This window comes from Trematomus bernacchii, unplaced genomic scaffold (genome assembly GCF_902827165.1).
Source record: "Trematomus bernacchii unplaced genomic scaffold, fTreBer1.1, whole genome shotgun sequence".
NCBI classification, from domain to species: domain Eukaryota; kingdom Metazoa; phylum Chordata; class Actinopteri; order Perciformes; family Nototheniidae; genus Trematomus; species Trematomus bernacchii.
Window position 1 is genome coordinate 11,132,806 of NW_022987739.1, and position 72,089 is coordinate 11,204,894.

The window sequence follows — 72,089 nt, forward strand, 5'->3', positions numbered from 1 at the left end:
GCGAAGAGTACCCACAATGGTCAGGTTCTTCTCAAGGAGCTTTTCAGCCAGAGGGATACTGGTGAAGAAGTTGTCCATTGTTGCGATATATAATAATATTGTACACTAGCAGCATTTGGCCAGTTCCTTCCGTGTAATTTGACATAGACATGAAGTCTCTTCCTCACTAGTAGTGGATGACAAGGTCAGGTAATGTTCAAATATTATGTACTGTTATCTTTCACAAGTTATCAAATATCTTCGTAGGTAAAAGAAGTGCAAAATAAGACTTACATGAATAAGAAGTGCAAAAGCAGCCTGTTGAGTTGTGACACATTTGGCATGTGAAACGTGGTCAACGGTAAACATGTTCCTAACGGCAATCGTTTACAAATAAAAGCTTCCTATCAAATTCCTTAGTGAATACATGCTTGGTCCAAATCACTGTAAAATAATTATTTATGACTAAATTATTATTATAGTATGTATTTTTTTTATTTTTATCACACTTACATACATGGGTCATTTTTTACCCATGTATGTAAACCTGATGTAGAAATACAAAAACTATTTTAGTTCATACATTAAGAAATGTATTGTGAAAAATAATGAAGTGTTGTGATCAAAAACAATATATTTAATGAATACTTGGAATATTAAATGATTAAATTAATTAATTTCCAAAGAATATAGCTAAGAAACACTCACCCATGCATCAAATAACATTGTAGGTCAATACGGGTCATTTTTTACCCATGTTGTCCCTTAGAAGGGTAGTGATACAAAAATGATTTTTATTAAAAAAGTAAGAAAGGAAAAATGAAAGTAAGAATTTGTGATAATCAAAAACAAGTTAATTGAGGAATACCTGGAATTCTGAATTATTAAAGTAATTTGTTGCAAAGATATTTACAATTAAAACTCACTCGGGTCACTTTTGACCCATGTTGTGTATCAAAGGGTTAAGATAAGATAAGATAATATAAGATAAGGTAGATGTTTATGATCCGCATAGGAAAATTCTTGTCATACAGTATGATGATCATTTTTTGTTTTGGATTCATCTTATTTGACAATGTTGGTCCAATGCAGTCCATTCTGTCTTTTACAGTTCTCGCTTTTTTGACAAATGTTTTGCTGCAATATGTCCAAAATACTGATGTGACCAGAAATACGAGACCTTGTGGTGTGTCTGAAACACAAGGCCAATCAAGGATTTTATAACCACACACTGCTGAAAATATCCCACAGGAGAACAGGTGGACTGACCTGCACACAAAGACTCATAGGTTATCAATTATGTTGCAACAAATATGGAGTGTGGACTGCTACTTGGAGAGGTCCCAGTTCACCTCCTGCCCTGCCGTGGTGCCCTTGAGCAAGGCACCAGACACCCCCTCACCCCCTCCACTCCCATTGCTCCCCGGGCGCTGTACAATAGCTGCCCATTGTATGATTGTTTATGGTGGCTATAAAACAATAATAAAGCAGCTTCTGGTTAACATTATACTTTAAGTGTTCTGAAGCTGTATTGCACATTAGCAGACCTTGAACCAATGAGCACAGTAATCAAAACACAGATAGAGTGATTAGTTTAGAGTTAAGATCAATAATCACTTACTTTAATGCTCTACTAAGGGATGATGAGACATGAGCTGAGATTAATTGATAAGCCATACTGTATTTAAAGCTAATAACAACGGTAAATGTTCCATACCAGAAGAGAAGTCGTTCAGAGAAAATAGTCATTCCAAAAAAACTGTGAGAAAAACATAGGCACCCACATGCCTGTACACCTGCTACCTCATCCACACACATATTGGATACCTATAAAGTTATGTTATATGTGTGTGTGTGTGTGTGTGTGTGTGTGTGTGTGTGTGTGTGTGTGTGTGTGTGTGTGTGTGTGTGTGTGTGTGTGTGTGTGTGTGTGTGTGTGTGTGGTGTGGTGTGGTGTGGTGTGGTGTGGTGTGGTGTGTGTGTGTGTGTATAACTTGTTGCTCACGTTAATGGGCTCTTCCATGTGCCCTTTGCTCCTTGACTGCAGCTATAACCGGTGTGAGGACAGAAACTTTTCAAATTTTTTAAATTCACATATCACCAGCACCATGGCCAGCAAACTTAGACACATTTTTACGGGATTGTTGATTTTGATTTCATTGCATTGGACTGTGTCTGTTTCAGGTAAGGATCGGTTACATATTGCTGCTCTTAGACAAAAATGTGATATCTGTGATATCTGCGGAAACTAAGACTGCCGACTGCTTTCAGGTTTTACTTTTTACAACTGGATTTCAATGGCAACACAAAGACATGCCAAACTGTCAGTAAAAAAACAAATCAACTTACAGATAAAGAATAAATAGGTTGGCATCTTTTTTGTTAGGTTATCATGCTGATGCTGCCTTAACCATTCTTAAATATTCACTAGTTATGTAACTCATTTGTTGCCAAGATGTTTGTTCTAGCATGGTGGGGAAATGACCTGTCCTGCATGAATTTGCTAGTTTAATCGGCAGTGATGAGCACATTGGTTTTTACATACCTGTTCTTGCAGTTCCCAATGGATTGCTCATATGGACTTAAAATAGCATCCCATTTAACAAAGCCACTTTTGATGTGGATGACATTATCATTTAGTGGGAATGCTGTTAACAGCATTCCAACTATCTGTTCTTCTACGCACAAAATTCTTAATTCTTATTATTCCAGCCGTTATTTTGCCGGTCTTCTCCTCCCGCAGTGAACATCGCAGAAACTCCGTTCAAACATCAAAACGTTGAGCTCGGTCGGGAATCGATTGCTATTACTTTTATCATTCATAACTTTCATAATTCCAGAGATACATCCCATAATTCATCACATTTTTAACCATTGAAGTCAATGGAGAAATTCTTCAGACTTCAACAAATCTTCATGCGACTTCAACTAATAACTGTTCATTCATACTTTCACTCAGAAACCTCATTCCAACTTTAAAATGTTACACATCTTTCTGACATTATTCGTGTAACACAACTTTTAAATCTGATTCTTACTTTTAGAGATATTAAACATTGTTCAGACCTTGGTACAGAGGCCTTCTTCAGATTTTAACATTAACTAGAGTGCGTGATGTCACAGCTAGAGTGTAGGAAATCTTGAAATTTGCCTTCATATTTTATTTCGAAAACTGCCATAATTCCCAAACCCTACATTCCTGAGACATAATTTTTCATGCTTGAAAAATGACAAATAATTAAACAAAATGCCTCTTGAGGGCATGAAGTGACAAAAACTTTCAACATGTCTCCATTAAAGCCCATCGTAATTTCAGGCTGATATTTCCTCACAGCAGCAGCCGCACACCTTTAGTTAATCTGCCAAAAAGGCCACATTATTGACCAGAAAGTACACAAAAAGCACACTTCAGATACTCAAGGTCCTTGAGATGCTTCACGCTTTGAAATTTCACCGATATCTGTTACAGTTCTTCAACAAAACGTTCACATGTACTGTAAGAGCTTTATCTCTCATTCAGAACAATGGAAACATTTGATCTCTGGACACGTCGTTAGCTCAAATATAAACACCTGTGTCATGGAACACGATGATGTCATAACTCCAACTGACATGCTCAGAGCAGCAGACTTCAGATAATGGTTAATGGTCCTGCCCTCAACAGCTCTACGTCAATTATGGGGTGTCATCATATGCCGTTTCCATGGAAACGCATCCCTCACCATAAAAGACGATGTCGCTATACATTAACTCCTATGAAAATGTTCAAAAAGTGCTCAAACTTCACATGTGTGCTAACAGTCCAGCCGTGAAGACATCTACGGAACAGTATTGAGATTTCTTCAAATGCCGTTGCCATGGCAACACAATGCTCGCCATGAAACATGGTTTTCTCATAACTTCAGTGAAAATGCTCCAAACGGCCCAAAACTTCACAGGTTTGGTAACTATGCAGCCATCAACGCATCTAAGCGTATTATGGGGTGTCATCAAATGCCGTTGCCATGACGACAGACCACTCGCCATGAAACACGATGTCGCTGTAAGTCCAATGGACACGGTCCAATCGTCCCCAATCTTCACTTGTATATCACTGGTCCATGCCTCAACAGCTCTACGCCAAATCTGAGATCTCACTATATGCCGTTTCCATGGAAACGCATGCCTCGCCATAAAACACGATGTCGCTATAACTCCTATGAAAATGTTCAAAAAGTGCTCAAACTTCACATGTGTGCTAACAGTCCAGCCGTGAAGACATCTACGGGACATGCCGTTGCCATGGCAACACAATGCCCGCCATGAAACACGGTTGTCTCATAACTTCAGTGAAAATACTCCAAATGGCCCAAAACTTCACAGGTTTGGTAACGATGCAGCCATCAACGCATCTAAGCGTATTATGGGATGTCATCAAATGCCGTTGGCATGGCGACAGATCATTCACCATCAAGTTAGTTCAAAGGTTTGCAGTTCAAATATTCTGCTGCTTTTCCAAGCCTTTTTACTTTATTTTCTTCTCTCATCACACATTCAAGCCCCCAGTGTTCATGTATCATTTCAATCTAAATTCTTCACTTTCTTCTTACACATTACATTTCAGCATAGCAATTCAGCGTCAGCTTTTCAGCATAAAGCATTCCCACTAGCAATTTCTTCAGGAATTGCATTATCTAGTTTTGTCTTGATATTGCTTTTAGAGGAAGAACTCCATGCCAGCTACTGGAACAACAAGGCGAGACAGGCTCTCCACACTGCCCTGAATGTACAGCCTGATGTCCACCAAGCCAAAAACCTCATCCTCTTCCTCGGGGACGGTGAGTCTGACTCTGAGTTTTCCCAGCATTTCAGAGGTTTCTTTCATTTGTGTTTCCTTTAACTTCAGTTTGTGTGTTCAGGTAAGAATAGGCCATTATAGCTTGCAATTGTGAGTCTCATCATAATTGTGGTGTTGTTCACCAAGGGAGCGAGAGAATACAATAGAAAACCAAACCGCTATTTGTTCTCCAAAAAGCATGGATTTATGGGAAGAAAGAGATTAATGTGTGACATCTGATCACCAGCAGTTAGGACTGCTTAGAAAGCCAAGCATAACAAAATGAACTGAGGCTAAACCACAGTCTACACTGCATGAGAAGCTATTTCCACATGTGCCCTAAACTGAACACTCAAAATGATAAATCATTGCAAAGAATTCAACAAGGTCTAATAGATAGCTAAAGTTTTGAAAACTATTTGTATATTAAATAAGTTTCAAGTTCCATTAATACTGAAATCTCTTAACTCTAAGGATGACTGGTTACCAGATGATACTATATTATTATAAATCAAGAAATAATACAACAAATTGTACACAACATTTAGATGATAAGAAAAAATTGAAATGGAAAAATTGAAAATAATCCAATGTAAAATGAGCTGATATTTTCTGGTATGACCATTAAACCTCTGCCATGACCCGGGACCACACACACACACACATCATTTATAGATCAATTATAAATATATGGTTAGTGCGGCCTCCACCCTGAACCCACATACCTGCTGATAGCAGCACATTTAAGATTGTATCAGGGACTAGGAATGATTAGAAGTATTTTATGAATACAAGTTCTTGGCATTGTGACAATAATATAACTTCATGAGGAAGAATGATATATTTGATTTGGAACTCGCACAACTCACAGTCATTTTATAATGCATTTTGCTGATTTTTGTCAAATAAAATAGTAGATTTTCCAAGGCATCTAACTTGAGTCAACTATGAACATAATGATCTCATACCCAGAGAAAAGTAGGCCATTTTAGCAAATGTATAGAGGAATTAAAAAATCTTTCTGATCGGCAATATGGCGGAAATTCCCAAATGCACTGAATATATCATGCAATATAAAATAAGTATAATAAAGTTCTTAGAGAAGCAGATATGTGGAATAATGCTGTTTGCTTGGCATGTTTTGTTTTTGTAAATAACTTGGATGTCTTTCAACGCTTTTTAGACTGTCATATCAGCTGAGCCTTATGAGGTCCATGGAGCACAATGGCAGCCCTGTGCCTGCCTTGCCTATGTTATCCAACACTCAGGTGTGTTTCCACCTGCTTCCAGGTATGGGGATTCCGACAGTGACTGCTGCCCGGATCCTCAAAGGCCAGTTGGCAGGACATTCTGGGGAAGAGACCAGTCTGGTTATGGATACCTTTCCTCACCTGGCACTCTCTAAGGTGAGCCCACTCTGAAAAACACAATCCGAGTCCTACAGAGGAATGTGCATTTAAAGGTCACCTATTATGCAAAATCCACTTCTCCATGTCTTTTATACATAAACATGTGTCCCCTCTGTGTAAAGAGATTCTGAAAGTTTCAGGAATCCATTTACTGTATATAAAAACCTGTCTGAAAATGAGCTGATCAGATTTTGGCCACTTTATGATGTCATAATTTTTTTTTGGGTTGTGTAACCATTAGCCAATAACCAACCAAGGTAACCCCCACCCACCTTATCACGTGAATTTCCTCCTTGCACCATTGTGTTCTTTTTAACCAAATATCTCTCAGAGGGGCTCCTTATTTTCATCTAAAGTAACAGACACAGAATCAGCACTTTTGAAACAGGGCTGAAACAGAGGGGATTATGGGATGCTACAATGCATGATCTGTTTGGTATTTCGAGCAAAGTACTTCAGAGACATGTTTTGTATATATCTGAGACCTATAATATATTGATGAAAAACAGTATAATAGCGGAACTTTTAACTCTCTAAATGAGGTTGAGATGTATGGCCTTCTTGTAAGACATACAGTACAAGGCTGTTCAAAGTGATTTACCATTACAGCCTCTCAACAAAAAGGTTGTCACGGTATTGTTTGGCTTGGGCTGACATTTGACAGTTTGATTAGAAATCAACAACAATGTGAGCAAGCTGCATTTTTAGGCTGGAGATAGTTATGATATGTCATGACCAACATAGAATTCCTACGTGACACAGAAAGCCAGTTATATTTATCTTGACTGTGACTCAGCCTGTAACACAGACTAACACATCTTTTACCAAATCTTGTAAATGGTAAAATAATTCTTAAATGCATGCAGTGTTGTCTGCATGAATAATATGAAAATGACATTTGTCCACCATAGACTGGACATACAGTATGATGAAAGTGCTAGATTGATATACTAAATTAATGGGAGCATCTACTAAATGCCTTAGATATTTGTCTCTTCAGACATACAACGTGGACCAGCAGATGCCTGACAGCGCCGGCACAGCCACAGCCTACTTATGTGGTGTGAAGGCTAACTACGGCACTCTGGGTGTCACTGCCGCAACTCCAAGGTACAACTGTAATGCTACCTACGGAAACGAAGTCACATCTATTCTGCACCGCGCCAAGAAAGCAGGTGAGCTCAGGTTCAAACACCTTAACTTTATACTGTTTTATTTGGACTTCAATAGATGCTTCCTTGTTGATGTGTTATTCACTTAGGAAATGTACTCAGACAGATTCACTCTTTACTTTGCTGGTTTATTCATGTTATGCTCATGTAAGACGTCTGTCACTCACAACATCTATCATTTTTACATAACCATAGATCTAATCTTTAAAAGTAATCAAATGTTCTATGAAAAATATGAATTACAGTGCTATTGATACACAGATTATCTGAACTAAAATGTGCATGTTGTTAAAAAATTATTTGCATCTACTGTGGATCATATCTGTCTTCAAAATACATTTTGTTTCACATTTTGAGCTGCTTTGTTTTATAGGAAAATCTGTAGGAATTGTCACTACAACCAGAGTGCAGCATGCCTCTCCTGGGGCAAACTACGCTCACACTGCCAACCGAGGATGGTATGCTGACTCCTACCTCAGCCCTGAGGCCATCCAAGACGGCTGCCGCGACATTGCTTACCAGCTAGTTCATAACACAGAGATAGATGTAAGCCTTAATGTCAACGTATTTCTGTAAAGCCCGCGTCACACTGTCCCAAAATTGACACCAGATGTACACACGATAAAGGAAATGTTCAAATTCGGCTCTGATCGTAACAACATCGGGCCATTCGTGAAGGCATCTTAAGCCATCGTATGACCGCCGGTGGAGTTTCTCAGGCTCCGGCAGCAACTTCGTGAACGGTGGCAAAATCTTTGGCATGCCAAAAAATTGCCGAATGACCTTGCGAAGGTTCATTTTCGTGTTGAATTTGTGTGTCCATTTTGCCCTTCGTAAGGCCAGCGTGAGGGCATCTTGTCAAATCGTGTCATCTTCGTCTTTACTTCGTGTGATCATCGGTGCCATCGGGCATTTTTCGCCTCACGAAGACAATACGAAGGAAACAAGAAGCTACCCGATTGTCTTAGGAAGGCAACACGACTACGTGAAGCACTCGCAATGCCGTCGTGTAGCCATCGTATTATAGTCAAGGATGTATAATAAGAACTGGATACAGCGTGGGAAAGCTGTGTCAAGTGTCCTATTAGAGTTGCCGAGCCGTATGTAGTTGTCCAATATGGCGGACCATCTCGCACATGCGCAGTACAGATCGGGCAGGGGAACAGATCGGGTAGTGACAGGGTGTTTCTCAATCGCGAGTACGCTTGCTTGGTAGCACATGTCTGCCGAGCATCTTGCTTCAGAAGCGAGTCAAGAATACTTCCTGGCATTCGGAAAACGAAGAGTGGAACAGGCTAGCAAGTGTGCAGGTGTGCGTCATATGAGAGGCCCCGCCTTACATTTTCCGTCACAGATTTGGGGAAATTGGTCTGTGCGCAAAGCATTGTGGGGATTTTAAGACCGCGGAGTCTACTCATGTGCAGCCTCGATATTTCTCCAAACGGAGTACGCCAGGCTCGGTAGAATTCCAAGTATGCTGGAGATTGGAACAGTACTTCGGCGGCACTCGATGACGTAGTATGCTTGAAATAGTGGCTCTGGAGCAGCTTTATTCGCGATTGAGAAACACCCACAGACGCATCCTAAAACCCGGAAGTAAGTTAGCATTTTACCACTTCCGGTTCCTTCGACAAAAACCAATGCAATTTCTCCATAGGATTTTAAGTAAAGAACAAAGTCTGAAAATATCAGTGACAATTTTTATTATATACAATCTCAAGTTTCCAAAATGTAAAGTCCCATAGTACTTTAACATAATTGTTTTTGTTACTTTCGTTGCAGTTGTATGTCTTAAATGTAATGTAAATTGTTGCCTTCGTGTGTGGTTCAGGCGCCATCGTGTGGCCTTCTGTAGGCATCGTACTTGCTTCGGCTGTTGCTTCGGCTGTTGCTTGGCCATTGACCAAGTTCGGGGCCATCTTCGTGCGAAATTCACAATTCCATATTCGTGTGTCCATCTGGTGTCAATTTCGGGACAGTGTGACGCCCGCATAACAAAATACTAAAAGACCATGTGTGGCTAAGCATATGTTCTAGAATATGTCTGAATCATTAGTGGATGACTGATGTTTTCTATTGACAAAATTAACCATTAGGAAGTTATAATAGGCAAACCTTTTGACTATAACCAGACAACAACATTTTTGGATGAATACCTAGCAATACAATGCTCCCATAGCACCACTACGTTAGGCCTTTCAAGAACACATATGACGCCCCTCCTCTTCTGCATGCTCTGTTTTCTACTATTTCATTATTAAATCCCATCATCCTCACCAACACAAGAAACTTCTCATTGACACAAGAGATACAGTATATAGCATGGTATATGTCTCTTCATACCAGGTCATACTTGGTGGAGGTCGACAGTACATGTTTCCGGTAGACATGAAAGACCCAGAGTATCCAACTTCTACAGGAGACCGAGAGGATAGACAAAATCTTGTTCAAGAGTGGCTCAAAAACAAAAAGGTAATTTCTTCCAAGGGTACCTTTGATTTAATCATTTAAAAATATGTTAATTGTTTCCCCCACCCTTCCAAAAACTTTGAATTCATTTATTTTCTTTTATTTATTACCTACAGAAAGCTAAATATGTTTGGAACAAAGCTGAATTTGATGCTGTCAAACCTGCAAACACAGACTTCCTGATGGGTAAGAACTATTTAATTCAAAGTTTTGATCTTCAATTAATCATTCATTCCTGATTCTTCTAAAGCAAAACCACAATAACAACAATATATTGTGCTTAAAGGACTAACTGAAATGTCTTTGAGCAAATAGAGTGAATAAAGAAATATGTATACCATCTCCTACACTACACTCCTTCATTTGCGATTTAGCTATTTTCTGCCAACTAAAATTACACATATTTAATTGTGTCTATTAAAAACTGGACAAACCTTTTCTGCATCAATAGGTCTCTTTGAGCCCAAAGACTGCCGCTACGAGTTGGAGCGTGATTCGTCTATGGACCCCTCCCTTGCAGAGATGACAGAAAAAGCAATTAAGATTCTCAGCAAGAACAAAAAGGGATTTTACCTCTTTGTAGAAGATAAGTGTAATTGTTTTCTGTACATATTTCCCAGACAGCAACCAACCAAATAAACGTACTTTCAGTGTTTCTGCCCCTCACACCATAGCCTACATTAACTTCAATTCTGAATAACTTTTACGAGGGAAATATATTGCTGATGCTAACTAGAAAATGCATTTCCTGCAGAAAATGCGTGCGAATGCTGTAAACTGTGAACATTTGTGGCTGAATTTAGCTGAAAATGCAGAAAAAGCTGAATATGTTATTAGCTGAATGGTAGCTGCTTTTAGCTACAAAAATGCAGAGAAAGCTTAATATTTAAAAGAAAAGGTTTAAAAAAAGGTATAAACAACATGTATAGCATTCCACTATAGTACTTCAAATCTTTATTCTTTCCGCTTAAAATGATTATTTCAGCCAATACTTTGGCTCTCCATAACTTCAGCTTACTTTCAGCTACAGAAACCATTCAAATATCAAACTATTCAGCCTGTTCAGGAATCGATGGGAAACCTTCAACTTTTTAAAAATAATTTATACTTTTTAAAATATTCAGTATTAATATTAGTAGGTGCTCAGGAACAGAAACAAACACTGACAGACTGGACTTTAACAGACTGTCTCAGCCTATTATTTTCTGTCTGATGGAGACTTCATACTGACTTCAACAGGTTCCACATATTTTATACATTATTGGTGACATATGGTTTTAGTCGAAAAGTTTGCAGTCAATATATTCTGCTGCTTTCCCAAGCCTTTTTACTTTCTTTTCTCTTCTTAATACAAATTCATTCACTGCTACTTACATCTGATATTTAACTCCTTCAACCTATTTTCAGCTGCAGAAACCATTCAACTATTACATTATTCAGCTATTTCAGGACATCAAGGCTATACATGTTGTTTATACCTTTTTTTAAACCTTTTCTTTTAAATATTAAGCTTTTTCTGCATTTTTGTAGCTAAAAGCAGCTACCATTCAGCTAATAACATATTCAGCTTTTTCTGCATTTTCAGCTAAATTCAGCCACAAATGTTCACAGTTTACAGCATTCGCACGCATTTTCTGCAGGAAATGCAATTTCTAGTATTATTATTATTTCAACCATACTTTGGCTCTCCATAACTTCAGCTTACTTTCAGCTACAGAAACCATTCAAATATCAAACTATTCAGCCTGTTCAGGAATCGATGGGAAACCTTCAACTTTTTAAAAATATTTTATACTTTTTGAAATATTCAGCTTTTTAAACTCTTTTTTTAAACATGGAAGTCAATGGGAGATGCCTTCAAATCCTCTTTTCCTACACTTTGCGCCAAATGCTACTCCTTCCACATACTTTCAGCTAGACACTTCATTCCAACTTTCAAATGATCACAACACCTTCAGCTATTCAAACTTGACTTTTATTTTTGATATCTTTTACACTTTTTGAGATATTTAACTTAGTTTGGAGCTTGGTAGAGAGGCCTTTTTCAGATTTTAACATTAGTGTGGATGGAGCAGCTCGTTAAGTCTAGAGTGCTTTGATCTCAAAACAGAGTGCAGGAGTGCTTGAAATTCTTCCCCAAAAATGTTTTAAACTTGCCATAATTCCCAAACCCTACACTCCTCAGACATATGTTTTCATGAAAAACGTAGGAAAACCTCTCCTAAAATATTAAGAACAAATATTAAACAAAATGCCTCTTGAGGGCATGAAGAGACAAAAAGTCCATCTAGCTCCCAATTGATTCCCATGTTAAATCTTACCGGAACTTTCTTCAGAACAGAGAGAAGTACACTTTAGACAAACTGCTCCCATCTCCACATTTTACACACAAAACCAAAAAAACCAACATATATCAGTTCATTGGGGTTCCCTGATGCTCACGGTCTGGTCATTTTTTGATAGGAGCCATAGTTTTTGAACAGGTGGCAAAATTGTCAGATATAATCCTCAATGCATTCTTAATGGGACTCAGTGCTGCAGTTGGTAAATCGTCATGTCGTCACCATGGTAACCTTTCATCTCTGGGTTTACACACACAGGTGTTTGTAAACATTCATTCACTACTACTTACATTTAATATCTTTATTTAACTCCTTCAGCCTAATTTCAGCTGCAGGAACCATTCAAATATCAAACTATTCAGCCTTTTCAGCACATGATGGGGAAACTTTCAACTTTTTCAAAATATGTTATACTTTTTAAAACATTCAGCTTTTTAAAGTCTTTTTTTAACATGGAAGTCATTGCAATGCATTTGAGCTGTAACAATTCTCACACACACACACACACACACACACACACACACACACACACACACACACACACACACACACACACACACACACACACACACACACACACACACACACACACACACACTCTCTCACAGACAGACACACACTCTCTCTCTCTCTCTCTCTCTCTCTCTCACACACACACACACACACTCTCTCTCACAGACACATCAAGAGATGTGAGAGGGTGATCAAGAGAAGAGAGAGAGGGCGATCAAGAGAAGAGAGAGAGAAGAGAGAGAGGGCGATCAAGAGAAGAGAGAGAGGGCGATAGAAGATTGAGAGAGAGAGTAATGTAACCTCCTAATGTAATGTATAACTCCTATGAAAATGTTCAAAAAGTGCTCAAACTTCACATGTGTGCTAACAGTCCAGCCGTGAAGACATCTACGGGACAGTTGAGATTTCTTCAAATGCCGTTGCCATGGCAACACAATGCTCACCATGAAACACGGTTTTCTCATAACTTCAGTGAAAATGCTCAAAATGGCCCAAAACTTCACAGGTTTGGTAACGATGCAGCCATCAACACATCTAAGCGTATTATGGGGTGTCATCAAATGACGACAGATAATTCACCATCAAGTTAGTTCAAAAGTTTGTAGTTCAAATATTCTGCTGCTTTCCCAAGCCTTTTTACTTTCTTTTCTCATCTTAATACAAATTCATTCACTACTACTTACATCTGATATTGAACTCCTTCAGCCTATTTTCAGCTGCAGAAACCATTCAACTATTACATTATTCAGCTATTTCAGGACATCAAGGCTATACATGTTTTTTTAAACCTTTTCTTTTAAATATTAAGCTTTTTCTGCATTTTTGTAGCTAAAAGCAGCTACCATTCAGCTAATAACATATTCAGCTTTTTCTGCATTTTCAGCTAAATTCAGCCACAAATGTTCACAGTTTACAGCATTCGCACGCATTTTCTGCAGGAAATGCATTTTCTAGTTTGTAATTAAATGACTTTCTTTTGAACTTTAAGTGGGAGAATTGACCATGGCCACCATGAAGGGCGGGCCAAAAGAGCTCTCTATGAGACTGTTGAGTTTGACAAGGCGATCGGGCGAGCGGCTGAGCTCACCAGCGAGCTGGATACCCTGTCAGTGGTCACCGCTGACCACTCACATGTCTTTGCCTTTGGAGGAAGTTCTGCCAGAGGAAATTCTGTTTTCGGTAAAAAATGTATATTATAATAAAAATAATAATAATAACTATAATAATAATAATAATAATAAATAACTTGTAATTTGATTAAAAGAAGAAGCAAAGTTTAATAATAAAAAGTGAATTTCATCTGGTGATCCACATTTGTACAATAGAATCCACATTTCTTCTGTGATTACAGGGGTGTCTCGCTCACTAGCTGAGGACAGAAAACACTACACCACTGCTGTCTATGGAAATGGACCAGGGTACCGCAATGGAACCCGTCCAGATATGAATGAGTCAATTTCATGTAAGTATACATTGATAATATTTCTAGAGAAGACAAAGTAATTTAGTAGCTCCATCTTGTGGTGAAGAGCATTCCTACTCCTACAGAGAACTCCATGTAGGTGTTCAGAGTGACACAAATGCCAAGATGAGGACCATGAACAACCACATGCTAACTATATGAGAAAGTGCTATTGTTCCAAGCTAATGTTGGTTCTTTTTTAAAAGGCAGCAAATCATTCCAGTGTAATACATGTATCAATTATATCTATCATGTCAAAGCTTTGCAGCTGTTTTTGATTTGATTTTTGTTATACGGATGTGGCCAATTTAGCTACTATAATTGTCTTTCGTCCCATTCTTCCTCAGCGGCTGATGATTACCGTCAGCAGGCTCCTGTCCCGCTTGATTCAGAGACCCACGGCATAGAGGATGTTGCCATATTTGCCAAAGGTCCCATGTCACACCTTTTCCATGGGGTCCAGGAGCAGAACTACATTGCCCACGTCCTGGCTTATGCTGCCTGCCTGGAGCCCTACGAGAACTGCGAATTGCCCCCGCCTGACCACGCTGGATCCATCCACCCCAGTCTGCTGCTCCTCCTGATGGGCCTCCTTCTCCACTACTTCTGCTCTCTCTAAGATGTGTTTATATTAGGGCTGTCAGTCGATTAAAATATTTAATCGCGATTAATCGCATGATTGTCCATAGTTAATCGCGATTAATCGCAAATTAATCGCACATTTTTTATCTGTTCTAAATGTACCTTAGAGGGATATCTTTCAAGTTTTTAATACTCTTATCAACATATGAGTGGACAAATATGCTTTATATGTTTGTTTATTATCATTTGAATAATGACAAATATGCTCATGAATATTAAACACAACAACCTGAACATTACAAATATTCGCCTCAATTCAACCCTATCTCTCATACAATAATACAGTGTGTGTGTGTGTGTGTGTGTGTGTGTGTGTGTGTGTGTGTGTGAATGAATGTGGAGACACTGTGATGGATCGTTGGAGCTATGTGCGGCTCAAGGCAAAAATGCTCGAATGGGAGCTGCCTGGACGCTGCAATCATGTTGCGCGTACTATCCGTGCTGAGTGTGCTGACTTTTCATACAATGTCCCACTGTCTGGCTACCTGCATAAAGTCAAGTGCTCGGCGCAGTTGTCGGCGAAATGTCATTGAAACAGCTCCTTATATCCGTTCGCGCAGCTAGCTAGCACCAGATGCTAACAACAACATCAACACGTAAGGTGTGCCTCGCTCGCGCGAGTCGCGCCACACATACACACTCCCTCCCGGTCCTCCCGATGGCCAGTCCGGGCCTGCCGGTGAGCGTGGAAGTGTGGTCTGCCACAAGCGGGCAGCAGGAGCGGGGCTGTCAGCATCAGCTTGCAGATGGTATTTTACACTCGATGCGCTCTGAAACTACGGCGGCCGAGGACAAAAAATACACATGCGTTAATCGCGTTAAAATAATTAGTGGCGTTAATTTTTTTTTGCGTTAACGCGTTATTAACGCGTTAACTTGACAGCCCTAATTTATATATATCTATGTACCTGACCGGTCTCAACGCTGTCACTAGTGTCCGTCAGGAAACACGCTGTTTACAAACAGTTCCAGCAAACATCCACTGATAAACTGCGATGTTAACAACCTCATGATAACCTCATATTTTTTTTAACTTAGGATCGTATACCTGTGTTTAGTCTAGATTTTAGAAAAAGGTAAATGTGTGCATTTTATTATAAAGTTGTGTATATTTACAGATTGTTGCAAAAACTAAGAAGCTTATACAAATCAGGTTTAAAACTAATAGAGCTTTACAAAAAAGTAACACAATTAAAGATGTTTGGAGTTTTATTTGAGTTATTCATTTTAATGTTTTGTCCTAGATGCTGATTTGAAACCGTTGTTACATACAGTTACGGCATTTCCTGTTTCTGCCGGAGAGAGGGGAGTTTGTCCCAAAGCTTGCCGCTGTATTTACTCCCTCCATCTGACAGGAGGGAGCCTCATGTGTCACTCCACGGAGTTCACTCCGTCACGGAGGGGGAGTGTGTAGGGGTAGGGTGTAGGGCGTGGAACCTGCGACCTGTAACCTAACCTGTAACTAGGGTGACCAGATGTCCCGCTTTGCGCGGGACTGCACAGCATTTTCACGACTTTTGGTGCGTCCCGCAAACAGAGTGGCGAAGTCCCTCCCACTTACTTCCGGGGTATGGGACCTTATTTCGGAAAAATTATGCATTGAAGTCAATGGGGAGAGAAAACTTATCTTTCGATCCCGTTTGAATTGTGCCATGAATTACACATATGATGTTTGTCAATCTTAAAAAATCATTTCCATGTCAAAAAAGTCACAGTTTGTCTTAAAACTGTTGAAATATAAGACTTTGAAAAATACGAAACTAGAAAGACTACAAATCCCAGAGTCGCGTAAGTGATGTCACAATTGAGACACTACGATACACGTATAATACCGTATATATACGATCAGCGCCATATAGATAGAATCTATCTATATGGCGCTGGCTAAGATAAGATAACTTTGTGCCTGTGTGCTTAGTACCAGGTTGTTATTATACCAGCAATGGGTCTTGCTCGTTCTTTCGCTTCCCGTCTGATGAAAGAGGAGTGTGTGGATCAAGTTAGCTACCTAGCTAGTAGCTAGCACGTTAGTTAGCATTACAGCCTTGTCATTTTTATTAGCCTTAACATGAAGTAACATTAAGTAACCCAAAATGTTAAACAGTAAGAGTAGTAGTCATATTTCGTGAACGCTTTGAATAGTACTGTCACCGGTGTGATCATTCTATAATACACAATTTAAGCCCGGGGGAGAAATGCTAACGCTAACGCTAGCGATCTTCTCTACTTCATGCTATCTGCACAAATGGTTGACATTAAACATTAAAACGACCAGGCAGTTCAGAGAGAATCAAAGGAAGGAAGGCAGGCAGCTTTGCATGACATTCTTCAGGACGTGTTTCATTGTAGTGATAGTGAGGGTAGTCTCTTGTGTTGACAAGACAGTAGTGACGGCCATCTTGGTGACGTGTGTTGTTGACCAGAGATCAGATGTAGTTCTTTGAGCGTTTCACACAAACAAATGTGTTACTTCACAGTTTTACGACACATTTTTTTTTTTTTGACTTGCAAAATTATCTTTTAAATTGACAAACAACATATGTGTAATTCATGGCACAATTCAAACGGGATCGAAAGATAATCTTTCTCTCTCCATTGACTTCAATACATAATTTTTCCGAAATAAGGTCCCATGGAGGTCCACCGGAAGGGGAGGGACTTCGCCACTCTATTGAGACGATGTCCCGCATATTTCATTTTGATTGGCTAAAACGCTTTTCTAAAATCAGATGTATCCAATGGCTGTTGAGAAAGCAGGGAAGGCTATCATCACGGAGCTGTGTTTGCTGTCAATCAAACTGTAAGACACGGCGGGTGCTGGTCAAGTGTTAACCAATGAGAGTAACTCACTCACACACACACCGCCGCGGCCCCGCCAAACAACAACAATAAAAGTCAATAACGCAGGCGACGCAGCAGGTTATGGAAAATGGAGGAAACTGAAACTACAGCTAAGAAAAGAAGAAGATGCACATACAACAAAGACTGGGAAGACATTCACCCGTGGGCAGCGGCGGACTGGGACTACAAATCAGCCCGGGACTCTCGACCGGCCCACCTCGGTACCGCAAATAATCACCGCTAGTACATTTTCAACGGGGGTGGGGGGGGGGGGGGGGGTGTTGAGAGGGTGTCCCACATTGTCCCACACAAACATACTCCTTGTCCCACATTTGGTTTGTTGGGACCTGGTCACCCTACCTGTAACCTATATCTGTATGCGATCAAAGGAGTTATTAAACCTAATAACTTGAAGCCTGTTTCTGACTCCTATTGTCGAACGTTACAATATCTTTTCAAAACATACCTCAGATATTTTTCCAACACGACCACAGTGAAACAGAAACTGGCTCTTTTAAATTTCGAAAAAAAGATGCACCGCCCTATGAATTTATGTCTCACTTGATTGGGTGAAATAAAATCATTGTCCAATCAGAGACACCAGAGGGTGGGACTTCCGCCTGCTGGCAGAAAGTAGGAGAGCTTGGAGGGAATTTAAATAACAAATACTCGTGCGGATCCTCGAAAACAAAGATTACGTGTATAAACAACGAATCTTCAGAGATAGAAAACGATACAAGGACCTGTATTCAAGTATTTAGGGAAAACAAACTATATTACACATTGAATGGTGGCTTACTGTTCATAAAAGATATAGTTTGATGTTTGCAGGAACTGTTGCTGCATGTCCTCAGTCGCTATTATGTTAGCTAGCTAGCCTCGATTAAAGGTGATCCTGCTGCAGGTGGATGCAGATACACGATTAAAGATCATTTATAACGGATAACGCTGGTGATGGATCCAAAGAAGAGGAGGCTTGAAAGTCAGCTGTGTAAAGCTGTGAACGATGGAGAACCGAGGTGATGATCAGCCCCTTTTCTCTTTGTTTTGTCCAGACATGCCTTTTGTTGATAAGATGCGACAGCTCTGACATGCATGTTTTTACGTAACTATCACTACCCATCTTGCACGATCTTAAAGTATTCATTTTCCCGATGCAATAGTATAAGTAAGTGAAGTTTGTTTTGATTAATTAAAAAGTCAGTTTTCTATTAATTGCTATGTTGTACTCACTTCCGTTGTCGGTGCTTTACTACTTGGGTACTTAGGTACTTGGTATGCTTGAAAACCACCAATCCACACAGTTTTAAATAAAGCGTGATTTCCAGTTGTTTGATCATTGTTTTGAATATATTTATCAGCATAAGGGTATCTTTCAGTTCCCACTGTTTCCCGGTCTGTGTTTGACAATGATATTTTCATTGTTTGCTATTTTTTGACACTGTAACGTTTCACTGATAAAAAGGTATATGGAGAAAAGTATATGTTTGACAGATAATGGAAAATAAAACGTAGGCTACATGGTTTGGCTTCATGTCCACCTACACTACAGAGACGTACTTGTCATTTTGTATACATAAACATGGGGACCTTAAATACAGGGTGTATGATTTTGAGGTTTAAAAAACACCCTATAATGATATTCCTAGAATAACTATTGTCATTGGGGCAGATAACATACCCCCCTTAATAGTATTCACTGTGTTTAGTTTGTCTATCTTCAACATGGAAGCTATTGCTATGATCTAACTCATTATGCTTTCTTTCCCACCTTTATTCAGACTGCAACATGTTGCAGGACATCGTTTTTCAATACACTAAAACTTTCCTACAACACATTGAAACATATCTTTCTTCCTTGGCAGATCTGTGCATCTGTTTCTCAAACAAGGTGCATCCCCTGACCTGGTGGGGAGTAAAGGGGTGGCTGCAGTACACCTGGCTGCTGGAAAAGAGACTGAGAAGAACACACGCTGCTTGAAAATGTTGCTGCAATATGGAGCAGACCCCAATAGCAGGTATGGTTAAAAACTGAATAGAAAAGAAGCCCTGTTAGATATTTTTGCTCCTTAAATCCCAACTCATTTCATAATTGTTTTCGAAGTTAGGCATACATTGCATTTTATCGGCAGCAAGTGTTTATAAAGCATGTATGGTTTTTTGAGCAATCTTCCATGAAGTCTGCAGTGACTTTTTATTATCCCCAATATCTTCTGTTTATAAATATGTTGAAATACAGACTTAAGATGGTGTTGAACATTGTTGAGCATAATGATAATGTAATTATGTATGTATGTAATGTTTTGTAAAGATTTCTTTTTTTGTCTGTATTTCTTCCAGGTCACCAGATGGCTTGACTCCTCTTCACATTGCTGCACTGTGGGGATGTTCTCAAAATCTGAAGCTGCTTTTGATCAATGGAGGGAACCCAAATATTAAAGATAATGTAAGATTTGTTTTTGAAATGTTATAAATTATTTTCCTTAAGTTCTGCCACACTTGAGCTGTAACACGATATCTACCTTTGTGTTTTTAATTGTAACTTTTTTTTCTCTTTGACGTACATATTAAGGAAGGGAATACACCAGGGCAGCTTGCAGAGCAGGAGGAGAATGACAAATGTGCCCAGCTCCTTCAGGAGTACCAGTCCAGCTCCGTCGACACAGAGGACGACGACTTGCCTCAATTCCAATACTGTAAGAAAGTCTCTTTGAAGTAGGGATGCTCCGATCGATCGGTCACCGATCGAGATCTGCCGATACTCACTCTCTACCGATCGATCGGTGCTCTCTAAACATGCTGATCGCGAGGGCCGATCGCATGACGTAAAATACATGACACTTTTCTCTGTACGCGGCAAAACAAATTCGCCAAAATGGCTTCACCGGTCTGGCATTATTTTAAGGTGTCCGAAAAAGACAGTAAAATAGCGGTATGCAACGTGTGTGTGAAGCAGAAATGCTGCAGCTCCACCCGCTGTGACGGAGACCGGTGAGCAGAGCGAAACACACAAGAGTTAGACCTAACACACTTAGCTATTTTATCTACCTCTGGAACAAGCTAAACTAGTTATAAATATGTTTATTCTTCACTGTCGGCCTCACACATTACTGGATCAGCGAGCTGCATGAGACGATATTGACGGGCTGTCAGGAGAGGGAGAGAGGGTGAGAGAGAGGGGGAGAGAGAGGGGGAGAGAGAGAGGGAGAGAGCGCTTCCGCTCATTTCTCCCGTGGTATTATCCAAAGTGAATGTAAACTTGAATAATATACATAATTTGAATGTAATAATTAAGTTGATTGTTGTTTGTGGAAGCTCCAGTGAATGAGCCCCATTAACTGAGTTTTAAACATCACTTTAAATGGAAGATTTAAAGTGATGTTTAAATCTTCCATTTAGGCCCCGCCCACTCGATCGGATCGGCGATCGGTATGGGGCGATACTGATTCCGGCGATCGGCGATTGGCGATCGGCCCCAAAATTGGCGATCGGCGCATCCCTACTTTGAAGCCATTGTTTTGTTGGTAGTTATAAAGGATTTCCCCCCCAAGATTTGGCTGAGAAGTAGTCGGTTTTATTTTTTTAGGACTCTTGTTAATATGTCGCTTTCTTCCTCCTCAGCTGTGTATTCAGACCAAACAGACGTGTCCAGCTATCCTGAATCAGACTACAGCTTCAGTTCCCATTCTTCTATGATAAGTGACTTTGGTGAAGCTCCATTGAGCAGCACAAGGCGCTCATCATTTTTCAACCTGTCTAACTTTAATGGAAGGCCAAATTGCATTGGAATATCACATAATAGACTTTCTGATGTGGACAATAAGAGTCATCCCAGTCATGACAGGAACTCTGCCTCCTCACATTGGGCTTCTGAAGGTCCCTCCCTATTATCAAGCACTCGCATGTCTACAGTGGGAACTGCAGCTGCAATGCCGACTCTTAGGGAGGATGATTTATTGACTGAATATGATGTGTTCAAATCAGAAGCAGATGAACATCCCCCTAACACTGATGGCAGAATCTCGCCCTCCAGAAGAGACACTCTCCCATCATTTCCCTCCAGGCGAGCAAGCCGAAAGAGTGTGAGCTTCAGAGATGTAGATGAATATTTCCCTGTTTTTAGTCCTGAATCCCCCAAACAGCATCCTTGCGTTGATGGCAACCAGTGCACCAGCAATGTACCATTTGACATGTCTGAGTACTCTGACTTTCTGGATACAGAACGCATGGCCACTGTTCTACACATGCAGGGCATCGACGTCACGTCTCCGGATCACGTTTATGTTTTTAGCAGGGAGAGCAGTGAGAGCCCAGAGGAGGAAATGGAGAAAACAGTAATCTGTCACTGTGCTTTGGAAGAGAGTCATGATGAACAGAAGGGTGAATGTGCTGAAGAGATACCAGTACAACCAGCCCATTCAAATGTTGGCAGCAGTAGCAGTGGGACTGGTAGTAGTAATTATAGTAGCTGTGATAGCGACCATTACACCAGTGCTCTCGATGCTTCTTTACACCCCAGACGCCTTCGACTCCACGATAAAGAGGGGGTTTCTCCCAGGGGTGAATCTGCCAGAAACATTTCTACAGACATTGATTCTAAATGTACAAGGCCCGGTTGTTATCTTCCACTTGTTCAAACAGAACCTCCGATGGATTCAAAATCTGAAACTAAAGAGCATGTACCGGGAGTACTTGAAAAACTGGCCCTGTCTGAATTCACATATTCAAACAATGATGTGTGTGAGGCTAGTAGTGGTCCTGTTGTGGCCACTTCATGTGAAAGTGTTGACCAGCCTGTGAAGGAAACCCAATTGGATGATGCGGCTCAGGCATCACTGGAAAACGTCAACCTCCCGCTAACACCGAGCCCTTTTGTAACAGGCAGGACTCGCTCGAGGTTGAGTCGCTGTTCAATGAAAACAAGCCAGACCCCCGACAGCCTCCTCTTCTCATCTTCTCTATTTGAAGAGACCCTCCCCACACCAGTACGAACGCGCCGCCAAACGCCCAGATCTCATAGCAGTGAGGACTTCTACAGATCACCACACGCTCCTCTCAATACACCATCTTATTCAGGGAAATGCACAGGAGGAGACCGTTGGCTTTCTGATTGCCGGGAACCACAATCTAGCACCCTCAGAGCAGACTCTAGTAGTAGCCAAGCTGACACTTTCATCCTCCCCAGGAGCGTCGCTGATTCAGCTTCTGAATCGCAGACACTGCCTGACACGGTCATGCTGGAGGAAAACCGGGACTCTTCGATGGATGCTTATGAAAGAAACCTTGCAGAGGTTGTACTGGCCATGCGGGCACATGGTCTCGCTGAAGACAGGGACTTTCTTACTGATGACCTGACAAGTACGGATGAGGCAACAACAAAGAGAAATGTAAATAATGCTCCTGGTGAGGACAGAGTAGACAGCGTAAATGACGAAGATGTGTCAGTCACTGAGGACTACAGCTCTCAGTCGGAGTCCGTTTCATCTTCATCCAGCTCCACCTACTTTTCCCCAAGGAGGTCCAGGGAAGATTCTGATCTTCCTCGCACTCCAGGCACCGGATGCACCCCGAGGTACAGCATGAGCCGGCTGTCGAGCTGCCGCAGGCCACAGCACCTGGCTAACCTGTCTTACACTCCTGGAGGTCGCCCGCTCATTCAGGATCTGGAGGAACCGGTGGAGTACCTTTACACCGATTCAGAGCAGGGCCACGAGCTGATCGAGACCCACGTCCCGCCGACAGCAAACACCTCACTCAGCTCCAGCATGAGTACAAGCAGCAGCGAGGAGACCATCCTCTATGACTGGCGCAGAGAGAAGGAGAACCAGAAGCCGCAGATGGAGCTGCAGGAAAAACATGACGACAGGGTGTTGCCGGACACCAAAGGGTTGACTGATAAGGAGCTGAGGTTGAGGCTGGTGGAGATGGGAGAGAGCCCGGGGCCTATCAGCTGCAACACCAGGCCGACATACATGCGCAGGCTGTGCCACCTGATGCAGGAGTCAACCTCCCAATTACCACATCCGCAGAAGCAGTTAGACCAACCACAAACAGGTAATGTTTGTGCTCTTTATTCAAAGTACTTGATTACTACTTACCTAACTAAAGCTATCACTACATAATAATAGTTTTCCAGATTTGTGGTTTGGATTGTGAGCAGTTTTTTGGTGAGATATTGAAAGTGTTGAAGAAGATGGAATGTAAAACATTTATTATAATATAATATTCAGTGTTTTCCTATCAAAATAGATAATTGTCCTCTGAAGTAGGGAAATAATTGTGGCATTCAGACCGTATAACCACTCCTAATGAAGCATGAAAATGAAATTAGTTATTTGAAATGAATATCACCACCACTGTTCGGGAAGCAGGCATCACTTTGTGGGTGGATTGAGAAGCACGAATGAGGCATATTATTAAATGTATTATTATTGAGCTTATCAACACTGTCACTGGCACCATGACTCATTTGATGGTTTTCTCTCCTTTTAACACTTTAGATGTAGGTTATAGCCCAGAAATGCGCTGGGCCCTGCGGACCTTCGAGCTGCCTGATTGCCAGGCTGACGAGCAGGCTCTGTGCCAGCAGTTTGATCAGCCGGATCAGAACAGAAAGTGGAGGGAGGGCATCATCAAGTCCAGCTTCAACTACCTTCTGCTCGACCCCAGGTCTGCTCTCTCTTGATTTGGGCTTTTCTTTGCTTCCATCTGGGAAATGTTGCTAGGCTCTCTCAGGAAAGATGATTTGCTCTGCCTAAAATGTGCCTTATGTGTCTAGATAATTCCATGATTTACTTTGCATGAAAAATGATTTCAACAACCCACTGCTTGTAATTAGAACATAAGCCTATGTTGTGTATGAACAGCAGCCATTTATCATTCAGGGAACATCTTAAGAAGTTCATACACTGATATGATGTCAACAACCCTAGTTACTTTTTCTGAGATTACATTTTCTTTTTTGAAATAATTTGTAGGCAAAACATTTTCATATCGGTGTCTTAATAAGGAGAGTATGGTCAACTCATACTTATATCTGTGTTTTTATTTATTAGGCTTCGTTATCATATCACTTCCCAGGAAACAAACAAGTTATTTTGTCCCCTGATAAGAACTTATGTATACATAGACAAACAAGATGTAAAAATTAACAGTATTAATTGTATCTTTCTCAAATGGCAAGGTTTAATTCCTTGTGTATGTGAATGTATGTTTGGAACCAACTCTTTTTCTCTTAACCACTACATCTCTGTACGACAGATGAACACCTCTCCTCCTGAAATATAACTCAATCGGTCTTGCTTCTTCTTCTGTGCCAGAGTTACGAAGAACCTCCCATTCCGCAGTCGCACCATGACTCCACAGGAGTGTTTCCAGACATTCGTCCATGCTATATTTTATGTGGGCAAAGGAAAGCGCTCCCGCCCCTACAGCCACCTGTACGAGGCTTTAGAGTACTTCAAAGGAGACAAAACATCCAAGGTAAGGCAGCACACACTAAGTTTAACTTCATTAAAATAAATCAGATATAAACTGTCTTTCTTTTCTGTGGGACAGAAACTTTGCACCAAAGTGCAGCACATCCTTCAGGTGTGGAAGGCAGAGCAGGGCGTCGTCTCTCTGCATTGTTTCCAGAACGTTATTCCAGTGGAGGCCTTCACGAGAGAGGCCTGCATGGTGGAGGCTATCGGTGAGTACAAGGAGGGCTGAGACTCATCAGCAATTATCTCTGTTCAGTGGCAGTGACAGTGACCCACATCTGCTTTTTATTAGGGTGTGAAATCATTTATTGTTCAAGTATAATTCAATAGTTATACGTAGAAAAACTAAAGGCTGCTGCTCCAGAATTAATGCTAATTTCATTCAGACTTATAACTGTTGTTTTATTGTTTAAATCCGTGTGACTTCTTACCAATTTTCAGTGTCATTGATGTGTTTTTTCGTTAATATTTTTCCCCATAACCAGGAAGAATCTTAAATGAAGGATGATCAAATTGTTGAGAAATAAAGCAACATGTTATCTTGTAACATTTATAGACTGTGTTCCCTACACTTAATTTCAATGGTTATATGAAGCACGTTTTGCACTGTTTTGGCTGTCTTCTTAATTTTTCACTATTTTTTATTTTTAAAACATTCAAATTGGCCTTTACATTTGATGTAATTAAGTTAATAATTCATCATATTTGATACGCTGCAGGTTTGCATTTCTTAACTGGACTGAATAAGCGGTGTCTCTTAATCCTCCCAGAGAGGAAATCCATAAATAAACACAGATGAAACAACAAACTCGGAGAACATTGATCTTTCAATAGTCCTCTCTGTCAATAACCTGCTGAATTCTCCAATTGTCCCAGGGTTGAAGATGCTCACCAATCAGAAACGAGGGGATTTTTATGGCGTGGTGTCCAACTGGCATGTGAAGAAGAAACGTGAGCTAGGCGTTCACCTGCTTTACCGGGCCATGCAGATCTTCCTGGCCGAGGGTGAGAGGCAGCTCAGACCGGCAGACATCAGGCAGAAGTGACCCCCACTGGAGGGGATGTGAACAGCAGCTGAACGCTAACAGACAAAAGGGGTAATGCCACTAGTTCAAGGTACAAAGCAATCCTTTGAACAATACTGCACTCAACACCCTTGAGCTGTTTAATCATTTAATTATATTTCTGCTTTAAACACACTCCATCCATCAGCAATATTGTTTGTCAAACATGTGACATGCTTTGCTAATATTAACATCATTTACATTTCATCTTTTTGCATTTTAAAGTGTTTCATGAAATATTCAACTTAAAAAATATGTCCATGAAATTATACCCAATTCAATGTTTGATAAATTCCCTAACTTCACTTTTAATCTGCCCACCTGTAATACAAAAAAATTAATAATATTTCATTAAAAAACTTAAGGGTTCCATAATATTTATGGGTAAATGAACATAATGTCTTCAAAATATTTACAAAAGAACCCTGGTTTGCTTTAAAAACTGTATCATGGTACATTTAGCGGAGGCATGATTTCATGGATTATTAAAAAAATGGAAGTGTTCCATTTTTAAAAACACAATGTCCTAAAATGTGATATAATGTGTTTACATGGTTGGGTTCCCACTGTATTTGTTGTTCTGTGTTTTCTTATAAATTGTTAAAGAATGCATTGCTGGCATTCTTATATGATGTGTTTCCAATAGAAAGAGTAATTGTAAGTGTGTATACAATGCACACAGTTAGCCAGTAGTACATCAGCACTTACAATGTATAGATCATTACACTGTTTATTGATTATTAGTGAACTTTCTGATTTTACAGCTGTGTATAATTTTGTTAATTAATCAAAAAAATGTTTCTTGAAAATGTGTTAAACAATTTCCTCTCATGGTCTACATCTGTATGTCCAGGCAGCTTTAAAATCATTATCTCCTCAGGTTAATACATGAGTAAATATCTGGAAGGTGAATATATATATATTTTTTTACACAAAAAGCACTACTAACTATTAATAACAATTTTGTATTTTAGAACTCTAATTTTCAAGCCCAAATACCCAGGTTGAAGAACATCAACGCATGAGATAACAAAGGGCAGTGAAACCCCTGACATGTGGCATTTACTTTGAATTATTAAATTAATGTAGTGAAACTAATAACTATGATAATTAAGCTATAAAACCATGAATAGCACAATGATTAGGACGGTATCCAGTTTTCTTCTTTGTAAAAAATAACGCGCCTTCATTGTTTGATATGTTTTCTTCCTTTGCTTCATGCCTTCTACTGTCACTAATGCATGTTGTAGCCCTAATGTGTGTGTATATAGTAACAAGAAAAACAAATAACTGAAACCTGAACCGGATGAGTTGTTTTGTGCTTTTCTCATGTCCTTTTCTTAGGTGTCCCTCTAGTGGACAGATTAAATATTATTATTTTTCTTTAGTCCAGTCTCTTTTCTAATGAAGTAAGATTCATTAAAACTTGTTTGGTTTTTATCATGCAAACAGTTATTTCATGTTGACGTATATTTTGAATTTAAGTGAATGTAGTCTAAATTATAGAATGAGATATTCAAACATATAAATGTTCATAATTATCTGTATTTATGTAAATGACTGATAAACAAACTTTTTGTATTTAGCAAACAAGAGCTTCACTTGCCTGGATCCTACTATAAACACAAATTAGCCGTCATTGTGCCAGACAGCCTTTTCGTTGTAAGAATGAGTCAACCTTTTTTAGATGATGCATGTCCTCATTTAGGAGCAATGTTCTTCAATTACTGTTATCATGACTCATTGTGTTTCATAGATCTGTAGCTATCTAGTGGTAAGCCAATATTGTATTACTAGCATCACTGTGGTTCACACAGTAAATGCCCTGGTCAAATGTCAGCCCTGTGGCCTGATGAGACAATGAGTGTCTTGACTCTAAACTATTGGCATTCAAATAGTTGCTGTACCATGCACACATTTCATAATTAGGACTTTTGAGATAATGGTCTTAAAATTGCAGAATAAATAGGTTCTGTAATAGGCAGCAATCAAACAGCAGTATACATATTTAACACATCAGTGTTACAGCATACCCCCAGAACTTTGTTGAAGGTTATTTTTGAAAGCTTAGAATTACTGATGGTGACCCATGGTGCATAAATGAAAAATACCACATCAATGGGTATTTTCCATGTTGCACCAATACTGTTCCTTATCTCTTGCTTGTCATGCAGTGGTAATTATATAGTCTCACATTGTATTTTGCAAAATGTGTTCTCACCTAGGCAAGCTGGATAAGCAGCCGTCTTTAACTATTTCATATTTATTTTATTTACATTACATTGGCTTAATATAAATGAAGCGCCATTAAACCTGCCAATGATTAAATAATTACCAATCTTAACATTACATAGCATACTAGTTTACATTAAGGTCTAAAGAATTTAGGCAATGAAGAGGCAAGTGTCATTTGTTTGCATTTGTGTCTATGATTGCATTGCAGTCATGAACGTTTTGTGGGGTTAGTTGACATTGCAACTTATTTTTGTTTATTAATATTTGGTAACTACTGATATAATATTATGTGGGTTGTTTGTACCATTATACAACCAAAATATATTTCTATAAAATAACTACACAATCTTTATAGAGAAAAATGTACAAGACCACATACACAGTATTTCAATAATTTACTGTATATTCATACATTGCATTTATACTATGAATGTCAAGAATACGTGTTGATTGATAACAAAACCTCACCAATAGTTGGTAATACTGATTATTATATATATATATTTTTAATATGCATTAGATCAGTGTTGTGTTCATCTAAAACCAAACCAAAGAAAAAAAGGAACAAAGAAAGACTCACTTCATCATTTAGAGCAGAACTGGTAACTTTATTTGATAAAATACAACACATTGTAATAGCATGCAGTATTATAACAAAAACACAGTTGAGTTTTACCACTTAAGAGTTCTTAAAGATTTGCTTGGTAGGAAAACATAAATGAAATGCAATTGTCATCGGCATTTTATATACAGCTGAGAGTAATATGACATTCTACCATTTTAATGTCATTTCAGTATCTGTTTAACCAAACTGACTTTATTGTTTAAAAAACAATGACATATCTTATCTGAAGATGTTTGGTTAATAAAAGTATGACTTTTAATGGCTAAATCTGGATAATTATCCAAAAAGGTCAGTTGTCAAATGGAAAGTCATCTATTCAAATTCTACATATTATTTCTGTTCTTTTTCTATGTAATATTTAAAACAGCTAAATAATATATCCTACCCTAGATGCAATACGCCATGTTCTCTCAGTGCATATTTCTCTAAAGGTCATATCCTCCAACTACCTCGTGCATCTTTTCTCTTGGACCCCTACGCCTTTAGCAAGCGAGATGGAGATACAATCTGAACTGCCTGTCAATCCACCGTGCCTGTGTGGGCCTGTTGTCAGTGGGAGGCGAAGGGGGGAGATAGGCAGAGGAAAAAAATGCCATCATCAGCATATCGTGACGCTATTCCTTTTGACGTTCAGATGAGATCTGGGACACAGTTGCATTCATCGTTCAGCGAGCTTTTCTACATAGTTAAACCCACCGACAGCAATGAATGTTAATTGTGACCTTTGCTGTGGTTTGGAAGCCGAGTGTTGACGATGGATGCCGTTCTCTTCATTGGACTTTTCGTTTCTGCTTGTGTCTTACCTTTTTGCCTTCTTTTTTGGGACACAGTGACAAAAGGCTGGCCACAGGGTACAATCAACGGTCGATGGTTTTCAATTTCGTTGAAACTCACCGACAGCGTTGAATGTTCACTGGGGCGAGCATAGACCTGATGGTGACCAGGGATGACAGTCTGCTTAGAGATGCAGAGGGAGCAGGACTTCTGTGTGGGTGGAGAGCCATCTTACTTCTTCCCCCCCCCCCTCCCCTCCTCCTCTCACTAAATCACTTTTTTATTCTCTGAGCCGGAAAGGACACTAAAAAAGTCGTACTTTGATGATGCTATCTATTCCATTCGGCAAAGGAATACAGACATCGAAACAATATTTTTCTTGAGCTTAACATTAGTAGTTTGCCTTGTAGAGACCTACTGATAAATATGACAGGCATGCTTAAAAAAAAAAAGAAATTCAGCTTTTTGTACTCTTTGCACCTGATGTTGGCCTTTCACATATAAGAGACATGATTCATATACAAACAGAAACATGCTGTTATGTGTGTGTGTGTGTGTATAAAATGCAATTTATGAGAATTATTAAAATAACTGTGGTCCCCTGTGCAAAAAAGCAGTACCTACTTTGGATAGGATCGAGAGCTGCATGCACTATTAATATCCATAACACATGGTCATTATGTCACAGAAGACAGTGTCAGTGTGCAGGAACACATTTCCCTTTACCGCAAGTAGCAGTTAGAAGAGGGAAGTCATCTCGAAACTCCTGACTCATAGTGGGTTTTTACACGCAGCACCTGGGTGGAGGCTGCAGCCAAATGCTTTGTTAAAGCACAGCAGCGTGGCCCCTTATAGACACCAACAAGTCTTTGTGCAAGGTGGAGGATGAGGACGACTTTGAGTATGAAACTGTTGACTCGCCCATATCAACAGCATATGGTGTTTCACTATGATGTGGCACTGTGGCTGAAGTCTAGGGTGTTTTTATTTTTCTCTTCATGTACTAATACCAGTAAGGAAACTGTCCGCTATCTTGTATGAAGGTTTATTACACATTGCTGAATCATTGTTCATCACCATGAGTATGAGAAACCAGCAGACTTTGTAAGAAGCAGATCTATCAAATGCCACAGAGCTGCTGTTGCAATTAGATACGACTTGACAAAAAAAAAGTGGCAGTGAGTCAAGATGTGGTGGATGATAAATAAGGTACTGGAACTCTTTTACAGCAGGATAAAGAGTGACCAAGATGAAGTGGTGAATATGTCTGGTCCTGCTAAACACTATTTTCACACAGGAAAACAGAAAGTTAAAAATAACACTGCGACTCTGAAAGCCTTTACTATTTAGAAAAACACAATGAGTATAAACATGTGAAGATTTTTTTGAAACTTCAATTTCAACTTCACAACTGAAAGCAACGATTGTGTTGTTTCCGTTTTATTCTTTGGATCAAAAGAGCTGCTTCTACTTTGTCAGTTTCTGTTTTACTCCTCCCTCTGAAAAGCTTGTCATTTGTGAGCAAAAATAATAGTGACTTCAATCAAAAACCAGTTCCTAGCTGTGACACGTCACCCAAGCTCGGGCCAAAAAGCACAGTCCTTGCTGCGAGGGACACTGCTAACTCGGCCTCTCTCCACTGTCCTGAACAGTGATTTGAGTGACAGTGTTGGAATTGACAGAAGTGGATGAGAAGTAATGTTGCTTTATAAGGTCTTCTCTGGCCGCAGGACGAGGGTGACAGCATACAAAAAGAAAAGATCCTGGACACGCAACCAGAGAGAGAGAAGGGCCCTGAGCTGACAATGTGGCCCTAATCTGAATGACAAGGTCTGCACATTAGCCCTCAAACCAGCCTGTGCTGGGTGTGGGGGGGGGGGGGGGGGGGGGGGGGGGGTAGATGATGAGGCAGCTAAGGGGGGAGAGGAAGACGAAGATAGAGAGTGAGAAGAATGAGAAGAGACAGGGGTGGGGGAGGAGGGAGAGGGCAGGCAAGGGTGTCCTTCCTTCAAACATGCTGGCCTTAATGGCACAGACAGCTCTGACATTTAACCACTGAATCATTTTTAGATAAGTGGATGTGGTAGTTTGTGTGGGGAGAGCTGTGACTTGTAAAGATTTCAGGAGGCGCTTTTATGGCTAAATATAAAGAGCTTTGAATAAGACAAGTCAAACGCTAAGGAATAATGGTGTTCACAGAACATGGACAATCTGCCTAATGGCTAAAACAACTTCAATTCACGGGTTGATAGAACAGAGGAGAAGCAAGTTGGTGATATAAAGAGGTATTCAATTGCTGTACCAGTTGGAAAAATATGTGCAGGACCCGTAACTGATAGTACTCAATTATTTAGTCTTGAGCACTAACATAACTGGAAGTTGGTATGGTGAAGCTTCGCAGTAGGAAGCCAAAACGGCAATGGGCATCACTCAAGGTGGAATTAGTGTGAATGTGACACAGATAAAAGCCAATATGCTGAGAAAAAAAGAGGAATGTCAAACCTGCTCCAAGGTGCGCTAACAAAAGAAGACTAGCAGAACAAGTTTGTGTAACGGATACTGTCAAAGTGTCACAATTAGTACCAGGACACTGTCAAAACACCTCAGTAATTTCAGAATGACAGATCATTCTGGAAGTGATTGAATTACTCCTAAATAACAAAAGAACCATCGCCGCTCGACATTGAAGAAGCGTGTGAATGTGCTGTTCTTTATTAATGTCAAAGGATATCCTTTCATCAACTGTGGTGAAGGGAGAATATTGGGCTAAAAATGTGACAAAAGGAGGGGATTTTTGTGCTACCTTTTGCCAACGTAAGAGCATATATTTTTGCTCTATTCATCCATCTCACTTGGTCTATACATTTGTAAGAGATCTGGGTAAAAAACTAAAACTCAAAATGTCCAAAGCCTGTTTTGTAAATGTAGGCTGTGCTGAATTAGATGCCTCTTATTGCATCAGTACATTTGTCTTCACGGCTTTTTTTTTCTTCATGTATCTGAAAAAGTTCTTAAAAATAAAAATCTTTCTGGGAGATTTTCATCAGACTCAAAATATTTGGTTTGCAAGAAAAACACTTAAGTGGAATCCTCAGTTTATGTGTGTCTCCCCTTCATTCTGTATGTCCCTCTCCCTTTCTCTCCCTCTCAGGAGGGGGAGGACATTCCTGGCGAAGGTGCTGTGAGTTGTTGCTCTCTGCCTGCAGGTAGAGACCGGCCTCCTCCTGTCTGCCTGTCTACAGATATCATACCGCGACGTGATCTGTTTAGCTGCCTGACTTAATGCTCACCTGCTCATGTGCCTCCGGCTCAGTGTGTGTGTGTGTGTTTATGTGAGTGTGTGTTGACTTTTTCTGTCTCCTCACAGCTGGAAAGGCGTCTTCCTCCATATCTGCTGCCCTGCAATTAGAGACACAAAAACACACGGAGAAAAGATATATAGACTTTTACAAAACTGACAAGATCTTACTAATTCAAAAAACTGATCTAATATATCTTCTAGCAAACAATAAACAGTTTACAAGAAAATGCACACAAGCTGGGCTGGAGAGAATGAGGCTGATTATGATTATAGTAATTGAGGGAATGTAAGTGAAGAAGGCTGTGTGCGCACTGAATCATGGACATGAAACCCCCTAACATTTGAAAAGAAATTACCATAACTAGAAATAATGTGCATTTCTATCTAAGTTCAAAGCATTTGAATCCTTAGAGGTCCTTTGTACATCTAAAAACATAGAAAAGGGGGTTGAATCCCACTTGTGCAAACATTGGCTGCTTTTTCTCTGTTAAAATGCTTTGGAAGCCTCGTGTGCCAAGATTAATATTATGTTGTATATTTTTAAGTTATTTCATCCTCAGGTTGTCACGGCGCTGACAGATGCAGGCTGACGTGTACAGCCACGCTCACAAAACACACACGGACACACTTGAGTAGGGTCTGAGTCCAGCTGGAGGTGGTCTCCTGCCAAACCTGCAGGCAGGCTGACTGTATTCATATTCATCACACACACTGATTGGAACTGACAGGACACCCCCACACACACACAAGTACACACACAGTGATTGGAACTGACAGGACAAACACACACAGATGGGGAAAAAGAATCTACTGGTGAGCAAATCAATATTTCAAGGGCAATCTGCTATCCTAAAAAAAGATATAACAAGAAACCCTTTTGCCACCTCTACTGCATTATTATTTTTCTGCATTTTTTTATCATCCCATAGGAAATCGGAACAGTGCGTTCATAAAAGGAGGGCCATTGAGAAAAGAGATATAGAAGTAGGTGTGAGAGAGTCAGCCACAATTGGATGCAGACTAGCAGCAGTGAATAATGTCATGAGAGAGGAGAGCAGACTGAGGAGAACAAGCGAGAAGTGAATAATGGCCAATAGGCTGGGAGAGCGACATGAGCGAGAGAGATGGATGAAGAGTGCCGCTCTCTCTCTCCCACTTGCTCAACCACACACACTCACAAAGCAGAGACTCCGCAGGGCGCCAAATAATAACCTTCCTTGTCATTATCATCGCCCAGCCAAACCGCTCTCCACTCCTCCTCCTCCCCCCTCCGTCTTCAACACAATCATTGCCCTATCGTTTACAGTGTGCTGCTAAATGGGAACATCAATAGACACATCCATTAGCAGTGCAAGTCCTTTCCTCTCTGATTCTCAAGTGCTTTAATAGCCGGCACACGCACACACACACACTCTCATGCCGCACCTCGGCCGACTGTTAACCAAACTAGCCCTGCGCCGGATAAGCCGAACTGATGGAGTGTGTCATTAAAGCCGGTTAGTAACACGGTTGCTGTGAGGGCGGTGCTGCCATTTAACCTAAAGCTGGAAACATCTGGTTTATTCTTTTATTTGCTTCTCTAGAATTACTACTGTTATTATATCCATTAGTAATACATTAATAAACACTTATTTGTATAATTAAAGGACATTTAGGGCACAAGACCACCTTTTTAACCTTTGTCTGAACTTGAGTAACTGTACATCAGCATGGACAGCTGTTTTACAGTTTAATGAATGAATAAAGAAACCCTGCCCAAACCAATCTAAAACAGTAGCGAAATGAGGAAAAGATACGAAGGGACAAGATGGGCAAACAGAGGGAGTGAGAGGGAGGGAAGGGTTTCCCACAATGCCGCCTCACGCACTGTAATTTCAGCACGCATGTTTTTTTTTGGATGGAGGGGCGAAGCAGGACGCTGGGAAGCAGTGGGAGGGGGCAACTGGGGGGGGAAGGGGGGCTGGAGAGGGGGGGGGGGGGGAGGGGGGGGGCGGCCGGGAAACTGGACGGGACGCAGGAGGGGGTGGGACGGAAAGAGAGAAAAGAGGAAGCAGGCGGGGACACACACACACACACACACACACACACACACACACACACACACACACACACACACACACACACACACACACACACACACACACACACACACACACACACACACACACCACACACACACACACACACACACACACACACACACACACACACACACACACACACACACACACACACACACACACACACACACACACACACACACCACACACACACACACACCACACACACACACACACACACACACACACACACACACACACACACACACACACACACACACACACCACACACACACACACACACACACACACACACACACACACACACACACACACACACACACACACACACCACACACACACACACACACACACACACACACACACACACACACACACACACACACACACACACACACACACACACACACACACACACTAAACATGGCCGTAGACACACAATTAAAATAGCATTGAATAAATAAAAATTTGCTCCAAAATAAGTCACCCCCTTTTTAAAAAGTCTATTTACTAGCACCAATATAGTATTTTTTACAAGTTAAATAAATGAATTCAGCTAATTATTTTTGTATTAGTTAATTCAGAGCATTTTGGAATAGAAGTCAGTATCCAATTTGTCTTTAAACTACTAAGAGGAGAACATAGCGGTGGATAATGAGTTTGTTTCCTCACATTCACACCGTTACTATTCCCCTAACTCGGTGGTCTCTGATTCTTACCGTAACAGGTATGTGTGTGTGAGGCAGGGTGGGGGGAGACCGCAGACAGACTCTTAGTGCCGCTGCATGTGTGCGCGTTTGAATTTGTGTCTCCTTCATGTCTGGACCTGGACAGAAAACAAACAGAGAAGAAGAAAGCACAGGATAAATTCAGGTGTTGTTTGGTATACCATGTTATTAAAATGTCATACACACACACACACACACACACACACACACTCTTTGATGTGCACTTCAATTATTCAACAGGACAGACTGATGTGTGTAAGCGTATTAGCTGTAAGTCGGCACTTTCATGTCATATGTTCAACAAGCCCACTCACAACTAAATTCCTATTTACACTCTGGGTGGTCTTGAGAAACAATGACAAGCAGCCGCCGTGTGTGTACATTATCACATGATTCTTCTTATAATAAAAAACGTTTGGACCTAGGCTGAGTGGATGAAAGCCAACTACTGTGATGCCCAAGAACAAGAGACGCTCTAACAAAAACATATGGAATCAGCCTTTGAAGCCAATTTGTAAAAACAGACCTAGATAAAAGATGCCAAGAAGTGATTGCGTGTCGCCACGGCTTTTATGTCTCTTCTGATAAAGCTGAAATGTCACTAATGTGCTTCTTCGTGGGGCCCTAGCCTAAATAAAAATAATGTCTGTGTTTGACATGCCCACAGCACGGTGAGGCTGGGAGTGATGAGACAGAATGAATTATAAAAAAATAATTTCTGATCGTAACATCTAAAGTTGACCAGATGGTATTCATCTTAACCTGAAAATATATTGAATATACCAACAAAATGAGATAACTGAGAGTCGATGACTTTCTTTCAATGAGATGTCAAAGGAAAAGTATTATAAAAGGATAAAACATTTTCTATGTGTATGATGTGTGTCTGTTATTTGAAAGGCTAACGCTGCACTTTTTCTGCCACCTTTTTTACCCTAGCAAAAGAAAAGAAGAATTGGAGAGGGAGAGGGAGAAGTCAAATGGGGCTGCAGATGGTGATCCTTCTTATGTTTCTTGTTATTATCATTACTAGTATCATTAAAATACATGACTGTTTTTCCATCATAGTTATTCTCCCCTGATGTTTTCTTTGATTCGAGGGCCATTTGGTCTCCCATGTGACTTATGAGTGCAACTGTGTATTCTGAAAGCTGTGGGTTCATTTGTAGTCAATAAGCACATTACAATTACTGTACAAGACTGACATATTCATCACTTTAGTAACTACTTCTGCCCTTATTTATGTCTTTGAGCACCTTGATGTTCGTAGTCCTTGTAGTCGAAGGCTGTCATAGTAGTCGAAGGCTGTCATAGTCCTCTTTGCATCAGGAAAAATGTTGTCCTTGGCAAAGTCTACATTTGCTGTTTTAGCATTTATGTTCTAACCAGTTTTATTTTTGGTTTTGTGTAAACATTGTAAATATGGGAGTCTTAAACCTTTAATGGGATCCAGGACAAGTTTGACGATCCTAAACTACACATTTCTGTGTGTCTGAGTCTAAGGCCAACTTCAACCTTGACATTTGATTTGCAGTAGTAGTATGTTATGCTCTCATTAATCTTCTTTTTCTTTCATATGTCATGCAGTGAGTCCCATGTATATTTTTAAACAATCTAGATTCAGCTTTATGAAACACTCACTAGATGGCTGTAATAAATGGAGCTGAAAATGTCCTAGAAGTACAATCTTAAAACCTATTTGCAAATGAAAAACATCACACAAAGAAGAGAAATCTTTCCAAAGGGTTGTTTAAATGTGGCTTGCTAACACAGTGAAATATTGTTCCTCTGAATTCCTCTCACCACTCAGAGAAAGAACAATGATTGACCTTGGCCAGATGAAAAATTGCCTCAATTGTTAATACTTCACTTTGATGTTAAATACAGTAAAACAGTGCCGCACAGGAAAGCTGCTCGCCACAGCTGAAGGAGAAATTAAACCTTTTATGCTGCTTAAGAACTGCGCCCCTTGTTTCTCTTTCTAAAGTCCCACTCTGTTCAATTGCCTGCATCTGCCAGAATATGCAATTTACTATTTCTGTCTTGCAGAGGAAATGTATCCTTCAGCTACTGCTGCTTTTGTACGTAGCTTCCTACAAATGCTAGGTTTTTATAACCACGTCCTGCGTAATTTCTCTCCTACTTCTCCATTTCTCTCTCATTGTTTTTGCTCTCTCAAACTCCCATCACTCCCTTTCTCTGCTCCAGTAAGCAGACTTGCTGAACCAAGGGAGGGGACCTCAGTCATTAGGGTCCCGGCACTGAGTCACCAATTCATGCCCTCATTAACAGATCCATGTGCTGCTCAGTACATGAAAAAAAGACAGAGGCCACCCACATTTTTAAGCCCCCTCAAAACAAGATGCAACAATAAAAGATCTGTGTTTGGCTAAATGAGCCAATTCATGTGAACGGAAAATAAGAAGTTGCAAATTAACAGATGTTTGTGGGTTCCATGGTACACATGGTGTTTATGTGTTCACATTAATCAGGATTGTTTGAAAAGGATTGACTGGTCTGCAGTTTTTGTTCTTTTTCCACAAAATAAAGGAAGCCTTGTATAATTTACGTTTGTTTGGAAGTTGGTCAGAAACAATGTGTGTAAGCTAATTAGACATACTTGATGTTATAAGACAGTATGTTGTAAAAATAATATTTAATCCTGCATATCCAGGTACCATTAAAAAACACGTACCTTCAAAATGGGAAAAAGATCTTACAATTGGGTTCTTTGAGCTAAATATGTGCACATTGAAAAAATATCTTAAATAGTAGGGATGTACATATTTCTACGGTAACGGTATATATAAAATGCTTTTTTTTTTTACATAAAGATCAGCATGAATCTGTAAGATTAAGTAAGATTTATCACATATTAAGGAATCCAGATAAATAGACTGATGTTACATTCCAAATGACTAACTGTTTAGTGATCTCTACGAGTGTACCTACATGGATGTTCTGTACCCACTGTTCTGATCAGTTCATTTGTTTGGTCTGCTGTGCTATCAGACATGGATACAAGTGACATGACTGTTTGCATTTTGACCTTTAATGTCTGAACATATACTGATCTTTGTGCTTTGTCTGTATATGTCTGTTTTCTAACAATATTGTACCTGTTTATAATAAAACTAGCACAGGCATGTAGAGCTAGACCACCCATAGCAGTTACCCAAACACCCTCCTTACTCACAAAAAAAAGAAAAGAAAGTCACTAGTCTTAATTATATCCATTCTCTGGGCGTGTCTTTCTTCCCAAAACAGACATCTGAGGAGCCCCCCCCATCAACAGGCCACAAACCTCAGCGAAGCCTTATGGAAAGAACTTTTTGATGGACACATCGGCTTTAGATGAAAATAAACCTATTCAGTACTTTGTGGAGTTATTTTTACTGAGGTTACAAAGACAATTTGACTTTATATCATTGACTGTAGGATTATCTCCTCCTGTACCCTGAGACCTTTAAATGATCCCAGACTTTTACAGTTCCTGCAGAGGTGGTTTTGATAACAAAATCTGCAGGACGTAATACAAAAGTGGGTGAGTTGTTAGCCATATCAAAAGAGGTGGTATGAAATGCCATCAATATCAAAATCTGTATAAAGCCAGACCCTTGGATGTGCGCGCACACACGCACATTGTAATAAAAAGGCGTCTGCTCATGGGAGGAGGTTGTTGTGACTGCCCTGTTCTTTTCATGATCTATAATCAAGCTGGCAGTACGAGGGGGGCAACAAAGCGGTGTCCGCATCGAGAAAATAAAGACATAAAGAGATAGTCTACAGGCAGGACCACAGCAGCTATCTGCCAGATACATCCTCCTAGGGCTTTGATCCTCTGCCAACTTCTCTCTTTGTTGTTTTTTTCAACTACTGTGATGTTTAGTTGAGATGCAAAGAGATTCCAAGCGTCCACTAAGGAGGACTCCTAAAATCTGTAATGCTGCAAAAAATAAAAGCACCATCCAAAAAAAGCAAATTTAAGATGGACGAGGCTAAAAATAAACAAAATGGCCATCACCCTGTCTTCCGTTTCCTTCCTAATCTTTTCAAAATGATATCCACCAATGATCAAGGGGTTAATCTGCGTCTGTTGTATTTTAGTGACGATGCTATCGAAGGCCATTTGTTCCAAGCTGCGAGGCTAATGACCCTGAGCCGACGCTTGGCGTTTTGGCCGGAAGAGCAAGGGAAGGTAAGTAACCTCATATATTCTCGGGGGCTGAGCTAATGAGAGGGAATGGGAAATACGAGCTACGGTCCATCATCTACTTAGGACCCAGACAGCAGTGCCGTCGTCCTCCCGTAAGTATGTGCACACACACACACACACACACACACATACACACACAAAAACCCTAATAGGAAACCCAACCATCCTCCTCCTTTTGCACCTAATATTACGCCTGTCTTCTTAAGTAAATGCACGATGTGTAGCGTTTTGTCATCAATAAGTCAATACCACATTAATTCCGAGACATTGGTATTATTACAAGGAGTTCCATCATCAAGACAGCTGGAAGCTTCCTTTGGCCTTTTACCTGCAGTGTGTACATGTTGTCAGTCAGCTGATTGCGCAAATATCCTGCATTTTTTGGGAATAAACCACCATTAATCTTACAAAGATATGAGATTAAAAATCCAACACGTTACATTAAAGTGTATCGATTGCTGTTGAGAAGTAACCTAATTATTCTTAATAATAAAGGCCAGTAGAGGTGTGCATTTCAACATCAGTTTAAGGGTTGTGTGCATTCTTTATCGTTATCGAAAACAAAGTGGGTTCAGCTGAGTGTAGATGCCAAGGCAATGTGAGGCTGAGTGAAATCTGCTGTGATGGGAAAGCAGCAGGGAGTCCACTTCTCTGCTTTCATTTGATTCAAGTCGAGCCTGGCTGCGTCTTTCACTCCTCTGGCACGCACACACAAATGTATGCGTATGTTTGTGGAACAAGTGAATGGGTGCAGAAATATATACTATACTGCATTCTGTGTAGATGTATGTGTGTGTATACATGTGTTTGTGTGTGACAGTAATACCTCCAATGGCAGACTAATGATAGGTCTTATCGACTCCCAGCAGTGAATGCAGGCCTTTGTCTCCTCTCGGGACGCATTATGGAAAGCTTAGGGGGCTGCCTTTGACTCCTTTTCATTCTCCCATCCACTGATAAAACCCAGCAGAAAAAAGGCGACTGTTATACAGCTCCTGTAGCGTGGCAAGTTGAGACACCTCTTTGCCCCCTGCTATCAAAATAAGCAAAAGTTGTTCGCACGGCTCATGAACTCAGAATAAGTCACTGACAAAAGATAAGAATGTACTCTGGAATTTTCCTTCTCGAAAACAAAAATCACAATGCCTGAAATTACCATTGTTATTATTTTTCTTATATACAGCACATAGGATGTCTAGATGAAAACCACAAAATGCCAATGAAAAGTGGACAGTTAAAAGGTCCCATGTCATGGCCATTTCTACTGATCATATTTCCATTGTTGAGGTATACTAAAATAGATTTAAATTGTGCAATTTTCCAAAATCACATTGGTTTCTCATACAGCCTCTCTGTATAGTATGTGTATTCACCAGGTATTCACTCTCTGTCCTAAACGGCTTGTTGGAGCTCCTGCCCCCCCCTCCCTGTGAGCCCAGTGTGCTCCGATTGGTCGGGACGTTGCGAAGCTCGCTGCTGCGAGGAGCGGACAGGTTTCCGGGTCGGCGATACAGCGAGACACAGCGAAACTCATCCTGAGCACACACAAAAACTCACAGCCGAAGTAAAAACAATAAGTGTGGCTTGATATTGAGTAAGAAAAAGGTTTATAACGCTGTGAGAATGGGTCTGCGGAGAGCATTTCTCCGCGATCCCAACTCGTCTATTACCAGCGTTCAGGGAGCGCTATGCAAGTCAATGGGGACTCCCTGTTAGCCAAGGGATCCTGGTGAGTGAGGTGCTCCACGGATTGGTCCATTTGGGTATTGACACGTCACAGAACCCAGGAAGAAAACAATGGAAAATGAGAAATCTCCAACGAGGCGTTTTGGGGCAGCATAGACAGGTCTTTTCTGTGTTAGAGTTTTACTCGCTACAGGGTGTACTTTGAGGGTTTTTGACTCTGCAGACCGTTTACATGCATAAAAACCTTCATAACACACAAGGGGACGGGTAATAACCGGAAAAGCATGACATGGGACCTTTAAGGTTTACAAATACAATTATTATGATATACAAACTATATTAAAGTTGTATTACTTTCGACTATATGGCATTGTTGTTGTCATTTCAATTTGTTTAAGAGGTTATGTACTCAAAGATTAAAGGATAGAAAACATTTTTCTTCTTTTGGTGAAAAATGTTATTTTTCCATCTACCCACAGCATCTGTCACAACTCTAGAATCTGGTTAGCCTACATATACAATATCTGAATGTAGTTAAAGGCTTTCATTTTGAAAGGGACTTTTTCATCTGCTATCTTTTATAAATCATGCTCCCAAAGATATTGATATTAATTGCGTTTTCCATTCAAATCAATCTGCAGTCATGTTTACAATGATTGGAGTTTCACAGTGTCAACTATATGCAGCTTTCCTCTGCCTCTGAAGACTTTAGTAAGTTACTGTGCTTACTTTAGGCTTAGGCTGGGCAGGGTCCCTTAGACAAGCAGTCTGTTTTCTTTTCCAATGAGGGCAAGCATTACTTTTCACGTTTTACAGAGTTCTGCATAAAGCTCATTTGGTAAGTGTAGACATTTATACAGTAGTACTGCCGATTCAATAAAAACTCTATATTCTTTCCTTTTTTCTCAATGGGGGATTTCCAGCAATGGCTCATAAATGACTTATATTTTTACTCTCCACTCTCGGTCTTTAATTTTGTCCTCTTAATCTCCTTTCGGTCTTTCTCCATTTACCTTTATTTTCCAGCCAGAGCCAGGTAACTCTAAGGGGTTCAATAAAGTACAGGACTTTTCCCTCTCTCTGTATTCACATTCTTGACTTACATTTTAAGCAAAAGAACATTAAAAGACACTCAAACATTTATTGAAATGCTCATAGCAATACAAAAAAGACATGATTGGCAAGCAGAGAGAATTTAGAGGCCTCATTTAGAAGGCAGCTTGGGGCCAGACTCCCCCCATCCAATCCATCAAAGCAATCTAAGACATTCGAGGCATTGCTCTATTGGCCCTCACCCTGACTTCTGTTTATTTCATATTTCTCTAGTTTCATAGTTGTTCTCTCCTTCTTGGTTCTCTCACATGGATAATTATCTCATTCTGACTTTGAAATCATCTCCACCAACATATCTTTCCCTTTCTCATTTATTCCTACACTTTAAGAATTTGTGGCTGCCCACCATTTTCTTTCTCAGTTTTAATTTCCTTATCTCTGCCCCGTCATGCCCATCTATCCATTATCCATCCATCTGTCCATCGTTCTATCCGTCCATCCATTTTGAAACTGTTGTGGCTTCAAACTCAATGAAAGCTCTCGTTATAATCTGTAATCCTCTGATGGTTGGTGGGTGTCTTGGCTGAGGGGGGAAAGGCTTTGATAGAGGAGCACTCTGTTGTGCTACGCTTTCCTTTGTGTGGACACAAATGTTAGCATTTTCAACACTTGTCCATCAGGCTTTTATGCCTGTTCCCCAACTAGGGTGTTTTCTACAACCCTCATCATTGTAAACCATCAGCATAATTTGCGGGTAGTTTTGTGTGAGCGTGAAACTGCCAATTACTCGCTCTGTCCCTGCAGTCATGCAGTGAATCAATACGAGTTGACGGAGTGACTCATTTGCCTGTCATTTCTCATATGCGTTTTTTGAAATATGAAACCGTGTGACACATTGTGGCTTTAGCCTTGTAACCCCACCTTTGTATACACAAATGGACACTAAAAGTGTACCACAGTGGTTCTAGAGTCCAGTAGCTTTTTAAAGCCAGCTTAGACAGACTTGGCTGCTCCTGAAAACCCTTTTTTCCCCCGGAGCAAAGGGCAGACACACTTGAGGAAAAAGGAGGGAGAAGAAAGAGCAGTGGCATGTCTTGATTCTTGCTTACAACATCCTCCATCTTTTTCCTTTCACGTTTCCCCAGAGTACGTTTGCATAATTTGACCAGTTCCAAACACGATAGGGGTTGTGTGTAGCTGTACAACTTGTGACTCCACTAATCCCTGTTGGTTGAATCAAAGGACGAAAAAAAGAAGGCTGTTCTACCTTGAACGAGTTCAAAATTCACCTCCATTTAAAAACAGCTTTGTCTTGGGTGATTTGGACAGAGATTTTAAATGTAGGGAATTCCCACCATTAAAACATTTTTTTTGGCCTTTGTAAGTCCCTTGGAGGGTAGATTCCCATTTTTCTTTCAAACCATCATCCTGGGCCACGACAACCCTGACAATCTCTTTTATCATCCCCTGTCTTTTAAAATGCTGGAACTTTGATTGGTGGTTATGAGCAGTAGAAAGATGGGAGCACACATTAACAATGTAAGTACCATAGAGAACTGAATTTTGAAAATATGAGAAACTGAACATTGTATGGCTCAGGCAGACTGAATATAAGTGAGTCAAAGGAAGAAAAGCTAGAAGAGAGAATTTAGTTCGACTGGCCTCAGATGAAATGAAATGAGTTGAGCCAAACTGAAAAAAGCTGTATTGAATTTCTTCTGTCTTTTGCAGAATGTCATTGTGAGATAAAGTTCCTATTGCACAGCAGAAGTTGTAGGAAAAGGACATTTGGACTGGCAGGGCACGCCAGCGAGGCAGTAAGTATTATTTTCTGTCACAGCTTGAATTACATAATTGCCAATGTTACAGGAAAGATATTTAATGTTAATCCTGTTAATGCATTCCCTTTTGGTTGTATCATGATCGTTTCTTTACCTATATCCAAATAAATTGTTGAAGCTTTTATAATCTGTGTTTTAGGGAATGAAGAAAGAAGAGAGGATGACAAGAACTGAGAAAAACACAATTTTATTTTCTCACACCTCTCCTCTTCAACCATCCTCCTATCTGTGTACGGTGGCAGCCATTCTGGCCATGATATAAATTATTTACTGCTGCTTTCAGGCTCACACAGAGAGAGTGAGGAGATGACTCTCTGAGAGACTGCTCGCTTTGGGAACCCCTGAAACACAGTTAAAACAATACGGTGGCTCTTTTCCCAGTTTCAATCCTCTGTTTTGCCTTGTGGCCATGCTGTTCCCCTCAGTGCTTTTTTAACTCCTTGCATCCCGGACATGTTTGACTTTTTTTAATAATTGTAATGGAAGCTGAAAAAAACAATACAAAATGGATTCTCTGTGTTCAGAGGCAACAGTGACGGACTTTTATCCGTTATAACATATTCAGAGTATGTACTGTATGCAATGTTGTGTATATTGCCTATTTAATATCAAAGGAATTACACAAGACAGACAAAAGAGAAGTTGAGGATGCAGTGTACTCAGCCAGGATGGTTGTTTTTACCAGGTGGCTGTGGCTCAACGCCAGGGACACACAAAAAACAAACATAGTCCCATGTAAACACGTAATACATACACACATGCATGAATACACCAAACCCTTCCAGCTGAGTCAGGTGGAAGGGCAACAGAAGACAGAAAGACAGACACACACAAGACAATTTATAACCCCTGGAAAAACTGAGCTCTCTTACCTCTCTTTCATCACCTTTGTCTTTTCTCCATTTCATCTTCTGCTTCCCTTCCTTCCCTCTGCGGTGAAGGCTAACGCTGCTAGCGTTCATTCCGTTTCTTCTTCTGCAAGCTCCTTTAAATGGACAAGAAAAGAAAAGAAAGTGGAAACAAAACCATTAAAAATCGGTTAGAAAATGAAGGTATCAGCGCCACACATAAAAAAAAATACAAATATAATACTCCATTCATAAAAATAGGGCTTGTGGGATTCCAGTTATTGCTGCTAAAATTCAGTTATCTTTCAAAACAAGTTTCTTACTCTCCATGTTGAAATCATGTGTGAACCACATTGGGGAAAAAATCAATGCAGTTAATGACCTAGAGAAGCAAGTGCTTACAGAAAGTCATTTTCGTATGTTTTTTTTTTATCTTCCCAGGTGTTGGGTAACTATTTTAGAATCCAACCTAAAAATCCTGAGCAATGCTGAGCAACAAACACCAGTGTTGTATTTGAAAAGTTGAGCAAGATTCCTCAATGTAAAGAAGAGGTTCAAGTTGGGGTCAGAGAGCACTGACTAGGAAACCAATGGCAAATAGGAGCCATAGAATGATGAATACGTTTGGCGGAATAATTTCCATTTACAGGTTTGCCTAAGTACATCTGCTTGTTACTGTGTCCGATTCATCCTTCAGTTTTTGTTACTGTGTCCGATTCATCCTTCAGTTTTTGTTTGTGGAGGTTAAATTGAGGCGTAAATGTGCTGCTCGGAGAATGGTTTTATCGTGGCCTTACAGCTTCATAAATTGACAGGGTATGTGTTTATATGTGTGTATAGGTGGTGTCTTAGTGCACTGATGAAATTGCTAACAGCTGTGACAGCAGTGATCGTGGAGACACACATACACACCATCTCATTTCTAGCATACAGCTGCACAGAAAGCACGCGGGTTAAGCAAATATTGTACAATGGCCAGGAAACAATGAACCATCCCATCCCTCCCCTATCTCTCCCACTCACACTCACTAACTGTAGCGTTAGTGAGAGTGTGGCAACTGTGTGCTACTGTGTGTGTGTGTGTGTGTGTGTGTGTGTGTGTCTGGATGCATGTGAAAAAAATGACTGGCACTGCTTGTCCTCTTTATTACTGTGAACAGAACAGACTCCCCTGCTCCCCTCCCATTCATTTTAATCTCTATTCTTAGTGATGAACCTCCTCAGTCACACTCTTGCTCCGTCTGTACCGCACCCCCGCCCCCCCCAGCCTGGTGTGTCCACCATCCGCAAAACCCCAGCGAGGCAGCAACAGTGCTCCTTTGTTTGCCCTCCTCCCCCTCCTCTCTTTTTGCCCCCTCGCCCTGCCCCGGACGATGCTGGTTGGCGGGGACGGAGGCATGCCTTGACAGGAACGCCGGAGGAGAGGAAGGGAGGGAACGAAAGATAGAGGGAGGGAGTGATTGGGGAGAAAAATGTAAAAGGGAGGAGGAGATCATATTGGGGGGGGGGGGGGGAATAGGGGCCTTAGTCATTTTTCAGTCATTCTTTCCTGTACTTTTCTGTCCATTCAGCACTCACATGAGAGGGGCTTCTCAGAGTGTGTTTGTGGGGAGGAGGGGTTGGGTTTGGAGGGACTACACCCTTCTTGAACCCACTGACTGCATCATACCAAGAAACTGAAGAAAGTTGTTTGCAGAAGTTTATTTCTGGTTTTGACTAGAAGGCTAATTATAACACCAAAGTAAAGAAGGAGAAGAGAAAAACTAAATCTGGATTTTTTTTATGCTGTGAAGAACAAACACTCTAAAAAAAGAAAAACATATCTTTCCTTGGCTTTTCCATGTCATGGTTTGAAATGTGTTTGATATTTCAACAGGCAATTTGTAAAGTACACAACTTGTAATTTCTCATTTATGAAAAGAAAATACTGGACCTGCCCACTGAGGTTATTCAAGACATAATTTTAGCCGTTTCATTCTGGTACCACTGCTAGGGCGGCAAACCCAGTTCCCTAATGGCATAAATACTGCTCTTGTAATGGGGCCTGGGGCATGTCTCATTTGAAAGTAGGGAGACAGCAAAGTAGATCAAAACCTTTTCCCCTTGGCCAAAAAAAACGTTCACACACACACAGATGCCCTGGCAGCGCCAAGGCAATCGGATCGTTAACCCCAACTAATCTACAAACATTATGTTTATAGAGATCTTTGTCCAGCTTAGGCGTACGCACAGCCAAGACGTGCTAATTCACTCTCTGTGCTTGTGTGACAGTTATATGTTTTCTTTGTAAGCTATATGTGTGTCAGCACTGCTGTGCATGTCATGTCTCTCAGTGTGCATGCGTGTACACTTGTGTTTCATGGCTGTCTGTGTCTACAGTGTCTACCGTGACAGACAGAGAGAGAACATGACAGAGATGGCAAAAAAAGTGTTTGAGCGCAAGTGCAAATGTGTGCACAAATGTGTGTGTGCTGTGACTGCCAGCAATGCAGCACACAGCCTTGATCTAGACTGCTGCTTCTCTCAGACTACCCGCTGCGTCTGCTTCATCAATCAATAGGACAGATGAAGTCAGACTCCTGCCGCGCTGCGAAGAAAAACTGTGGCTTGCGTGTGTGATTGTGTGTGTGTTTCTGTATGCAAGGAGGATGAATGCCCTCGGGGTGAACGTGGCAGACATGATGCAAAACATTCAAGGCTTCCTGCCCAAACAATAATCACCCACATCAGATTTGCTTTTCTGTACCACTAGAAATAGTCAGACTCCATTTGAAAGCTGACTTACTTAGGCTGATATATTTACAAGTGATTTAACCTTACCTCCTACAACTTCTTCTATGTCTCAGAAGATGTCACACAATAAAGATGTTTCTGTGTGTCAGCTAAATTCAATTGACTTCAATCATTTTCACACCTCTTGAGGTTGTGGGAAGAGATTTAACTACATTTGGAAGCATTATCCACCAAAATCCCACCGAGATTGAACTGATTTGATACTACATACTGCTTCTTCTACAATGTAATATAAGACCTATAAAAAAAAGGACCATTAAACATGGTTCCATTGGTCAAATCAGACTATCACCGTGAATCCAAGAAAACTAAATTACGCACAAACATCCCTTTGATGAAACAAAAAATTAAAGGGCTTATTAAAAAAAATCTGGGTAAAAGGTTTTGGTTTTGGAAAATACTTAAAAGTAAAAAAACAGAAATCAAGTCAACTTGTGATATTTTTGTATTGTTTGAAACATTCCCTGTCAAATAAAAAGCCTGTGAGAATCTGAACAAACGCAGACCATAAACACCTAAAACTGCCACTCACAAGTGCGGGAAGGCTAAAATGTTAAAAATACCTTGTTGGGTGTCATCTCCCGGTGTATTTAATCATCTGCAAAGAAAGGTACGCCCTTGAAGAGGCACATTATAAGCACTTGTATATTGAGACAAAGGGATAAGTAACGATTAGTCATTGCAGTGTACGTTTGTGAGTCAAAATGAGCAGCAGTTCGACTTGAAAATAGCTGAGAAAGAGAGACTAAGTAAGTATAGTGTTGCCATAGTTCACAATTTGATTCAGCATAAAGACATTTTGCCAACCTCTTTTTAGAAATATGGTTTAGCAGTAGAGGCTTTGTCCATGTTTGGATGTGTATTTCTCCTAACATTTTTGTAGAAAAGCATTTGAATACAGATAATTTCAAAACACTTTACTGTATTTTAACTAGTGTTTATGGAATTACAGGCAAGCTGTCAAAGAAACCTTTAATTTGTATTGCATTGAATTTAGGCCCGGATTTAGATTTTTTCTTTTTTAAATGGTCATTAGTGCAATGCAATCAAGACCATAATTTAATTTCACGATTCAAAGTGAAGTAATTAAGATTGAAATTGTACATTTAGCTACAGAAATAGTAGGAAACTAGATTTGGGACTATTTTGTCACTGGGAAGAGGAATGTGTGTAATTTCCTGGTGCTCCAAATGGCCAAGTGGCTTGAATGCAAAGCCACAGCAGCCATTTCTCCCACAGCGCCTACATCCTCCAAAACTGTTTTGGGAGCTTTTGCGTGTGGCAAAACTGTTTTATTTTAATTTAATATAACTTTGGATATTTGGCCATGGCTCAGTGCTCTCTTTGTGAGCCATTGTGTGGAGATGAATGAATATTTCTTCCAAATTTCATAAAGAGATGCACTGTGTAAAACCATAGAAACACCTTTGAGACCATTAAACTACATTTACCCTTTGAGACCATTTCAAACTACCTTTGAGGCACCAGAAATAGGCCTCTTTATATAAACTGCTAAAGCAAGTATTAAGCTTTAGATTCAAGGTAACCCCTACTATACTGTTACACTTGTACAGTATATCACAGATCTTCTTTGATGAATGGAAATATTTTATAACTTTTTTCTTAAGATTCCTTTCAACAGCCTTTACATGAGAACAAGAGTGCATTAGTGATAGCATTGGAACCAATGCCATAACAGCCCATTCTACAAATTAGAAAAAAACTAGATAAGCAAAGATGTAAGATTTGAGAAATCATGTGACGCAATTGCTTTAAAAAAAAAAGTGATTTAGTGTTAGAATAGAAAATAGGCAGCAATGCACAAATAAAACAACATTGTACGAAAAAATTGGCTTTATAGTTTCTCGACCCTAAAATTAAGTTACTTAAATAAAAAAAATCCAGACATGAAATCCTGTGTCAGTTCATAACCCGAGATACCCTAATTGCAAAGGCGCATTGTGTGATTTGACATTGTACCAACGCCTGACGCTCAAACAAAGGAACCGGTGCAGGCCTCGAGGGGGCAGATGACAAACACTCCTAAACCAAGGCCAGACATAATCCCCCCCCCCCCCCCACCCCGCCAACTCCGCAAAACCCCACAACAAACCCACAGCGGAGGGGGAATTATTCAGAACATATTAGGGAGGTGAAGGAGGCCAGGCACTGAGGGACTCTCCCCACTTGGCTGTCCTAATCATCTGAGACAACCTCTCCAGAGGCAGACCCCCAACCAATCCCCTTCCCGCCTACAAACCCCAACCCCCTAACGCATGACCCAGACACGTCCAGGAGAGTTTACAAGGGCGGGCTGCCATGAAGTGGGGAAGCTGACCAAAATGAACAGCCCCCCGGGAGCTGTTCTTTAATTGTCCATCTTCTTGGTCCAAATTAAACAAGCTTGAGCGCATTCAAGTAACCATACTGACACACACCCCTCCCATCACCACCACCACACTTTTAACAGATTGGCACGTTCCATAGAGCATGCCACTGATGCAGAATGATGAGCGGGACCCTATTGTCTCGTTATATTGTCTTCAATTAGGCAGGAGATGATGGGAGACAATGAGAGAAGCATTTGTAATCATGAGCACCCCAAACTCAAGCTGGGAAACAGAACTTCATTATGCCCAATGGTCCCTCGTCGGCGATAAAACCCAGAATATGTTTGGTTCATCCTAAGGAAGTTTTCAAGCATAAATGGCTCGGAAAGAAGTGAGTCACCAGGAAATACTGTAGGGGGTTCTGAAACTGAAAACAAACACCAATATGTGCACTTACCTGAACTCTCATTTTATGCACACTTACCATCATGGTATGTAAAGTTCTAAAAGACAACAAAGAGGGTTTTATTGAAATAAAAAGAGAAATGGAGTAGTTATGAAAATAACCCCCCCGGCTTATACTTTAAGAGGAACAAGAAACGTGGTTCTTTTTGCAGCTTTTCGAGGGATGAACTTGCGAGAAAAATAGTGTAGCAATGATGTCTTTTTATCTTCACATTAATGTTGTACAAGCTTAGCGGTGAGAACAGAGGCTCTGGCAGCAGCGGTGTCAGCTCAGAGCCATCTGTAGAAATTAGACTGCTTTAAGACGGAGAAAGAAAAACTCGAGAGCGCATTATCTGCTTTTACCTGGAGAACATTCAGCTGAGACTTGACTATAACCCGACACATTGCCGGCTTTGTCGCTCACCACGTCATTTAAATCACCTTCCACGGTGGCTGTTAGGCTTTGATAGAACTATCCAACCGGACAAATAGAGCTTTCATAAAAATGTGCAAATGATTTCTTTCAACTGTGATCGCAGCGGTATTGTTCCCCCATCCCTGACCCCCCCATTCCCCCACCGCGTCGTTCCTCTCCTCACAGCACAAAGAGCTAATCTGAGAGGAACACTCGCACCAGCTATGACACATTGTCAAACCAAAACCTGGGTGATTTTTTTTTCTTTAAATCATGTAAGTGATGCATGAGGTAAAAGCCATCATCCATGGAGGACAACAGAAGGGTTAGCGAAGTAGCCTGCAAATGTCTGCCTATACACACTGCGGGGGATTAAACATTATGCTCCATTTTACTCATCTATTCCTTCAGCTGTTCTACCACATGTACAGTATCACAGAGATGCAAAAACGTTTTGGTTTTGCCCCCATTTGCAGATGAAATCAGTCTGCCACGGGTGCCAGTAGGAGGGATATCAGTCAAGTCGAGCAGCCCTAGGGCCAAACAACCTTTCCTGCAAGGCCCCACTCCCTTATCTGATTCCAACAGACAGGGGGAGATGATGGCCATGCCAGCCAGAGCTTTAGATTTTTTAAACTATATCCATTTGCTTTATTGATTGCCCACTCATCTCATTGTATTGCACCGCTAAAAGAGCTCCATACTGTAATGTGATAACCCAGATTAGGATGGCAGAGAGGTGGACTGACACTTATCCTCCGTTTGTCCAAGTCTCCAGCACCGTCTATGGTTATTCTTGTAGATCACCCCTGTCAAGTTTCTCCTTGCCTAGAGCACAGATGACCCCTATCTTTCTAATGTTCTATTATTTATTTTTATAAATGGGAAATGGTAAGGATATGGTCCACTCCTAGGCCTCACATTTTATGAATAAGAATAGTGAAATTTGAAACCAACCATATTTAACATGCACTCATTTATTCCCAAGTGCAACATGGGTAAATGGAATAATGACATGCTACAAAAGCAGTCTGGTTGATGCTAACTGTATTTCTGCAGGAGCTTTCAGCAGCATCGATTTCAGGTTCATTCATGATTGTTTTTGACCACAGGCTAAATGTTAAATTTGCTCATCGACCGCTGTGGACCTGACACATTCCTGTGTTGAACAGCTCCGAGCGACAGTACAGAGTAGGAAGCATCTGCCTCTTTACTCCACCCAGATGGCAGCAGAAAGTATGTAAATTGGTTCATTAACCTTACAGTGCTTTAACCAGTGGGCCATGCAGAGGGCTCGTTCCATCCGGGTTTTCTTGAATTGTATTAACGCCTATTAATGGCATCGCGAAACTTTCCCTAATAGCCTGAGGTGATTCTCTGTTATGTTATCAAACATTGTAGTAATTATACATGACATCCCTCTGATTAACAGTCCTGTGATTATTGCACCATGTCAGATCATCTTTTTTCCTCCTGTTTTAAAGACAGTCATCCATTTTCTTCCCGAGAACATATTTCAAAGGAAGAATAAAGGGGGGTCTTATATGATTGCAACGCTCCCCCACCCCCAACAAGCAGGCTCGGATCTTTAACCCCTGACAATAGAATGGCATGAAGAAAAAAACAGGGGGGTGAAAATGTTGAGCGGATCTGTGCTTTCACATGGCGTTTCCCCCCAGTGCTTGCAGAGTGTGTGAAAAATAAGCTTGCAGTGTGTGTCTGTGAGCGAGCTGCCAGCAGTGAGGTCTTGCACCTGGAGCAGGGAGGAGCATGCAAAGGGTCAAGGGTCACCTCGTGGGCTAAACAGGATTGGAGTTCTCCATCTTCCTAAGAAGGCCAGATGACCCCTGCGGCTGCATTGCACAACCTGAGCTTTTCGCACAGCCCTTCCTTCCCTTCTCTTCTTCCTCTCTCGTTCAGCTCTTTTTTCTTTACTCCTTTGGAAAGGCGCAGTAATCCATAATCCACTCAACTATCAGCGGCTCAATTATCCCTCCCGTTCGCCCATTTTCTCCTCTCGGATGGAGATTCAAAAACAATTAACCTCTTCACGGCTGGGGACTTTTCCCAGGGAAGGGCATGGAGGTAATTGAATGACTCCAACATTTACATTCCTGACCATGACTTCACTCCTTCACGCATAAATCTGGTTACCGTAAATCCTAATCGGTGGCTTTGTGATTGTCCAATGTCATTATCATGTTGTATTAACACGCTATAAAGACAGTATTTCATTTCAAGCGGGATTTAACGGGACAATTTGTTCATGTTTACATAACACCCTTTTGACCTACTTAAACCTTAATATATTGACATCATTTGAAGTCAACTATGTAAACAGATTAATGATTTAGAAAAGTATGCCTTCGAATAACCTCAAATAGTAATAATTCTGGTTCTAAACTCGGAACACCATGCTCTCCTATAGACTAATACAATTACAACAACAACTATTTCACACCAAGTGTCTATAAGCTATGGCGCATCCCCCCACATCCTCAGCCAATAAAATGTTGTCTTCTCGCCCTTCGTTATGGAGGGGCCCCCTATTCATCTCCAGGTAGAAAACCTCAAAGTGTAGGAGGGAAGAACAGCTTGTTGCACCCATTGAGCTTTTTATTACTTCCCCCTTCAAAGGGTGGCAGATGAGGAGACGTCCTCAATCTGTGATACACAGAAAACAAACAAGTTGCAGGATTTTGGTTGAAGCTCTGTGCACATTTTAGAACACTTGTTATTCAAACAATATTTTTGAGAAGATTGCATGGTTAAGGGGAACCGAGAGAGCCCATTCCCCGCTGTTAGGGCATAATCTTTCAAAAGTGGTCATCATTGGCAAAAACAACTCCAAAATAATTTGGCTATATCTACAAGAAACTGAAAAAAACATTACATACAACTAAACTTATATATGTCACACAAAGACTCCACTCCAACAAACCATGTTCCATAAAGCAAGCTAGCTTTCTTATCTAGCTAACCCAGCAACAGCCAAATGATGTAATCCCTAACCAACACACATCGAGGAAACAAAGGCACGTATTCCTCGGAAGACGAAAGACACTCCTAAAGAGGAATTTGTCCATCAAAGAAATTCACATATTTAAGCATTTTACCAACTCCCACCTCTAATTAGTGTTTTCTCCATCCTTTCACTACTTCAGAAGCCATATCGGCTTAAGCCCCAAGTCAAAGCCGCCTACACAGATAGTGACGTGATGCGACAGACAGCGTCTGACGGCCTCATTTAAAATCTGCGATACAGTAACAATGGAATCTTTGAGTAGAATTTTTTTTTTTTAAATGAACTTTTGAAGTTCAAAAGATCGCATTCGTTAATAATGGAATGATGTATTGCATTGATCCCAACTGCATTTTTAAATTAAGGTTTAACATTGTCAAAATGGACATACTTAAAACAGAGAACCCATCAAGCTTGGTAGAACAGAAAAATATCAGCTACAATAGATGAGCCAAGTAGAACCGCAAATAAACCCTAGCTAATTGAACAAAATAGAGACTAAATGAAAAAAACTACAGGCAACATGGCCATAACTATTCTTGCAGACGCTTGCCAGAAAAGCATAGCTGAAATCTCACACTAACACACGCACAGAAGAAGTCTTTGATGTTTCCTCATAAGTGTGTGTATTGCAGCTGTGTGAGTCACCCACACTCCATTCAAGATCCATAGGCTACACAGTGGCAGCAACAGAAGCAGTAGCAATGAAACTGCAACCCTGTACCCCCCAACCCCCACACGTACACGTACAAACAATATAGCGTGTCTTGATTGTGGATGGAGAGAGAGAGAGAGAGAGAGAGAGTGAGGCAGAGGAATGGGCTGTGTCAGCCAGGCCAGGATGGGGTTAATAAAAGAGGAGAAGAAGAAGAAAACCTCAAACAACTGGCTGTGCTCCAGACTGACTGAAACTTCTCTTGATCATTATGTCTAGCCTTCAGGTGTCTGGGTTAGGGCTGACTGTAGGTGGTAGTTAGGTTGAGGGTGGTGTAGATAACACAGCAGCCAGACAAAGAGGGAATGAGAGGGCTGCCTACATACCACCAGCATCAAGGAGAGGGAGGTTATAAAAATTTCATTAGACAATCCTTTGCAGAAGTGACATTCTGTATCGGTTTTCTTTTTTTTTCAGCTCCCCTCCCTTCTCACCCCTCCAGAGCGCCGCCTCAGAGAATGGAGCAGACCGATTTTATAGGTCCTAATTAAGGCCATCTGAAGTCTTTCAAAACATCAAATGGCCCCAGTCCCCGCTCTTTCCCTCTGATTGTGCAGAAATCACGGAAAATCAGAGGGTACCTTTTCTGCTTTCCTAAATGTACCCACATTTTGCAGCAGCCACCCTTTCTACTGTCTTGACCCCACTACCCCCTAATTTCCAATCAATAAAAGGGTTCTGCAAACTACATGACCTAATTGAGTGTCTTTTAAATGTACTGTAATTTGACATAAATGTGTATAGAGGAAGAACTAAAAATAAAAATGCATTTCAGTTTTTGATCTTTGCATGACCTGTGTCTACACTTTTCACTTTTTGTCATATCCTGCATTGGATATATGTCACAAAAGGGTATTGAAGATCCACCCTTATCCTGTCTGGCCGGCTGAAGTGAAGTGCAGCCCTGATTCAGTATGCTTCAAGAACTCCATTTTTTTCCTCTTTCTCTCCTGTCCCCCCCCTAATTGTCCTCATTGAGCCGTGTGGACCGGTTGCACAGCCAGCCTGCCTCGGGTCAGCGGGTGTACCGTGTGCTTTTTATCTATATTCCATGCTATGGCGCTGCGCATAGACAGCCACATATACAATGAGAACATTCACAGAGACGCACAAAGAATGTCGACTGTACAAAATTAACTTTTAGACGACTCAAGCATCAAGTGAAGTCACATGTGTTTAGCAATAAAAGCCTATAGACCGTTTAAAATGTTTAATTCGCCTTTAAATGTAGCCTAGAAAAACAAATCAGAAAGCACACAGCACAAGTGCCACATGCAGTCACGATTTTAAAACTAAAAAATAGGACTAGATTATAAATAAAACGACTTATTTCTTGAATGGTAACAGTAAGTAACAGATAAATATATTATGTTGCCTACTTACGATTCATTTCAGTAACTTCTGGGCGTTATTGTCTCGCTTCGTGACTCTCCGGTCTTTTGGAGACGGAAAAAAGTCTGTTCCTCCAGCGAAGGGGTCTCACTCTCGGCGACAGGCTGGTCATCTTCATCTGATGGTGATAAAGTTTGCATAAGATAACACCTGGTTAAATCTGCCGAGGACAGTGGACGTCCGATTCCGCTGGTGTCAAGTCTTCAGTGATGCCTGCACTCGCCGGGATTGAGTGCTGAGAGGAGAGGGAGCGCACAGAAAGGCGTCATGTGAGCAGGGGAGAGGTGCGCCATTGGCCAATCGGGGATCAGTATAATAAGGCAGCTCTGTACGCCATTGGCTCAGGACATGAGCGGACCTCCCCATTTTGCTGTGCGCAAGAATGCGAGTGCGGCCCACTGTTCATAATTTTCAACAGGGGGGGTTTGGCGGGGGGCAGTAAGTAACAAATTGTTCCAAAGATCTGTTTTTTGTCATCTACCTCCACCAGTAATACGGAAGCCAGAGCAGCGAAATTAACATATTCTGTTTCCTCTCTAAGGCTAAGTAAGGAGAAATGAATGAACATGTCTGGTGAGTCACGTTTTGACCGGCTGTCAACTTGGAGATGTTGGCAATTTAATCTAAATTAGGTTTAATTTGATCTCAACGTTTTCAGCATTATGCCGAAAAGTAAAAATGACAACTAAAAATGGAAGCAGCATCTAGAAATACAGCAAGTGAGCGGTAAGTGTCGTAGAAGTTTGATGTACTGGCAAGATGATTATGCTAGTTTAGCTATCAGGTGACCTTTATCCATTATGGAGCAAGTTCACATAGACTTTTGGTTCAATTGTCTGATATTGCACTGATAGGTCTTTGTTGTGCTTGACTTTTAAATATTATACTGTTACCCCAACACACAAACATACAGGCCTGTCTGATTTGAATGTGATGTAACAGACATACAGCTTCAATTATATTAATATAAAGAATCTTAACAAAGGAATCATCATGACTCAAATGCAAGGAATATGATGAATTCCTTTTCCCACCACTTTTGTTACACCAAAATGACACTATATGAAATGCATTATTTTCATAGTTTGACTTCAAGTTGTTCTGGTGCTTTCTTCCCATAGTGTAGTTAGTTGTTCCTACAACCAAAACCAACCTCGACAATCAATCCATTTTTGATTCTCACAAGGTCCAAGCCAATGTATTATTTAGGATACAGGAAGCTAATTGATAGGAAAGGATACAACCTACAGTAAAGGTGCTGTGATGGGAGGTAACAGCGAGAACTTCTTCTAATGTTCTCTTTAACATGTATAGAAACAAAGGGAGCATGATCTAATTTACATATTAATGCTGTTCTATACTCTGTTTCATATTTCCATATTGATTTTTCTACACAGTTAGACTTCACAGAGGGCGAAAGCACATAGAAGAGCATCCTCCCTTGGTCTCTCCTTGGTTCTCTGGAATGAGGAGGCAGTGGAACTCAAGGTTCTGTATGGGTGGGAAATAGAGCGCATGTAATCTGGACCGCGCATCTTCCCCTGCTCAGGCTGCGGCATTAAATCAATATTCGGCAAAGCTTTCTCTTGTTTTCACATTCACTTGACTGCTGCCGTGATGCGCCGCAAGGGTCGAGCAGCCGCTCCCTGATTTTTGTGGCACTTGCCCCCCCTTTTCTTCCTCCTCCTCCTCCTCCCCCTGCTCCTTCACTTCACTTCACGGCAGACACCCTCATTTGGATGGCTCCAAGGCGATGCGCCCATTCCATTTGTCTTGTGCGTTAACGGGAGGCGGCAGGAATAAGGCAACGCGTTATCTCGACACAAAACATTATCTCCGCCTCGCTCCTCCAACACCATGAAACAATGATTATTAACTGCTTGAGGAGCATGTTCAGGAGTATTCGAAGCTTGTCGCCACACTTAAGGAACATGAAATATATTTCACAACATACCCATTGAACTAGATTTTTTAAATGTAATCTCAAGATAATGCTCATTGCTCCCTCTTTCGTTTCCACTTGTGAGTACTTTCAGTACTTGCTTGCCTGTCGCCCTTGGAGAGTATAGCTAACGGCATTATGACTGGACCTGTGACCATAGCATTTTTACCAGAAACCAGCCTTGCACTTCCTTTTCAAAATGTAAAAGCCTGTCGTGCTGCATCATCCCGTTGTAAGATACTGGTTGGGCATTCAAACACACTCACACCCCATCGTTATGAAAGCAAAAAACCCTGCCTCTGCAAAATGGGTCATACACTGCAGTCACTTTATCTCAGCAAATGTATTGTGCCTGTGTGAGTGGTAGACATGCGCATGTGTGATTAAACATCAAAGGCAAGACTTCAATATTAGAGCATGGGTGCCTTCGCTAAAACAGCAGTCGAACCCTTCGATGTTTTCGGGGGTTCCAAGTCTGTATTACATAGTTAGCCCCACAAGCGTACATTTTAATCTTTCTTTAATGCCTTTGAAAAGCCAAGAGGAAGGTGCTCTCGTGCTCCTAAATAAACTCGATAGCGTCATATTTTTTATTCTACCGCAGTGCCCTGTATGCCTTACGTCAGAGATTTCAATTTTTTTCGAATACAGAAAACTCAATCACGCTTGGCTCATGAACGATGATACAAAAACAGGCTAATAGGTACACTACACACAAAACACACACACACACACACACACACACTAGCAGATATGTATCCACTGTGGAGTGAATTTGAGCGCTGGGGTTCAAAGCAGTGCCAGTCAAAGAAGGGAAGACAGCTCTCTGCCGGCGTCTTATAGACCCATCACTGTGGAAGCTAATCTGCGTCGCGTTGCAGCACTATATTTAGACCAATGTTTTGTGAACACTTAGCATAATTCACTGAGACGAAAGGAGCTTTTCGAAGCTGTTAACCTCATCTCTTTAATATTCATTTGGAGTTTTTGAGCTGCGCATTCCAAAAACACCTGTTCTCACTTTTGTCATCCAATGAAATGCTCTCCATTTCAATGGGAAAATAGTTAGTTATGAATGGAAATTATGATGCAATGTGCCCGTGAGAACGTGCTGTGGATGTGAGTTGATCCGCTCAACTGCTCATGAGAAAACTGACTTTATCTGAAATCAGTAAAAAAAATGGTGTAACTGGGGTTTCAAAAGTGCCCTCACTCTCTCAATCAGCATCTTCTGATTAATCTCTGTATCGACTTTCATTATGCTCGTCTTCATCATCACATGATTTTACACCACATTCCAAAGATTTTTGAATTTAAAGGAAGCATATGATCCTGAAATGACACTACACCTGGCAATAATTCAGTCCCTTTTATTATCACCCAGGGATTGAAGGCGGTTCATGTGTCAATGTGTTTGCATGTGCGTACCAAATGCTCTGATCTGGTCAAGGTGGGCCAGAGGGAGTTGGTCATACCCAAAGCCTTTACCTCCATCTGCTGTGTGGCCTGCAGAAACACCCTCACTCTCACACAAACACACAGGCAAGATGAACTGTCTGGTTCAAAAGCTTGTCCCTTAAGCATTAAACGCTATTCGCTTTGGCCACAGAAACACGCCACACTGGGGGCCTGCATGGCATCTGCCTCCCAGCTCCCGGAGCCAAGGCATGGGGCCGAGGGAGGGGCCGGGGGCCGAGATAAGCTCTTCCTCCCCTGGTCACCGCTACGCCGTGGGGACCGGACAGGCCTGGAGCCTCAGCTGAGCACCGCTGATAATATCCACATGAGTGTGTATGTGTGTGGTTGGATGGATGAGTGTGTGTTGAGAGGCTAGGTTTAGTGGATGTGTGTTTGTAGGTGGGTTGGGAGCATGCAGGGATGCACACATTTGCACATTTGCCCAAAAAGTCAAATATCACAGCTAAGACAAAAATGCCTGTCTCTGAAGAATTTGAAGTTGTACACTTTGCTGCCAAACGTTCACAGAAGTGTGTACAGATATGTTTGCTCATGAGAAATGCCTTTACTTTCAGAAATTATAAATTGTATAAAAGAATGAGCTGAACTCACAAAGTGACAAAGACATTGTGCTCACATATATGTGCACAATTTAAATAGTTTAAAATGTGTTTTTATAAAGCAAGTAACTCTGTTTAAAACACATCTTAGATGAAGTGACATTATGCTAATAGTCTTATCTTCCTCATTCCAGTGTTGAAATATTTACCAAAACCTGCAAAAGAAACAAATTAAATTATCCGATTTGCAAATTGTCTTTCTTCTTTCAAAGAAAGACAATTTAACAAAGTATAAAACCCCTGTTAGGCAGGGGAAGACAAAACCTGTAATAACACATGGACATTACACACACTATTTGCCAATGACATGTAACAATGCTGCTTCCACAATAGTGCTCAGTGTATCTTTTTATTCTTTGGATTTTTTTTCTTTACCCTCATTTGCGGTGTGAGATTAATTGCAGCGCTGCTAACAGCAAATCAATCTGTTCTTGTTCACTCGCTCTAATTCATTGTTTATTTAACATGAGTGTAATCTAGTCCCTTGTTGAATGACACAAAATTGTCCCTTTTTGTTCAGCAGTACTGACCTTATCATTTTAACTTGTCATATTGGAATACTCATTTACTCATCATGTTAGGAGTCGGCTCACGTAACGAGTCATTGAGGCAAATTAAATTAATTATGGGCTACTTTTAATTGTGTTGACGTTTCAGATAACAGTGTCTGACAAAACGGTCTGGATCATGATAGAAACACTACTTGGTGAAAAATATGTTTTTAAAATGGGAGGATAATTCTTTAAATGAAAATATAATATTGTTATGATATTGGACACAATGAGGGGGATGTGATACTTATACAGTATATTAATAGACAGTCCTTCAAGCACCAAACCGTGTGTAAGAACCAGCTTTGTATAACTCTATTGATAATATTAAGTACATCTAAGAACAATCCATAAATAAATAAAATCACTTCCTTGGGGGGTCAGCAGCTGTACATTGCGTTTACATTTTTTTTTTATTGGTCAGGTTTAGTTGTGTTCTTTTTCATCACTAAACAATAAAAGGCCACTCACACACAACATATCTATCCACTAGTGAGATAAACGTTGACTGTGGATGATCTTTTCTCTTTCAATACCAATAGTGTTTTGAGAAATACAGAGATATTAAATCTGTTTTGGGGCCCTCTATTAAGACTTCCTCCATGCCTGTCTTATCTACTTTATAATTTGTACAGCAACAATTGTATCAAGTAAAAATCCTACACACTAATTTATCGGTTCTCTGATGTCTAGCCCAGAAGTGTCTGTATTATTGCTCAGACAGTTGCTTTCATGAGACACACAGATGCAACCACTGTAGAAAAAAAACATTTTACTACTGTGGATGCTTACCACTGCACTGTGTTTGATCCTTAGAGGCATAGCTTTGAAGAAAAACTAAGTTGTATTCACTTCCTGCTTGTGGAAAGATAACTCCCTTGTTAAGAGTTGGTGTACTCTACTGTGTGCTCCTACTGCATCAGCCAATTAATCCTTATTAGCTGTAATAAGATATAAGATAATTAAAGAACGATAGTGTGGAATCAAGGGGTGGTAGTTATTAACTCAATTGTGTAATGAATTGCGGCAGTTGCCTGGTTGGGAGACTTGCCATATAAAATGAAGAACAGCGAACATGGTGCAACATAGCATAGCTTGTCGTGTGTGTAACCCTCAGAGTTAGAGCATGTGTTTGACAGGGAGAGCTAGGGAGAAAGATATAGAGAGAAATATCCAGAGATCCAGGTCAGCTGCGAGGCCTCAGCTGGAGTGGAGGGCTACACCTGTCATCGCCCAGGGGCCTCTGTCTCTCTCTCTTTCTCTATTTCGTCTTTCTGTCTCTCTCTCTTTCGGTCCAGCTGGACGTGCAGGAGCCTCTCAACCCCCCACCCAACCTCCACCTCCCGGATCCAGGCCAGTTCAGCCCAGCCATGCGTGGCCATCTCTGGGAATTCATTGCGGATGCTTCCTGTTCATTGCACTCTTCTCCCTCTCTTTCTCTTTCTCTCTTCTTCCTCATTTGTCACTCCTCCCCCACAACCCCCCATGTCCCCCAACTAACTGTCTGTCACGATTTTTTATTTCTCACACACATGCTGAAACCTTTTTCCTTCCTTATCATTTTTTAAACATTATATAAACAGTATACAGCACACTATTCAAACGATGACCCTATAGTTTTGTCATCTGTGAACAGAACACATTTAATTTCAACTCCAATTGTAAACAAGTTTTAAACTTTTATTTAAATAAGGTACTGAAATTGCGGCTACATTTACCACTCTGATTTGAGTCCCCTCTGATTTATTTTTCATTGTTCGTGTCTACAGAGTTCTGATTAACATGATTAACACCAGAAGAACGCATGGTATCCACATGTAGTATTACAATCCTAAAAGAGTCCTACTGCCAACGTCTGACCTGAATTTGAACACCTAGAATGGAGTTACATCACACCACACCAAAGGCAAAGTCTCACTTCTTTCCTGTCACTGGCTGGCAGCATAATGTGTTGAGGAAGACGGTGGCACGTATATCCAAAGTTTTCCTTTTCCTTTCAGTGTGGAGTGCACAATACATTCCCACCACTCCTGACTCCTGCTGTGCACCCAAAGCCTGCTGTCTCAGCGGAGACAGCAGCTGGAAGCATTAAAACGCTACAAGCAACTTCTTTATTCAGATCCGTAGCCTACTTTAACAAATAGTGCCTTAACTGTAAAATTATAACACTATAGTACTGCTGCAATGTTGAGTAAGTTTGATGTGTCAGCTGCACAGAAGGAAAAATTGCCCTTTTTCCAATGCATATATTGTGGCTAATAATTCTACTTCTGATAACATTTGAGTATTACAAGTTGTCAGATGGTATTAAAGAGAAGCAAACATTATATAAATAAAGTCAGACTTAGTTTGCATTTATAGGTATTTGCACCAGCATCATACCTATTGTGCATTGAACACACAATATATTTAAAAGAATCAAGACAAACCCAAGGTCATATCTGACTTGTTTTTTCCCAATGAAATGCCTTAATTGGCAGAATATTCCAAGAATATAAAATGTATTATAGTACAGTTTAGAGCAATCTTGATGGTAGTACAATGTTACATCAATCATATGATGAAACACAACAGTTGATACTACAAGTGAAGGACTCCAAGAAGACTAGATCTGCCATCAAGATCCCTACAAACCTAAAAGAGTTGACCATGTTTTACAAAAACTAAATCAGAGGCTTTTTGTCTAGGTTTTCATGGGCACTGTTCTGTCCATGACCTTTGGTCATTGTGCAAACATGCACAATGTATATGCATATGTATTATTCCAAGCATTTCTCCTTATGCACTGTTGTCTTTCATTGCAGCACAGGGATTATATCACTTCTGTCTTCCACCTGATTGGCCATTCCATTTATGTGCAAAAACGTGTGTTCTTTTTTCGTCCTTGTAACCTCAATATCTTTTATTTTATGTATAACTACACCGGCAATTTGATTTTGTGGACATGGAAGAAGTGTAAAAATATATCAGCCACAAAGACAGATAACAGTAATTGGTTGGGTTGAAGATGATAGTCAACTGTCAACCTGCAATAAACTATGTAGTTTGAAACGGGAACATCGTTTAATGCTCTATAGCTTTTTCTGTGTTGATTTTGATTTTCGCATGAACGGCTTGCCAATGAGTGGTACTGGCATTACAAATAAAACAGCAGCAGGGAGCTGCTGTCAGTCTCTCGTAAACTCTAACATAGGTATTTTTCTGTTGCATACCTGGACTGGTTTTATGCCTTGTATAAGCTTGTAAAAATCTTCCATTTAACCACACTGAATCTGCATTTTGTCCCGCAGCAAGAGGCAGTTGATGGTTGAATAATAGTAAGCTTATTCTCCTGCTGCACTCACACCACATCCTATCCTACACGCTGACTACTGAATTATTCAACTGTTTGTACCTGTGAGGCAAGCAGGCCCTGTTAAGGGCTGCCCTGGAATGATCTATAATTAAATATAATGCAACATGAAAGTGCATAAGACATGAGATGAGGGTTTGGACAAGTCACTCAGACTTCCTCCTGGTTATCCATTTTGTGTCGGTTCATATGCTGACTGCAGCTGTTCTTATTTTTGAGTATTTATTCAACAAGCTCGTTTTCTATGAGGGGCCGTGTAGGCCAAAATTCAAACTAACCTTGCACACACACTACTGAAAACATCTGGCCTTGCACACACACTACTGAAATACTCTCACATTCACTACTGAACACCTCACACACACACAACTGAAAATTAAGCCTCACACATACTACTGAAAATTGCTAAATATATTGTACCTACATAAGGTATATTTATACGTTTTCTTTTTCAAAATACCAAACAGATCATGCATTTTAGCCATGCCTCATTTCGCTCTATTTTGCTCTCCTCTACCCTGTCTTTGCAAAGGAGGGGGCCGAGTTACGAGCGTCATGTTACCATGCTGTTACCATGCCACGGCAACCTCTCATTCCCCTGATAGGTGGAGAGTTGGCCATATAGGCGGAGCTCCTCCGTCCTGACGTCAGAGAAATGTTCAAATCTGGATCAGTCTGTATCAGATCCGTTGCAGCCCCGTTTTTAGAGATTTGGGTATGGAGGGAAATAGAGAGGGTTGTATTTTCTGACACTTGGTGAGTTCCCTGGAACACCGGGGACACATATTCATGTATACAAGACGTACAAAAGTGCATTTTGCATAATAGGTCCCCTTTAAGGTAAGTGAACATGAAACTATTCAGCAAAACTTTCAATAATAATCTAAGGTATTGAGTTTTTTGGATAATACTTGCATACAAATCTATAAATGCCTTCAGGTTTCTAAAATATATAATGTAGCATTTCCCTCCGAATAATGGTCGTAGACTTTACTGATGAATTAGAATTTATTTAAACTCCAGAGTCAACGTAAGAGTTTGAGCCTCTTCGAGGGGTGCCAACATTAACCGTACACTTTATTCTTCTCTCTCTCCGTCGTTATATATGGAAGATATTGCTTTCTCCGTCATGTTGTTTCTATAGCAACAACAACTTCCTGTCACCAGCGTAAACTCGCCTTCAAAATAAAAGCATTTAAATAAAACAGGAAGTTAACCTAAATTACATTTAAGACATATATAAAACTGCAACGAAAGCAACAAAAACAATGCAACATCCCCTTCAGTCTAACTAACAGAACACAAATTGGGTTATTTACATATAATATGTGATAAATTCAACAGTGGATCCAGGAAAGATTCACATTTTTGCATGATTTTAGTTATTGATTTTTTGCTGTTACTTAATTATACTTTTAATAAATTCAAGGCAAGCTTAGTTACATGTGATGGTAGCTAGTTAGTGCTCTTACCTGTGTGCCTCCTCCGCAACCAGACTGTATTAAAACTCTTAACTACCAGTTCTATCTACTTTAAACAATTAAAAAGACAAAATCAACTACATTTATTGATATACCAATCTTTATTTTTGGGGCCTCTTCTTTTAAATTAAACTTTCAGACGTGAGATATTAAAATACAGTAATAGTATTGTTTATTTAAAAAAACGGAGCCACTCCTTACAGTTAACTTCATATTTATTTTTGTCTAAAGCATTTATTACACACATTTTCCCCTCATATTCACAGTGTGGATCAATTGAGACAGCGTGGTGTCCAGAGAGCTGTAGAGACTTTGGGAGAAACCTCAGTGTGACGGATGTCCTGTCTGTTGGTTTGGCTGGAGAGGACTGAGGTGGAGCGGTCTTTCCCTCGGAGGAGGACCAGGCCTGATGGAGGAGGACGTGACCTGATGGAGGAGGACCAGGCCTGATGAAGAAACCAGCTAACTGCATCTGTGAGCCCATACTGGGCACAGCTGTCACACACAAATGATGGTCCTGTTTGAATTGTGTTCACAATAAAAGTGTAGTTTCTTAGTGAATGCTGTATTGGTCTTTAATGTCATATCAGTTTTTCATTTTCTTCTGGCCCCTCGGAGAAAACGGTGAGGCAGTTGTGTCCTTCAGGTATGTCCTTTCCTAACAGAAATGACAAGCAACATCAAACAAATGACGTTTTTGCAGAGCAAGTGTGTTAATTATTTATTAAGCGGCTGTAGAAATAATATATTTTTTTTAGGGTTCCTGCGGGGTCTTAAAAAGTCTTACATTTGATAAACTGAATTTAAGGCCTTAAAAAGTCTTAAATATGATTAAAAAAATAAGAAAGGTCTTAAATATGATTTAGAAGGTCTTAAAAAAAGATCTGATTTGAAAGGTACTTCTGTGTGGCGATCGCGTCTAAATGTGTTTTGGGGGAAATGTCCGGGCTGCAAAGTAACCAGTACGGTAATAGCCTTTCAGTTCCTCCCAACAATTTGTATTGAAATAAATCAACATGTAATCACTAACTTTGTTTCCCCCGGCCCCTTATCGGAGAACACCCAGCTAGTAACCTAGCAACCAAGCTTCAGCTAGCGGCAGTCAGAAACCTTGGTATCTTCGAATCTACTTACAAATAAATATGGTGAAGTGTAAGTTCAACCGTATTTGGTTGGAAAACATTGAATTTAGTGCTTGGTTGAAACCAGTGGAGGGGAATGTGTTTGAAGCCTGCTGCACCTTTTGCAAAAAAAAATAGCGTATGTTTTGCTAATGTAGCGTTAGCTCCCGCAACAACATCGGGGGACCTCCGGGCGACGTTTGGGTCTACGTCAACCCTAAAAGCGGTAGGTGCTGTGGACGCTAAATACCGTAGCTAAACACCAATCATACAACAGCAACGATGAAAGATTGTAGCCAAGGCAGCAGAGCTCTGAATATAGCTCTTGTCACTCACACGCACACACACACGCACACAGAGACACACATACACACACAGTTCTGTGTAGCCTACTGTTATGCTGTATTAGAAGTATTCGATGTTCTCGCGCCCAGGAGAGGAGCTTAGAATGAAGAGACTAATGGAGTCTCCGAAAAGGTTCAAATTGGTTGAGTTTAATTAAATGGCACGATGATACAACAAGCAGAGGGTAAGGGGGAAAAGACAAAGCCGGTGATGTCTCTCGTGAGGCTGCAGCGAAGAAGGAGTCCCCTCTTCCCCTCTCCGATCTCCTTTATCTTCTTCTCGTTCCCTCCCGCTGTGCAGATAGTGGGTACGTCCTCCTCGGTCTTCGATGTTCGACATCGCGTAAAACAGAGGACTTCAACATTCTGTATTCCCTGCCTACTTCCTTAAGCCTTTTCTCCTCCTTATCTCTTTCATGACTTTCTATTTAATACCTTATAAACAGCTGTAATCGTTAGTTTAAAACATTGTTAGCAACATGCTGACCGGATATGAAGGATTTTCAGAATAAAAGCTTGGCATTGAGACTTTGAGAACTTCCGGGTTTTTTCACAATAAAACAGCTTTTAAAACTGACGATATATTTTAGACTAATTATGCTATTAAACATTGATTTTAATTTCTAACAATCCCTCCTTTCACACCTTTTAAGGTGTGAACACAATACTGAAATTAATGAGTTCTTCATCTGTAAACATTGATTTTAAATTTCCAACAATCCCTCCTTTCACACCTTTTAAGGTGTGAACACAATACTGAAATTAATGAGTTCTTCATCTGTAAACATTGATTTTAAATTTCTAACAGCTGTTATGTTCAGTCATCGTTCTTATGTTGAACATGAATACATTTACTTTGTAAGTAATTATGGGACGTATTTCTTCTTTCATAGCAATTTTCCTTGATACTTTCTTGCCGTGAAATAGGTGTTAAATTCGATTAAAAGTTGTCTTAAAAAGGTCTTTACAAGTCTTACATTTGAGTTGGTGAAACCTGCAGGAACTCTGTTAATGTTGATTAACTGCAGACTGTTCATTCATAATCTGATTATCTTTGTAGTACAAAGTGATGAATTTAAAAAACACATTAAAATAAAAAACAGGGTTCCTGCAGGTTTCACCAACTCAAATTTAAGACTTTTTAAGACCACTTTGAATAGAATTTAAGACCTATTTCACGGCAAGAAAGTATGAAGGAAAATTGCTATGAAAGAAGAAATACGTACATGAAATGTATTCATGTTCCTTTTTTGTATTTTCACAAATAGAATAAAGGTTTCACAAATCTCAAACTGTTATAAAGAATCTTTAGACTCTGGGATAATCCAGTCCAGATTTGATGAGTCTAGTGGTTTTAGATCAGGACCTGGTCTTAAGCGGAGCAAAACACACCATTAGACCTAACACACTTAGCTATGGCACTGTCGTATACATTGAATTATTCCATTTGATAATATGTAATCAACTTAGGCACCCATCCCAAAAGATCTAAATATTCATAACTCATATTCTCATATTCGAATACCTGAATAATTTCGAATATTCGATTAATCGTTCCCATCCCTAATATGTATGTGCATGTTCTAAAAAGTGTGTAGGCTACTGTGTGTACTGTATAACCTGTATAAAAACGCATGTGTGTGTACGACAGAGTGGAAACTGAATTTCCCCCTCGGGGGATTAATAAAGGTCCATCTTCTTCTTCTTATGTTTTAACTTGTATGCTACGGATAGCATCGCTAGCACAGATGTAGCTTCGTCTCGCTCGTTAGCTGAATAAAAAGACCAATAAAGTGAATTTCACTTACCGAAGAAACTGCATTCATGGACGGCCTGTTTGAACCGCAGAGCCATAAGATAAGTGCGATATTTCAATGAAGAATACTCCACCAGGCATCAACCCAACAAACACGTCCGAGTAGCAGCCTGGAGCTAATGAAGCTAACGGAGCTAGCAGAGAGACCACTAGCAGTTTGGTACTTCCGTTTCATTACAATGACTTCCGTTACAGCAAGAATCCCCCTCACACACATAGGTGAAACACATGCACATTCCATACTGAGAACCTTTCAGTAAAACGTTTTTCAGGAGTGTGTGTGTGTGAGGTTTTCAGTGATTGTGAGAATATTTCAGTAGTAGGCCTATGTGCGTGAGGTTAATTTATAGTTGCATGTGTACAGTTTAATTTTCAGTTGTGTATGCGAGGTGTTCACTAGTGAATGTGAAAGTATTTCAATAGTGTGTGCGTGAGGTTAATTTTCAGTTGTGTGTGTGTGAGGTTAATTTTCAGTTGTGTGTGTGAGGTGTTCAGTAGTGAATATGAGAGGATTTCAATAGTGTGTGTGAGGTACATTTTCAGTTGTGTGTGTGCAAGGCCAGATGTTTTCAGTAGTGTGTGTGCGAGGTGTTCAGTAGTGAATGTGAGAGTATTTCAGTAGTGTTTGTGCAAGGCCAGATGTTGTCAGTAGTGTGTGTGCGAGGTGAGTTTGAATTTTGGCCTACACGGCCCTTCATAGTTTTCAGCCTTGTGCACACTGCAACGTTTATTTTGTCTCCTTTGCTTGGCTACTCTGAGTCAGTGGTCTTAATGTTTGCTAACAACAGTTGACATTTGGAGGGCAATGAGATCATGTCATGTTTGATTATGCTATTGTTGTCTCAATGTTCTCTAAGTACACAGTATTACACTGAATTGGGCCCCTGTGTTTAGCAGTGTGTTTGTTTTGTTTGCTCTAGCAGCTCCATCCTAAAGCCTTTCATAGCTTACACTCATAAATAATCCTGCTGTGCATTTACAAATATGATCATAACAAAACAATTTACAGGCTCTCTACATTGACCATTTGGGGTTCACATCCATTTTTCTCAGCATGCGACCAACTTTCACGGAGGTATATGCAAGCAGTTACCTCAATCACGCCCAAACAGAAAATGATTTGTTTAGCAGAACAAACGTGTTTTTAGAATTCTCTCCAATCAACTCGTAAACCAACCTTGTACCTAACCTTATGCTGTGAGTTGAAAATAAACGTTACTTATAGGTCAATCAAACAGTAATAGATAGTACCTGAGGAAATCTTAGTGACAGTAGAAGGCCTTTACCTCACACAGACACACACACACACACACACACACACACACACACACACACACACACACACACACACACACACACACACACACACACACACACACACACACACACACACACACACACACACACACACACACACACACACACACACACAGCATAGAGGGATTCTTGCATCTGTACAAATGTGAACAGTAATATCTCCACCTTGCAGGCTGCTGCAGGGGAAGGCTTAGCGGCTCGCTCACTTTCTTCCTTCACTGGCTGTGAAGTGGAGTCTGAGGTGTCAGGAGTTTTTTTTTCACCCCCCTTTCCCCATCTCTCTCTCTCTCTCTCTCTCTCCCTCTCTCACTGTCTTTTCGAGACAAGCATGTCTCTATGGTGGTTGAGTCTGTGCTTTACAGGGAACACTGCGAGCGCCTGATAAGAAGCTGAAAGCAGATATATACATCCTGGAGTGAGCCACAGATAGGCAGTCAGGGAGACAGTAAACAGATCACATACATTATGTTTCTAGGATTTACATGTGGCATATGATACAGAGGTGTTAGCGTAGGGTGATCGTAAATGGCTGGCTAACACTAAAAACTGTTAGAGTATATATTTTAGCAAGGCGCCATGTTTCATTTTGCTCCCAGACAAATTGAGTTGACCCTTCTATCACTGGTGCAACATGCTATTTATATAAATATATATATATATAGATATTTTTTCAGTCAACAGTCAATTTAAACGCAGTGAGTGTTTATTGCCAGCTGCCGTGTGTAGGGATTATTTAGAGAGTTGCATCCCCCAGAAGAGCTTTTACCTCTTCCCCTTTATAAGTCCCAGCAATTACTCTGGTTTGCTGACACCCTGAATACCCATACAACAATGCTTCTTCTTTCTCTGCAAGCCCCCTTCCCATACACACACACACACACACACACACACACACACACACACACACACACACACACACACACACACACACACACACACACACACACACACACACACACACACACACACACACACACACACACACACACACATCTTACTACCTCCTTCCCCACCCAAACACCCCTTTCACCCCTCTTATTCCCCCCCTCAAATTCAAAGTTGCCCATGGTTGCCATAGCTACCTTGCAAGTTCATAAATCCAACCGCGGAGGGACTCTTCATTGCTTGAAAATTATCAGGTGGATTTGGGGTGGGGGAATTGTGGAGAGTGTGTGTGTGTGGGGGGAGGGGGGGGGGGGGTCGACGGGATATTGGACGAAGGACTTGGATGAAGGAGGTAGAGGGGATAGAATAGGTGAGGCAGGGAGGAAGCATGTCCCTCTCCTCCATCACGTGCCCCGCTGAAGCAGATGGTGGCGCGGTGCTCTGCCATGCCACCATGCTCTCCTTCTGAGGACTGCTGCCATAAGGAGGCAGGTTAGTGGGAGATTTGGG

At 40.6% G+C, this 72,089-nt stretch overlaps 2 protein-coding genes and 1 long non-coding RNA gene across 4 annotated transcripts; 2 read left to right on the top strand and 1 right to left on the bottom strand.

Moving 5' to 3' along the window:
* Positions 1-2,038: 2,038 nt before the first annotated feature.
* Positions 2,039-14,966, top strand: LOC117495894 (intestinal-type alkaline phosphatase-like). The gene is made up of 11 exons (XM_034147479.1): positions 2,039-2,163; positions 4,680-4,796; positions 6,086-6,201; positions 7,205-7,379; positions 7,750-7,922; positions 9,723-9,848; positions 9,962-10,031; positions 10,297-10,431; positions 13,688-13,879; positions 14,052-14,162; positions 14,510-14,966. Exons 1-11 carry the CDS (start codon positions 2,088-2,090, stop codon positions 14,779-14,781), a joined length of 1,563 nt encoding a protein of 520 aa, XP_034003370.1. The 5' UTR covers positions 2,039-2,087; the 3' UTR covers positions 14,782-14,966.
* Positions 14,967-18,285: 3,319 nt separating this feature from the next.
* Positions 18,286-27,577, top strand: ankle1 (ankyrin repeat and LEM domain containing 1). Of its 2 annotated transcripts, none has more exons than XM_034146138.1 (9): positions 18,286-18,664; positions 19,511-19,663; positions 19,986-20,091; positions 20,218-20,341; positions 21,267-23,699; positions 24,146-24,314; positions 24,965-25,127; positions 25,203-25,335; positions 26,003-27,577. In XM_034146138.1, the coding sequence occupies exons 1-9, from the start codon at positions 18,600-18,602 to the stop codon at positions 26,170-26,172; spliced, it is 3,516 nt and encodes a 1,171-aa protein (XP_034002029.1). In that variant the 5' UTR covers positions 18,286-18,599; the 3' UTR covers positions 26,173-27,577. The 2 variants fall into 2 exon arrangements, with proteins under 2 accessions (XP_034002029.1, XP_034002030.1); XM_034146139.1 differs by lacking the exon at positions 18,286-18,664 and adding an exon at positions 18,783-18,813.
* A 5,347-nt stretch (positions 27,578-32,924) lies between these two features.
* Positions 32,925-56,864, bottom strand: LOC117496179. Its single transcript, XR_004557245.1, has 4 exons — positions 56,684-56,864; positions 45,603-45,715; positions 35,926-36,032; positions 32,925-33,223 (listed from the first exon to the last, which is right to left on the bottom strand). It is a non-coding gene; the product is annotated as an uncharacterized LOC117496179 (long non-coding RNA).
* Positions 56,865-72,089: the final 15,225 nt, after the last annotated feature.

Bases quoted from the DNA above. Each gene is read 5' to 3' on its own strand.
- ankle1 (XM_034146138.1), top strand. From the start codon at position 18,600: ATGGATCCAAAGAAGAGGAGGCTTGAAAGTCAGCTGTGTAAAGCTGTG. The intron at 18,665-19,510 runs GTGATGATCAGC...CTTCCTTGGCAG, and splicing joins GTGAACGATGGAGAACCGAG to ATCTGTGCATCTGTTTCTCA. The intron at 25,336-26,002 runs GTGAGTACAAGG...CAATTGTCCCAG, and splicing joins CTGCATGGTGGAGGCTATCG to GGTTGAAGATGCTCACCAAT.
- LOC117495894 (XM_034147479.1), top strand. From the start codon at position 2,088: ATGGCCAGCAAACTTAGACACATTTTTACGGGATTGTTGATTTTGATT. The intron at 4,797-6,085 runs GTGAGTCTGACT...ACCTGCTTCCAG, and splicing joins CATCCTCTTCCTCGGGGACG to GTATGGGGATTCCGACAGTG. The intron at 7,923-9,722 runs GTAAGCCTTAAT...TCTTCATACCAG, and splicing joins TTCATAACACAGAGATAGAT to GTCATACTTGGTGGAGGTCG.